Here is a 69,837-nt window from a genome sequence, read left to right on the forward strand (position 1 = left end):
AGCTCTGAAATTTATGCTGCCTTCAGAGTAGACTAAAGGGTGTTAGGTAATAAAATATCCAGTTTAGCAGCCAATCAGCAGCTAGCATTTACTGGTCACCTGTTTAAAAACAAACATGTTATTTGTTACCATGGGATACTGCACCTGGGAAACTTTGTGCCTCTTGTTACATATGGGGGTAAAGGTTCTACAGGTAATGTACTTGCTCAGGCCAAAATCTTTGGACTTCTCTAAATGTACATACAGCAAGCTTTACCTCCTCTCTATGCTTATAGTAATCAGATAAATTATAATGCTAAAATGGCCCACAGAATACTGAAAAGCTTAAAAGAATACTGTCATGGGAAAACATGCTATTTTAAAAAAGCATCAGTTTATAGAGCTTCTCCAGCAGAATCCTGCATTGAAATCTGTTTTTCAAAAACACAAACAGATTTTTTTATATTTAAATTTCAAATCTCACATGGGGCTAGCCATATTCCTTATTTCCCAGGGTTCTACAACCATGTGACTTGTGCTTTGATAAACTTCAGTCACACTTTACTGCTGTGCTGCAATTGCAGTAATATCAACCCCCTCCCTTTCCCCTAGCAGCCGATCAGCAGAATAATAGGAAGGAAGCAAGATAGCAGCTCCCAGTAGATATCAGAATAGCAGTCAATAGTAAGAAATCCAAGTCTGACTTGGGACTCCTCTAGTTATATGTGAGTAGGAGAAACAATAGGTTACCTGAAAGCAGTTCTAATATGTAGCGCTGGCTCCTTCTGAAAGCTCAGACTCAGGCAAAAGGATGAGCCCCATTTTTTTGTATCTTACTGTAACAATTGATTATTGCTTATATCATAGGGAGAGCTAAAACCGTATGGACTGTAATCAGCAAAACTATTGTCCAACAAATGATCTATATCAGTGCTGTCCAACTTCTGTTGTACCGAGGGCCGCAATTTTTCCAACCTACGTGGTGGAGGGCCGATAATGGAAGCCAGTTTTGACCACTCCCCTTTTTGAAACCACACCCACTTGAAACCACACCCATTTTATCACATGACCATACCCATATTAATGGTTGTAGTACAGCAAAAACCTGCCATACTCTGCCTGCCCCACCTTGCCTGTGTGTGCCATACTCTGCCTTCCCTACCCTGCCTGTGTGTGCCATACTCTGCCTTCCCTGCCCTGCCTGTGTGTGCCATACTCTGCCTTCCCTACCCTGCCTGTGTGCCATACTTTCACTGTGTTTGCCATTCTTGGCTGGTTTGTGCCATACTTGGCCTGTGTGTGCCATACTCTGCCTGCCCTACCCTGCCTGTGTGTGCCATACTCTGCCTTCCCTACCCTGCCTGCGTGTGCCATACTTTCACTGTGTGTGCCATTCTTGGCTGGTTTGTCATACTCTGCCTTCCCTACCCTGCCTATGTGCTTGCCCTATGATGCCTGTGTGTATGGCACACACAGGCAGCCTACAGTGACACAATGCTGGCACTGCTCCTACAGTCTGCACAATAACTATATATTAAAAAACTTTTTAATTGAAGTACCACCTTAGTATATGTTCTTTTTGTAGTGTGCAGGGATTAGTTGTGGGTTTCTACTGCTCCTGAGGTGTGAACAGGGGAACAATGGGGGTGATTACAGCCTGAGCCTGAGGTGTGAACACTGCAGGGGGTGAACAATGCAGAGATTAAAGGTGTGAACAACACAGGGGATTACATATTTAAACAATACAGCCTGAATCTGAGGTGAGAACCATGCAGGGGGGGCAGTTAATCACAGTACTGATACCATTTAAAGCTTACACAAGAGTAAGCCATCAAAGCAGCCAGACAGGTGGGGGGCCACACAGAGGGGGGTCCGCGGGCCGCCAGTTGGACAGCACTGATCTATATAATAGGATAAAATCTGCACTCCCCTATAGACAGATGGGGGACTAAAATCAGACATTTATTATGACTGAAATATTAAGTGAGCCAGCTTAAATCACAACCCACTAGATTTGTGTTGCTTTCCATAAAAATGTGTAATTTCATCTTTGCTTCACAAAATACCATGGCAACCTCTACTGCCTTATTCCACTTGACTGACTGCAGACTGATTTTTTTTTTTTCAAATTACAGTACAGTAACAAAATAGTAAGTAGTCTATGGTTAAATCAAATGTTGCAAGCATGTTAGGAGAATTGTATTATTCAAGAATATTTATTTAAAAGCATTCTTGCCACTATTCAGCAAATTGCACAGTTTTTGCATGCCTCCTTTAGTATGTTACACAGTTTTTTTTAATTATCCTCTGCAGTAGGAGTCCACATTTAGTGGAATGCAAAGAAAGATAGATCTGTTTCTTATATGTTGTTATTTAGTTCAAGGGGTTGTTCACTTTTGAGTTAACTTTTAGTATGATGTAGAGAGTAATATTCCGAGACAATTTGCAGTTGGTCTTCATTTTTTATTATTTGTAGTTTTTAATTATTTCAATAACTGTTCATCGTTCATTCTATAACATACTAAAGGTTAAATTACAGGTGAACCACCCCTTTAAGACCTACCAGTACACTTGATCAGTACTTTAGGCAGCTAAAAGTTTATTAGCTGGTTTAGTTTAAATAAATATTACTTTTTGGGTGATATCTCTAGACATGTACATCTATGACATAATTGTAGTAAAATGTGTTCTGAATTATCTATATATATATATATGAGACAGATTCCCACATTGGCTAAATAGATGTCTCTATTTGCATAGTAGCAGCTAAGTGGTTTGAACAGCATGGGGTTGCTTGATTAACATGTCAGATGATATGGAAACAGAAGGGCAATAGAGGGTGCAGTGGGGAAAGGGTGGGGGTCCTTTTGCAGAGTTTGCTGAAGCTCGCTTTTCAAAGAAAAATGAGGCTTCATTCCTTTAAGACTGAAGAAAAAGCATTTCAATCAACACATTTCAATCAAGCATAATATCATATGCAGCAATTTAGTCCTCTCATAGGGCTGTTTTGTAGAGAGCCAGCCTCTGTGCTGGCTAGCAGAGGTATTATTATTATTATTATTAACATTTATTTATAAAGGTTTTTTGAGTCACAGCCTTATATGCTGTTATATGACCTTTAGCAATGCCCCATTAGTAAAACTATATATTTTATCTCAGGATCTGTGTCCACTTTAAACCTCTATTTGCCCTAAGGAAAATATGCAACACAGTAATATAGTAAATTAGGTTGAAAAAGACACACATCTATCAATTTGTCAAACTCAAGAAACCCATCTGCAAGCTCTCCAATCTGAAGGGAAGAAAAAACCTTGACTCCAAAAGGGCAAATTAACAAGTAACTCTATAAAGAATTAACTTCAGTAACGTTGGATTTTTCTGCATTTTACAACCACTGTAGGAAGGAAACTTCACAGTTTACACTGTAAAAAATGTTTTATTATTGCAAGATTGAAACTTCTTTCTTCCAAACTGAATGGACACCCTTATGTTTACTGGAAGGACCTACTGGGCAATAAAGCATCAAAGTCCTCTTGTATATTTATACATGGTTATCATATCTCCCTTAAGTGCCTCTTCTTCAACGTAACCTGCCATTTCCTTTATCAACTTAGAAGCTCTTGTTTGGACTTTTTTTCTTTAATATCCTTTTAAAGCTGGCCATACACGTGGCGATCTGACGATGTTTCGTGCGACCATCGGTCACACGAAACATTGTCAGATCCGCCACACACAGTCAGGGCTGAAACAGCAGATAAGGAGGTAGAAACAATAGGATTTCTACCTCCTTCTGCCGATTCAGCCCTGACGGCAGATTTTGGTCAGGCGCCTTCTATGGCGCCCGATCAAAATTTTCTAACCTGGCCGATCGGCGAGTCGTCCGATATCAGCAGCTTCCTGCGATATCGGTCGACTCGCCGACATGCCATACACGCACCGAATATCGTACGAAACGAGGTTTCGTACGATAGTATCGGTGCGTGTATGGCCAGCTTAAGGCTGGAAACCAAAACTGCCCTGCATATTCTGGACAGGATCTAACCAGTGCTCCCCTCCCACTATTATGTGTCCCATTTAATATAGGAAATCCTTGCTGGCCCTTCTAACTGCTGACTGGCATTGCTTGGTAAAGCTAAGTTCATTATGCACAAGAACCCCATATGCCATCTTTTATTATTATTATTAACATTTATTTATAAAGCGCCAACATATTCCGTAGCGCTGTACAATAAGTGGGTTTCATTGGACATACAGAGTAACATATAAAGCAATCAATAACCGATACAAGGGGTGAAGAGGGCCCTGCCCAAAAGAGCTTACAATCTACAAGGAGAAAGGGTTGAGACACAAGGTGTGGGAATGGGCATGACCAGAGTTGTGAGAGGTGTGGCACAGGGTATTGCTTTTAGTAGCGCACTGAGGTTATGTTAATCTAGATTAGGGTAAGATTCTCTAAATAACTGCGTTTTTAGAGATTGGGAGAAAGTGGGAGTGAATTCCAGAGAAGGGGGGCAGCCCTTGCAAAGTCTTTAAAGGAGAAGGAAAGGCTAAGTCACTTGGGGGTGCTAAAATGTTAGGCACCCCCAAGTGACCTCGTACCCTGGGCTGGTGCCCCTGTTAGGAGAAAACAGCACCAGCACGGGGTACCTGTAGCGAGCGCTTCCTCCTTCCGGCTTCGTTTTGCTGCGACTAACACAATAGGCGCATGCGCAGTAGAGTGAAAAGCCGACTTCTCTGTTAAAGTTCGGCTTCTCACTCTACTGCGCATGCGTGTGCGATCGATACAGGAAGAAGGAAGCGCTACAGCTACCCCGGGCTGGTGCTGTTCTCTCCCAACAGGGGCACCAGCCCGGGGTAAAAGGTAGGCGATTCAAGTCACTTGGGGGTACTTTGGCACCCCCTAGTGACTTTGCCTTTCCTTCTCCTTTAACAAGAATTTGCTAAACTTAATGCCATTAAGGGTATAAGTGACATTAAACCCCAATTGTATAACCTAACATTTATTAACACTGAATCTCATTTGCCAATTATCTTCCCGGATTGCCAGTTTGTCTAGATCCCCCCTAAAAGGATGAAATTTAAAATTAACTTGGGGGTGCCAAAATGTTAGGCACCCCCAAGTGACTTTGCCTTTCCTTCTCCTTTAACAAGAATTTGCTAAACTTAATGCCATTAAGGGTATAAGTGACTTAAAACCCCAATTGTATAACCTTACATTTATTAACACTGAATCTCATTTGCCAATTATCTTCCCAGATTGCCAGTTTGTCTAGATCCCCCCTAAAAGGATGACATTTAAATGATAGATTTAATTTGCCTGGTTAGTTTTGTGTTATCATCAAATACAGATACATTGCTGAACAGAAGTGGATCCAATACAGAACATTGAAACAACCCTCTAAGAACCCCTCTCCAAGTAGAGAATGTACCATTGACAACCAACCCCCTACACTATCCTTTAACCAGTCTACATGTCATGTATGTTAGTACATGTTTGTTTAACATGTACTAACAGCATTACGATGCCAACACGTTCCTTCATTATAAAAAGTAATTGTTTGTCTAATACAGGGGTGGCCAATACGTTGATCGCAGTCCACCAGCCGATCCCCCATGGATTTCTGGTGGACCGCGATCAAGACGGGGATGTGGAAGTGCTGCGTTAATGTGTACGTATGCTGCGTCGTGTACATACGCATTCATGCCGCACTTCCGCATTCCGCGTACTTCCAGTCGACCATGACCACGAAAAGTCTGGCCAGCCCTGGTCTAACATCTGTCCTTTATTGCCAGGCTAAAATTGTGGCAACTTGTTACATGTGATCATTTGATTATATATTAGCATACTAAGTAAAGGTGGCCATACACGAGCAGATCCGCTCGCTTGGCGATGTCGCCAAGCGAGCGGATCTTCCCCCGATATCCCCACCTATGAGTGGGCGATATCGGGGAGCATTTAGGTAAAAAAAAAAAAATAATCCGATCGTTTGGCCCTTGGGCCAAACGATCGGATTATGTGGGCGGCAATGGGGCAGTCGGATCGGGGACCGCATCAACGAGCCGATGCGGTCCCCGATCCGACTGGATTTTCTAACCTGGCCGATCGAGATCTGGCCAATTTCAGGCCAGATATCGGTCGGCCAGGCCGCTCTGCTCTCCCCATACACGGGCCGATTAGCTGCCGAATCGGTCCAAGGGACCCATATCGGCAGCTATAGTCGGCCCGTGTATGGGGACCTTAAGACATAACAAAATACCTGTTAAAATGTACCACCTTTACAGACTGGAAATCTACATTTGTTTTTCGATTGGGAACAATGCAGATGCAGTACTTTCTGCAGTCTAAATAAAAAACAAAGCTTTCAGGGTCTTATCTGAAGGAGCAGAGTATGTACAAATGCTTTCATGGCAGATAAAAACGCAGGCCAATTTGTTCAATTTCCAAAAATTGATACTTCCATCTGAGTCAAGAGTGCAATTATTCTTCTACTATGGCTTTATTATAAGGAAGCTGCACCTCAAAATGTAGCAGCTGACTTTTATTTTAAGACTCTCCAAGTTGCTTCTAGATAACAATTGTGTCCATGTTCTTATTGATATAGACTGATCTTAAAAACCTGGATTTATCTATAATAAAATACATCTTTAACTGTTATTAGGTAGTCTGACCTAGATTTTATAGTTTCCTTTATCTAACAGTTTTGTGAAAATTTTATTCCCCTTCTGAAAGATATTTTATTTTGCACAAAACATTGGTTGAATTGAAAACATAATAAAAAGAAAGAAAACTCATAGTTGGAAATGAAATTGTTTTGAGAAAATTATCAATCTGTACATTTTAAATGAGCATAGTGGCTTTTGAAAGATTTGCTTGCAGCTGCTGGCTTGTACATTTTTGGCAGGATCGTGTACAAAATACTAACTTTTCCAGTAAGGGAATCCTGATTGATGCACATATCTAATAAGCACCTTTCCTGAAGGTTTCAGAGGTACAGAAATATCTAGCTTGGCCATTATAACTTTTCATCTTTCTTCCTGTCCACTTTACAGTGGTTCCTGTCCTTGAATTTTACTACTTATTCTTCTGCTAGGTCGTCTATTTCCAAGTAATTAACATTTGTCACTTGACCCTGCAAATAGCAACAATTCCCATTCCCTTTGAATGGGGGGGGGGGAAACTTTTCTAGTGTTTTGTCCCTCTCCCACAGAGAATGTTTATGTGTATGTCTGATATATTGCATGCATACCTCCCAATATTCTTAATACTGCTCACAGGTTGCCAGGACAAGACAATGGGGATTGTACTGATGAGAATGCGAATGAAATTATGTATGTCCAATTTTATTTGTGTTCAGCTTTTAGTGCTCTCACACCGGTAAAGTCCTTTTACAGATACCGATAAAGGGGAATGCACAAAAAGCCTACCGCACTGCAATGCAGTTTAAAATGATCATCTGTGTGGGTAGGTATGTAAAAGCAAAATGTACATACATGTATTTGGTTCATGTAGAAAAAGTGCAGAGAGAAAACGCAATCAGAAAGAGGTGAACTGTATAATGGTAGAAAAAAGGTTCCCATGGCAACCACAACACACATGCTGTTCAGCAAACCTCTTGGTGTGGTTCATTTTTTTTCTTTTATAGGCAGGTAAATGACCTTGGTGTAACACTTTGTCAGGGTGCACATTTCCTATCTGTACCGAAGCATTCGAAAAATGACAAATACAGGAATAACACATTTGCAGCATCTGAAACCAATCTTTGCATTGCCATATTTACCCACGGTGTTTTAAATATGAGTGGTGGAAAACTAAAACTTCAAAAACACAGTTTGTTCCAGGAGATATAGGCACACCTGTTACTGACAAACAATGCGCTCGTGCTGCAGGTGAATAAATGATTATGTTATACTAAAGCTGCATATTTATAAATTCCACAGAGCATTAAGGTCAAGTTATGAATAATGGATGTTACTACAGCACCCTGATGTCAAAGGCAGCTTGTTTGTATATCGCTGCCAAACAATAATATCCCACAAGGGACAAGACATCACCATATCACATATAACTTTTCAGCTGAGGTATTTCACCACTCCAGTGCTGGAGACCCACTCAAAGGGGTTATCTTAAGAAGGAGCTGCAGATTCGTATGTATATCTCTACAACATAGAAGTTGCATTGTTTTTCAAGATCTTCCATCAAGAGCGCCAAGGCTTTTTGGGTATTTTATATTCCATGCACCACTGCAGTGCTGTCTGCCTGCAAAGGCTTGCTTGACTTCTGTACATCTGAATATAACCAAGATTGCCACATAATCTTATATCTTTGGCATATTTATCTAACCAATTACATAAACAGTTTAAAATTCTACAGCATTGAACAGATCATTGGTTTGACAGCATTTTAAAAACTCGAATTTGAGTTATGGTTTGAAAACTTGAATGCCTGGTATTTATTAAGTGCAAAAAAATGAAAACTGGAATGTAAAAATTCGCCAGGTAGTTGTTCTAGGCAAAGTCAAACCATATTCTCAAACTCGAATTTTTCGAGTTTTTCGAACTTGTAAACTGGAAAAACTTAGGTTATTGAAGTTTTTTATTCGAGCAAATTTTCATTATTAATAAATAAGCGACAATTCGATATGTGCGGTTATTCGATTTAGAAAAGCAGAGGGAAATCAAAGATATGAGTAAAACCGTAATTTAGGAGAACAATGGTCTGTAATAAACATATAGTGCCTTATAAAGTGCAGAATAGATAGATCACATAGGATGTAGTGCAGAATATATAGAACTCATTGGAAATGGATATTTTTACTTAAAAAATGCCAAGTTAGAAAAAAACAGAAAATGCATTTTTCTGCTCTTTTATAAACATGTTGACGTGTAGATTGTAGCTGTATAGGCGGAGCTTGGTTTGTAATGCTTTTGGGTATTAACCAGACAATATTTTTACATCTCTAAAGCTTTTATTGAATATAACACTCTTGGCCTTGTTTACACCTGCAAGTGCATTCTTGGAAAAACTTGTAGCTGTTGTGTGAGTTGATTCGTCCAAAGCTATTCAGTTGTAAATAATTTAAATAAATAATATAATAAATTGCACCTGAATATTGCAATAGGTTCTAGGTTCTCTAGAGACTCTTCTTATCTCTGAGAATGCTACTCTAGGTAGCCAGCTGTCTACTGCCATGGAACTAAGCCTTCTTCTGTTGGGGTTGGGGACTGCTTGCTGATATATAATACAATAAAAATCTGAGTGTCAGTCCTTCAAGATTTTTTTCAGTTGATCTTCTCACAGTCTCTCTACTGTACATATACCTTCACACTAAAATAGACCAGCGGCTATGGAAACAGAGAATCAGGAACCAATATGGTGTAGTAAGTTCAATTCCACAAACTGACACCCAGGGGCTGATTTACTAAGACACGAATTCGAATCCGAATTGGAAAAATTCCGATTGGAAAACGAACATTTTGCGACTTTTTCGTATTTTTTGCGATTTTTTTCGGCGCCTTTACGACTTTTCGGAAATTGTCACGACTTTTTCGTTACCAATAAGATTTTCGCGAAAAAACGCTTGTTTTTCATAGCCATTACGATTCGCTCGTATCTTGTCGCGACTTTTTCGTATTGAGCGCTCGTAAGCGGCGGCCGAAACTTTCAGACTTAGCATGATTTTGGAAGCCTCCCATAGGACTCAATGGCACCCTGCAGCTCCAACCTGGCCCAAAAAAAGTCACCATACTGAAGCTTGAATGAATCCGAACGCTACGAAAAAATCGCAACATTTTGCGCAACTTTCAGAATGGCTCCGAAAAAAGCGCGACTTTTCGCGCAAGTTTTAACGCTACGAAAAAATCGGCAGATTTTGCGCAACATTCGGATGGCAACGAAAAAGTCGCGATAATTTTCCGAAAAAAATACCGATCATTACGAAAAAAACGCAATCGGACGCATTTGGCCGGTTCGTGAGTAAGTAAATGGGCCCCCCAGTGTTAGAAGGAAGAGTATTCAAGGTGTATTTCCCCTATAAATTCTTAGTGATATAAATGAACAGATATTTTTAAGTACCTGCTGTGTAAAAATAACAGTGTCCACTCCAAAAACCTCCACCATCAGAAATGCCTACTTACAGACCCATAATTGGAAATATTGTGCTTAATAATCAATTACTTGATCTCCCCTTCTTACTTAATTGCTACTTCCAATTTATCTGCAGGTTACAAAAAATTTAAAAAGAAAATTCAATATGTTTGTGAAGTTTTGTCAGCAAAATGCGTCAGGCAAAGGAAATTACACATCCGGTTGCAAGTAGATCCACAAGGGAAACAAACACCAGCAGTTTTCTTCTTTGGGACCATATTGGAACTCTGCGATTTTATCTCTTTATACATGACCAGGGCGCTGCTGCCATGGTAACTTAAAGAGCTGAAATTCTGTTTATTTTTTACCTGCACTAGCGACACTCCCCCACCCCCCTCTGACCTGAAAAAGTTAAACATGAGGGGAGTAAGGGGGCCGCATCAACTTGGCCTCCTGAGGTGGTGCTAATATGATTATCCTAAACAACTGAATGTGAGTGCAGTATAACCTTTTAACTTATATTAAATAGTATTTTACTATTGCATTTTCTTTTTTACATTTTTTTGTAACCAGCGGATATATTTCCCTGGTCGTACTCCATATCAGCACTATCTGGGATATCCCCGCCCCCATGCCCCATCAGAAGGATCCTCCCCAAAGCTTTAAAAGCCACCCCCACCCCCTCTTTGGCATCTTTTTTTCCTTCTGCTTTCCTTGCTCCATTGGAAGCAACATTTTTGCTTTTTAGCCTTGGGAAAGCATTAGGTGACCGGAAATGGCACCTAGGGACTGGGGTTTTTGGTCCATGAGATCTTTTCCCCTGCACATTACCTCATATACTGGGATCTTCGGCTCTGTTCTGCTTGATAAGGTAGGACAATGCTGTTGGTATATTTGATCCCATGTGCCTTTCTGGTTTGTCATAATGGCATCCAATGGCAGGTGCTAGTCCCCCCATCCGTATGCCCTCCCAGGCCGTGAGTGTCTGGTGGCAATGGTGTGTGGCCCGACACACTTAATATTTTTGCGGATGGGCGAGGGAGGTGGAAGTTAGCAGTCCTCAACATTTAGTTAGTGGCCTGAGTCTAGCGATCTCCATATTCCTTTTTGTTCTACTGTGTGGAGAGATTTTTTTTTTGAATGGAGCCAGAGTTCGAAGCCTACTGCCTCCCTCACAAAGTCTTTCCTAGGGTTTTGTATTAAGAGGTGTTTTTTAAAAAAAAAAAAAAAAAAGGGGCCTGACAACCCGCTGTCTTTAAACATTGGGCTGCATTATGTACTACAGATGGGTTAGTTTGCCTGCTAGTTGTTACATACCTGGATAGCTTTAGCTGAATGTAACCAGTCAAATATTATGGTTACTTGCAGACAGATTGGGTGATTCATTGAACCTTTCAGCTGCTCTGGATTGTGTTACGGTTGCTAGGGCAGAGCCATGTAGTAACCTTGGGAACTGCCTAATGAAATGCATGCCTGAGTAGCCTCAGGTGAATGTGATTATGTGCTAAGCTACACTCTACCTGAGCTTTCCAGAGATTGCAGCAGTCCTATGTTATAGCTACTTGCTGATACATGGGGTAATGCGTCAACTCCTTTCAGCTGCCCGCATTGTGTTATGGTTACTAGGGCACTGTAGTGTAGTTACTACTAAGAACTGGCTAATTAGATGCGTTCCTGGGTATCCTCAGGTGAATGTGATTACGTGATCAGCTACACTCCAGCTGAGCTTCCCAGAGAGTTGCACCAGTTCGGTGTTATGGCTACTGCTGCTACACCAGGTAATGCACAACATTTCACTTACTGTGGAAGGTGTTTATAGTAGTCAGGGCATTATAGAGTTGAAGTACCTCTGAGATCTGTATCTGCATTAGCTGGGTATAATTATGTGTATGCACATGGATCCAGTACTTTGCCATCACGATTGTAGCCAGATTGTATTGCTGAATTAGGTCTGAAGTTGTTCAGGTGCCTAGCTAGTAGTAGCCTGGCTAATTATGTTTAAAACTCTGTATAAGGGTCTGTAGTATAACCCTACTGGCTAATTGGGGTGTAACCAGAGTACCTCTGCTGAAGGTAATTATGTAATTAGCCAAAGGTGTTGTGGCTCTCATTCCAATCCTGAGTTCCCAGAGTATAGCACCATGGGCTGGGAAGGTAAGGTTCTGTATACTGATTTTGTTTGCTGGTTTCCTTTAATCAGTCCTCCTTTAGGAACCTCTTTCCAGTTTTAGATGCCTAAGGTAGGCCATAACTGTTTGCTTAGAGAGCTATAGTATTATAGAAATTGAGAGCCCTTTATTCTGATCACTTAAAGGTGTTTTGTAGCACACTGCAGAGGGCTGTAATCCTACCTTGCCAGGCCAGGCCAGGCCAGGCTTGTGTTGTTACCTGTAAACTAAAGGTGGCCATACACGGGCCGACTATAGCTGCCGATATCGGTCCCTTGGACCGATTCGGTAGCTAATCGGCCCGTGTATGGGGAGAGCAGAGCGGCCTGGCCGACCGAGATCTGGCCTGAAATTGGCCAGATCTCGATCGGCCAGGTTAGAAAATCTGGTCGGATCGGGGACCGCATCGGCTCGTTGATGCGGTCCCCGATCCGACTGCCCCATTGCCGCCCACATAATAATATTATAATTATAATATTATAAAAATAATAATAATTATTTTTTTTTTAACCTAAATGCTCCCCGATATCGCCCACCCGTAGGTGGGGATATCGAGGGAAGATCCGCTCGCTTGGCGACATCGCCAAGCGAGCGGATCTGCTCGTGTATGGCCACCTTAACACAATTATTTAATTTGTGATTAGCATTCATCTGCATATGTGTTAGAGTGTATTGCCATGTAGTTTTCATTCAGGCTATGCATGGGCACATTGCCATTAAGTGTTCTTATACTTATGCTGTATGTTTCTCTGTACAATAATCACCAGCAGATTTTTTTTTTTTTCACTTTTCTAAGATTTAGAACCCTGTATTATGCATGCTTAAACTGCAAATGTCTGGGTACCAGATAATCATTAGTTCTTCAGCAACCATTGGCTGGTACCAGTTTGGGCAGTAAGCATACCTAGAGCTTTAGCTGACTGAATGTTTTGCTGTACTGGGCAATGTGCATGTTCATGAATCTGGAGCCCAAACAGAGTGCATCTCCAGCATTTCCAAATCTGTGCTATTAGCATGCCTAAAGCTGCAGCACAATTCATAGTTCCTGTATTATGCATGCTTAAACTGCAAATGCCGGGGTACAAGGTAATATTCATTAGTTTCTGCAGCAACCAGAGTCTGGTACCAGTTTGGGCAGTAAGCATACCTAGAGCTTTAGCTGACTGAATGTTTGTTGTACTGGGCAATGTGCATGTTTATGAATCTGCAGCCCAAACAGAGTACTATCTCCAGCATTTCTTTTATCTGTGCTATTAGCATGCCTAAAGCTGCAGCACAATTCATGGTTCACTGTGTCCTATCGATAAGCCTCATAAGCTGTTGCCAGTTCAGGGTTTTGTAGGTCTTTTTTGCAGTACATCTAAGACCAGGTAGTATGTATGGGCCAAGCTGCAAGTTTCACTGGGCCCTGTGGTATGCAAGCTGAATGCATTATGGTTATAACTACAGCTGAACCAAAAGGGTTAGGCTCACATGCTGTAGTTCAACTGTGGGGCCATTGGGCCTGTAGTAATTATTGAGCCTGGCATAAACCATGATCCATAATATGCTGCCAAACAAACATTCCTCTGAGTTTGCAGTTATTCTAGAGCCCAGCAACATGTGTTCCTCTGTGCCGCAGGGAGGCATCACTTTAGTAGTATATACACTTGGTGAATGGCATCTGACTTGCGTGTTCTACAGGGTTCTCTCATGGTGTTTTTGGCTTCCATCAGATTAGTCCGGATACAGGGCATACACACTGGTTAGGTCTAGAAGCTCTAACCTTAACTCATACTTGAAAGACATTCCTTATTCCTACCCAGTTATCTACATTGGCTGGGATTATGTCTTCCTGTTCCTATGCTATATATTAGTTTAGCGGCATGGTGGCTATGATTATGCCTTCCCGTCCAGGGTATATCATATGTAGTGGCATTGCCGTTTATGTCTTCTGCTTGGCTTGCTCAGGGAACAAGGTAGTAATGAGTCATGGGTTGCCCTGCTTGTTTCATTTTATGCCAGTCATCCTCAAATGTTTACCATAAGGGGACAGCATATAGCCCAAAAATTAGGGACTGTTTTGTCATTACAGTACCTGAGATTCCTGGAATTAGGTTACCCTTGTGGAGGGTTATCATTCTAGTATGTGACCTCGGCATGAGAGCAACCTTTAAAGACTGTTATGGGATAGAGTGCTACTAGCGGTCAAGAGGTCAGCATAAGCACTCATAGGACTCATAAAGGTCTGACAGGGCTCACATGGGTTCTGCCTATAGTACTTCCTTCATGATGCATATCTTCTACCTTGTGATGTTCACGTTGCATTAGTTTCAGATACGGATGTGTATAGAGACCGGATTCTCTGCTATGGTTTAGCAGGTATTTTCCACTTGCGGTGAATTTCACAGCTGTCAAATGGTATGCCTCTAAATAGTTTTGTGAAATTCTGGGAGTTTGTTCTTAAGGTGTTTTGGGCACTGTCCACCTCTAACCAAGTGGAGATGAGATGGTCAATTTGGGGTCACACTCACTGTGTGTGTTCTCTGTGTAGGTCTGGGTCCTAGCAGGATCTTCTTTCCTTAGTATCACTGTTCATTCTTTCTCCTGGTTTGGGTTTGAGATCAGCCAATCCTATTAGAAGTCTTCAATACATTGCTAGGTTCTTTTCCTGAAGTCGTTAGCATGACAATGGATAGGCTACTATGACGTTCAGCAAAGTTATTGCAGTACCATCCAGAAGTCTGCCAGAGCCTAGTTTCCCTCCCAACTGGGTATTAGCTTGCTATGTCCCAGATAGTGCTGATATAGAGTACGACCAGGGAAAAGGGAAAATTGTATCATACTTACCGTGATTTTCCTTTCCTGGGAGTACTCCATATCAGCACTATCTGGGATATCCCCGCCCCCATGCCCCATCAGAAGGATCCTCCCCAAAGCTTTAAAAGCCACCCCCACCCCCTCTTTGGCGTCTTTGTTACGAGCTTTAAGACTACCATTGCATAAGGGATGGGAACATGCTGATATGGAGTACTCCCAGGAAAGGAAAATCACGGTAAGTATGATACAATTTTCCCTTTGGAAGTAGCAATTAAGTGTGAAGGGGAGATTGAGTGATTTATTATACACAACATTTCCTATTATGGGTCTGTAAGTAGGCATTTCTGCTAATGGGTTGAGGTTTTTAAAGTGGACTGGGTGTCAGTTTGCGAAATTGAACTTACTACACCATATTGGTTCCTGGTTTTCTGTAGTCATAGGCGCTTGTGTTTTTTAGTGTTGTGGAGACTGTTATTTCCTGGTTAGCACTAAGCAGAACCTAATCCATTCCATAACAAAAGCCAGCTACCACTGTCTAGAAAAGAGTCTCCTGGAGATTTGCCTATATTTTATTGATCGGAGCCCAGTGAGCAGCAGTAATCAGTTCCCTGAATTTTACCAGTCTATCTCTCTTGACCTGCTTAATCAAGCATACAGAAACTATCCTACCCCCAGAGACAGGGGACACTGGCATTTCTGCATGTATGTTTTCAAAGGGGGATTTTATAAAGAGAAACTGTCAATATAAATAAATGCTGACAGGATGTTAAGTAGTTGGAGAACAACATTGTTTTAGACTTTCCAGAATTATTGATGCTGTGCTTTGGAAGTGACGCCATGCCCACACAAATGCAATTAAGAAAACATGTCCCATAAATTGGACAGAATTTGCAAAAAGGGACTCTATGTAGCAGGTTCCTACTGTATTACAATGTCATTCTAGAAAAACATTTTATTGTGGGTAACAATCATGGTGACATTCATCACAATTTTCCAGTGGCACTTATGTTCATAAATGTGTTGTCAAGCTTACCTTAACTTTTAATACAATAGCTTACCTAAACAGCGAATCTGCAGCTGTTGTGGAGCCAGTACTGAATTAAGGAACAATTATACAAACTATATTGTCACCTTATACAGAGAGCAAATGTTGCATATTTTCATTTCTATGTACATTCCTTACGTGAGATCGAACACTATATAGACAGAGGCAGGGGGAGGGTGCCTCTATGGACCAAATTTATGATCTTCCTTTGACAATAGTTTAGTATGCAAGATGGAAAAGAGTTTCTTTTCTTTTTTCTTTACTGCGAAATTTTAATTTCTTAGAAGACATTTGTGGATTATATCCTGCTCTGAGGTTGATGATGGAGGAAAAAGCATGAAATTACCATTTTAAAGTTTCCTGCCACTTTTACAGCAAGGTTCTCTGATTTTAAAGAGAACAAATTTTAGTAGGCTATGCACAATGGTTACATAGTATATGTCAATTCTGGGTCCAGGTAGAGAATCAGAAACACCATCTAGAGGCACAACCAGGGACTTGCTGACACCTTTGCACCTTGCACCAGAGTGGGACAGTGCACCTGCTGCAAGTCCAACCCGAATGAGCACTTTTGCATCCCTTATCTCTCTGCTCTGTTTCCAGCACAAGCAGTTGAAAATTAACCCTAATGTCTAAGGGTGAGAGCAGACGAATCGTTAATCCGCTTCTCTCAGCCCTGCTCATTCCTGCCTGGTTGAGAGAAGCGGATCCGCTTCCATACGCCGCTCTGTTTGTGTGCATTAATAGTTATAGCAATAGCCAGAGTGAGCACACACACAGAGCAGAGCAGATCGGCGCTCGGATTGGAAAACGCAAAAGCAAACGTTTTCCAAGCGGATCTGCTTCTCTCAGCCAGGCAGAAAAGCGCAGGAACACTTCGCCCTAAGTTCTGTTTCAGGCACCCCTATGCCCTTATAAAAGCCAAGTTCTGTTCAGTGCTGATCAACTTGGCTTGATTGTAAAAAATATAAACAGCTTAAATTATACCATTAATTTTTAATATATTGGGGGAATTTACAAAAGTAATGATATTGAGACAAAATAAAAATGCAGATTTGTCACATTTCCCACCATATTAACAAACCTTTATCTCTGCTTGTGTGAATTCAGCTTTTTATACGGACATTTTAGATAATACTGATTTTTTAGTTATAATATTTTTTCTTAAAGTTTGTAGTAATGCAGAAAAAAATGTTTTAAACACATTTTATCTCCTAAAAAAAACTTCCTCCAGCTAATGATAAATGGTCTGTGCATATTAGTGTATATAGGTAACTAACTGCAGAACAAGAGCTGCAATTTCTGTACATGAAATCTCACCTTGGACATGAAGTATGTGAAAGGGGCTTATTAACTGCTGTTTTCTGCCTTTTTAATCTATATTTGTTCCAAAAGGTACAAAAATAAACAAACTGATACCTTTGTTTTATGTTGATTAGCATGTTTTGCTCCACTGTGAAATTGTATTGTATATTTCTTGCTGTATGTCCCATTTAAAGGCCAAAATGGGAGAACACAATTTTTATCACCTAAAATTTCAGTTAATTTCTCATCTCTCAATTGACGAATGCTGTGCTATTTGAGTTATATCCAGTAGGCATTGTCCTGTTAATTCAGAAGTAAAACCTCCTGGCAAATACAGTATATAGTTTTATCACCAGTGCACAGATCCCCCACACTTTTACCTGTGGCCCAAGATCCCACTTTTGCTTCCTGCTTGCTGATCACCAAGATGGATGTTGGGAACAAAAGTGACAAAGCTAGAGGTGGTGGCTCACACTGCTGAGCAGCGCTGTAGTTTTGAATATGCTATGATGGCAGTTAGGTAAGGGGCTGTGTACTGGTACTAAAACTAAATATTTGCCAGGGTGTCTTTACTTCCCCTTACAATAAAGATACATACAACATATTCAACCAAATTGCTGATATTTATTATGCAACAACTAGCAACATACTGCAAATGTGAGGTAAAAATATGCGTTTTTATGTTGTCAAAATGCTAATTTTATATAGGACATAAAATGAACTTTTTTTTCATACACATTGCTATGCAAGGGTTAGACAGAAAATGTGCTTGTACTCTTCCCAAAGGCTGCTAATCCACATGAATAATAAGCTAATAAGCCCCCTATACTGCCTCTGAAAATGAGATGAATGCAGACTGAAGGAAGCAATGCAGAGCTGAGGGCAGGGGGAAGATATACACTAAGCTTTACTCCATTTTAAAAATGTTGGGAAAAAATGTCATTTTTTTTATCTCTGTTTTTGTCATTTTAACAACATATTCACAAAAGTTTCTTTCTTTAGGTGTATTTCTGTTTATAAATACTTAGAATGTATGTACACTCTTTTTTGTATTTACAGATCACTTTTAGTACCACTTTTACTTTAAAAAATTCCATCTCCACTTTTGCAAATTCCTCCCATTTTGTCAAATGTTAAAACGTCTGTTACGCACTCTAGTCATATCTAAAACTTTATTTACAGCTAAAAGGCTGTTTTTTCATATTAACTGTACAACAAGTAGTTTTATGTTATATAATTGTTTTTAAGCAATTCAAGGGAACCCGGGTGCTACTGCTCCAGGCGCAATAGGCGCAACTGCAGTCAATTTGGAACACAAGGCAAGAAGGGCTGAGTGGCACCTAGTAACTATATGGAAGTGCGAAAAGCACATTTTAATACAAATATGTTTAATGAAAGCGGTTTTATTCAAAGCTAATTGTGGGGAAATTGCAGGGTGCAACTGAACTCGTGAGCCCTGTAGTGTGACTTTGTTTTTTCTGCAATAGATATTCCTGAAAGACTAGGCAGAAAATCAGCTGGAGTGAGATTTTGGGTGAATATTTATTTGCTGTCCTATACAATTCCTGAATTACAGAAGTAAGAGATACTGTAAGCAAGACTAGTATTAACCCCAGAATTTTTAAATAAATTCTACAGTTGTAAAGGTTTCTGTCTGTCTGTCTGCCTATTTTGTATATATATATATATATATATAAGAGTTATAGTCATGAATGCTAAATCTTTACATCTAGCATTCTGCAGTATACACTGTACCTAATTAAATGAAAAAATTGGAGATTTGGATTTTTTTTTATTTCTTAATACGTATTCTCTTAAACCATTGCTTTAGCCAACAAAAACTAATTCTACATTTTACTAGCTTTATAACAACTTATGTACAGCAGCTACTTTGTACTTTGCTTTTGTATAATTAACTGGGATGTTTACCTCTTACATGTTCCAAAAGAAGATTTAAGAGCATGAGATAAACAACTGTTGAGCACTATGTAGAACATGTATTTCTGTAAGCACGGTATGTTTTCTACTTGACTCAATTACATAAATGCACTTACTCTTGAGGACACTGGGCAATTTTATACTAATGGCTGTATTATCTGATGGTAACAAATCCCACAATGCTGGCAGTAAAATTGCAACAGGCCTTAGAGATTTAAAAAGCTTAAATGTTGGTCTATTCCCTCACAGGGCCGAATCTAGTTTACTTCACTTCCCAAGTTGTATAATAACCTAAAGTGATCCAGTAATATTACCCACCTACAGTGTACCACCGTTTGTTATTTTCATCCAGTTAATGGTGGTTAAATGCAGCATATTTTCGTTTCCTGTGCAGCCACGCTTCACCTTTACTAAATGGATAAGCTGTTCTTGTGCAGGGCATTGACATTTGGCTCATAATTATATCTTCTGCATAATAGCCAGAGAGTATACGGGAGTGAAATTCTGCCATCTACTGACACACATGGAAAGAACATATGTGTATAAATGTTTAATTTTAGTGAGAGCTTTGTTTGATTTAAAGCATTGGTCTGTGTTACTAAAAGTAAAAATGATTGCTTATGCCCATATATTTGTTTTTTGCTTAACAAAAACAAAATGTAAAAGGGTTCAAGAAAAGACAAATAAAGATTTGAAAGAAATAAAACATCTGCTACAAGTGGCGGTTCATATAAATGATAGAAGGCGTGTGGGACAGAGGACATTTCTTTGCTGGCTGAAAGAGATTTCATGTGCTGCAAGCTTCAAATTGGATTTTTTTTATTATTAGCTTTTTATTTATATAGGGCCAACATATTCTACAGTGCTTTACAGAAATGATACATTGTTCACATCAGTACCTGTGCTGCTGAAGCATCTGTAAGGTCCCTATCACATTCACACACACTATAGTCATTTTTTTATCAGAGCCAATTAACCTGCCTGTATGTTTTCTGGAGAGTTTGAGTAAACAAGAGTACACAGAAGAAACCCACAGAAGCATGGAAACAACTTTGCCCTGGCTGAAACATAGGACCCCAGCCCAATGCCACCACGGTATTGTGAAACCCATTTAAGTAGCATTTTATGTTATAGGTGCATCTGGATAACGAAATACATTGTGCTTGAATTGTTTGACTAATGGGTAATTGACAGCTCTGTACTAACAACTATACTAAGGTCTACAAACACCTACTATGTAGTTCTCATCAAAAAGGCCTTGTGTTAGCATATAAACAAAAAAAAATTGCATACAAGCTGTGGTCCCCTGGAAGGGCACAAAATGTATCACACATTTTGCATAGCAAAAAAAACACATAATTCAGTATTTGCTCAGATTACACACACAATTGAGATACATCTTAAATGCAAACAATAACATTTCAAACTCTTCAACTATTTCAAGGGAATCCTGCCATATATATATATTTTAAAATATATTTTATTTATTTTCAAAATATGTTTTAAAGAATCAGAGGCAGTAGGGCCTAATATGTAGAAAGGTCATATTCATTAATGCCCCCCAACCGGTGATGGCAGCAAAGCAAAGAAAAGGAAACTGGAATTGCTGATTTTCTTTGCCTGGGTTTGCAAATAAAGAATTTAACACGTGACTGCCAAACCATAGACATTGCTATATGTCCATTGCATCCCAAAGGTTCCTTAATTATAGTAGCTATATTTCTTCTGAAATAAAGAGAAATTGTTATAAAATATATTATGCTTTATATGTAGTAATATGAAGTGTTACTTCAGGAGACAGCTTCTGTCAATGTTCTAAAAAAATGACATTTGTGTATGTTACTTTGTTTGGAAGAAATTGTTTTGGATTTTTTGATGCCTGCACTGGAAAATGATACTGATGTCTGCACGTGTTGTTATGGGAAATCATAGCATACATTTTAATGACTGTGTTGTAAAGGTCAGCAGTGTTTGTGGGAGTTGTTTTTCCACTACGATTACAGAAAAAAGTACAAAAATGTAGCAGTGTGTATAACCAAGAGTTCCAGAATTATAGACAGGTGATTTTGTATTCGTCTTAAAAATATGACATGGCAGTATCATTCAAAAATGTAATGCATAATAATCATATTTTATTTTAGCATCCTTGTTTCAAGATTTATTTAACTTGGCTTGAGACAGTCCTGCAACTGGCAAAGGACAACAAGATTAAGGAGAGTATAGGGGGTATATATTTATGTATATGAAACCAAACAAAGCACTATTATAAATTATACAATAATATAGGTTGGTTATACCCTCACAAAGAACAAATAAGATATTACATTAGGTGTGTAGTTTTAAATTGGCAACTGAGATTGAACCCCAAAACTAGTTAGATTGCCACCTTTTCTGAGTATATAAATATGATGGCTGAAGATTAATTGTCATCAAGCATCATATTTATTGGCCAGGCAGGTAAAATAATGGCAAGGTGGCAATCCTATTGACTACCAAATAATGTAACAATTAGTAAAAATGTCATGTCAAAAAATCTTTTTTTTTTTTAAAAAATTCTGATTTATTCCATTGTAAATAATCTGCGCTACTTTAATATCTATACATGCCCTAGTTATTACTGTGATATGTTATGAGATATGTTTCTGATACTACAAAGAAATATGCAGCAAATGCAGTAGGCTTGAAGCTGTAAGCAGATGAATGCCAGGGAGCAGATGGTGAAGTAGGTGTGTTTCCATCTGCTCTCTTTGACATTCAGTCGCAGTGCATTCAGCCACAATACAAGAAATGAATGAGCACACACACAAGTCACAATGAATAGACAGACAAATTATACTGAGCACTGATTGGTCTAGGGTCACACAGATGCTTCAGAAAGACTCCTGCTTTTGCTTTTTTTGCCTCATTTAGGATCGATGTAGATATCATTTAAATAATGGATTGCACTTGACTGAGTCTTTTTTCAACCCCAATTACGACCTATGTTAGAGATTTGAATATTTCAAAATCTAAAGTTCCTTTTAGAAAACAATATTATGTTTAAACCAGTAGCTAATTTTTGTACATGTATGTAAAACATTTACATCATCAGATAGAAATGTTAATATATGACATAAGAGGTAATGTATCATTCATAGGGCAGGATGAAAAGTGCAATAATACAGGTGCAGTGGTTGCACCCTGACTGTGGTTAATCGCTGCCAGACGGAGATCCTCACACTCTGGAGAGGAAGGCAAACACCTGCACTTTCTGCATAAATACAGTACTGCCTGCATTCAGCCACATTGATTGTCTTCTGCCCTCCCACCCCATGCCATTCAGACCATATTTTGCCTACATAAAAAGATTTTAAGTTTCCTCCGGAGTGGGGTTCACAGATCCTTTTGTGTAACTATTCTATCATATATCTGTATGAAGAATATCTTCCTTTCAAGGCTTGCTAGACTTGGCTTAGTATGTTTTTTTGGGAAACCTGGACAATATGTCCCATAACACTCAAAATGCACTCTTATTCTTATTAAACTCTTATAGTTTTCAGTTAATATATAAAGCCCATGGAAGCTATTTCCCAAAGAAACCATATTTCTTATAAACCACACAGTAGCACCGAGCATTGCTTCCAGTAGGTGAAAGCTCAGACAAGCAGACGACCAAATAGATTGAAGAGAAGGAGCAGCCTTTTCTGTCTTATAAACAAAACACTTAATTTAATGGGTTGTCTTGAAATATTCACACATTGTAAAAATCTGTATGAAGGAAAATAAACTGATGCTGGAAAGATTATTTTCCTTCACCATTTCTCCATCTAAAATGCAACATACTCATAACAGAAACTTGTTTTTAGATATTTGTGATCTCATTTATATAAACATAAAAAATGAGAATAAATGCCCTAGACTAGAGCATTTTTATTGCAATGGTTTTTAGAAAAGTAAAAAAAAAATGAGCAATACTAATTACAATACTATTGTTATGTTCTCACTGTAGAGAATGTCTGTCTGTCTGTAGATCCTCTCCTACAATTGCAATCATAATAAAAAAAAGTCCATTCTATTGGAGTAGAACAAACCAACTACAATTTAAGGATGGAGAGTGCACCAGTTGGCAACAACCGCTGAGTAAGCTCATGCTGTGATTTCCACCAATTGTAACATTTGAGGGCCCATCTGCAACCACCCTAAAGTAGAAAGAAAAATAAAAGGGTATTTCTCTGTGTAATAACATTCCTAAATATATATATATATATATATATATATATATTTTTTTTTTTTTTTTTTTATTACATTTATTTATTAAGCATCAACATATTCTGCTATGCTCTAAATATAGGTACATTAAAATAATATATACATAATTAAATTTTTTTCTATCTATCCTGATGCAATGGACCTGCACTCCAGCTCACGTTAATTATATTGTATCCAACGTTTCGGACCTTATTGAAAAAAATCCAACTTTTAAATACCAACTGGGTTCTTTTTCCAAGGATAGTCTTTTACTGTCCTCAATAAAGAGCATAGTTGGTGTTTGACTTTTTTTGTGACTTTTTTAACTAAATTAATTGTAATATTAAGAAAACTGTGGAAGGTGTTTGAACCATTGTTAAAAATATATTGGATGCTACCATTCCGCAAAAGCAAGTCACAGACTTTAAAAAAAAGTGGATTTACAAAAATCTTTTTATATTTTTTCCAGCTTTATTATATTCAGTTAACCGAAAAACTACCACTGTACTTGAAGTGTTTGAATCCTTTTTTATGGCTATATGTTCATTTAATCCCCTCCTTTGAATTTGTTATTTAAATAATAAAAATATGTATATAATACTCTAAATTATGCCTAGTAATGTAATCAGTAATACATAGTATTTAGTGATACTACCTGTGCCATATGACAACTTGAAATAATAATATAACGACTACATTATACCTACTAGTGGTGCTAGTTTCCATTGGACAACAGTGAATTTCAAACTTCAAAAGGGGGTGGGCTTGCTAGAGAGCAAGTAGGGTTTTGGGAGTATTACAGATGCCTTTGTGTAATTGTAATTGGTCAAATAAAAAGTCAAATGTTGTTTTCAATATTAAGATATAAGAAGCCACATTAGGGTCTCCATGATCTGATAACCCTTTACTTTACAGTAGGGCACATTATTTTTTATGATACATAAGTTACAATAAAGAATGTGACACATGACATCACTAATGACGCTTTTGACCTGATTCACATTTTCTTCTACTGGGCACATAGAGAAACTTTACCTTATTCCAAGATCAGTTTTTTCCACACATATAATAGTTTGTGACTCACAGAATGTATATATATACGTATATATATATATATATATATATATATATATATGTTTAAACTATTTTTATTAGGTTCAAAATAAAATAGGAACTTTACATTATATTAAACAACATGACAGTTATAAATTAATCATGAATTGCATTACTAACATAGTGGTGAATTTATACTAGTTTGCAAAGCTTAAGGGCAGATTTATCAAAATGTGAGATTAGAGGTCACCACAGACAATTAACCCAGTACGTTTCTAAAAAATCCCATAGGAATTGTTTTAAAAAAATGTAGTTTGCAATAAAATAGTGCATTTATGTGTATACCGTACCATTTGAAAAGTCCCACGCAGCAGTCCACTACCTCTGTTGAGTTGACTGGTGAACTTGTGTTGAGAAGTGAACTTTCCAACAGTTCTCTGCATGTGAATTGTTCGACTGGTTGGGTTAATAACCCTGAAAAATATGTGATTAAAAAGAAAACTATTGTTTAGGGTATACTATACATTTCAATAATGTACAATATGGGTGCACCCATTAAAAGCCCTTAAAGTGATACTGACATGAAAAATTACTTTCTAAAATATGAATCTGCATAAAAAGTTACCTGAGGGTCATGTTGACTATTCTTTGCTGATAGTGCTGCTTTTGTAAGTAATTGTTACTGGAAGTTCCTAAACCCGACTGTTTTGCCAACCTGACTGTCCTTTCTCAACCTGTCAGTTATAGCTTCCAATGCTAATGGACTACTGCTGCACAAATATGGCAGCCCCCTCATAGAGGAACATGGGGGATCAGAAAGGTAATGTAAAAGCATTGAGCAAATTCTTTTATGGCAAAATTATAAATAGCATGCAAAGACATTGTTATGATGTAAAAAGGTTTCATATCTGGTGTCAGTATATTTAAGATGCAGGGCCAACTAGCAGCCAAATGTGACTATACTACTCTGAAGGCCACGGGACTGCAGCAGCTGCAAGTATGCTGCCAAAGAACAGTGCATTGCAGATTTGGTTATTTGTGCCACTTTTTTTGCACTTTACCTTAGTTTGTTTATGAGATGTGACAAGTTAGTTTAGAAGTAGAAAGTTACAATGTAAACTATTCCTTCAATAAATGTTTATTTGTGCATATAATATTGTACAGTAAAAATAGCTATTTATATTTAAAAAAAGACAAATACAAAAGCAAACTTATATGAATTAAAATACCTGCAATGCAAGCCGTCATAAAGCAAGCAACTGTGCCAGCGATCATAGCCCTAATGGCACCACTTGCTATGTCACCTTTCCTGCTGGGAGCCATTGAGCCTGAGTAAATGAAAAGAGAAAATAATACATATGTGCAGTTATCTTTGAAGACATGATATGTAAACAACTCTGCATTTACACTAAAGGAATCCAGATTAAATAAATAATGTGATTATATCATTTACACAAGTTAAATTATAGCCAGGATAAAATAATTTCGAGCCAGCAGCCAGAAGTGGGTGGAGGCAATTCTCGCAAGTGTCATGCAGCAGTTTATTACTATTATGCCTCAAGGTCTGCTAAGCTATGTTGGGATTTATAGTCCACCAACTGTTATACATGTTGCACTTTTTTGTTTCGCTTAAAAGAAGTAAGAAGAGAGCATTAAAACTGATTAATGCTGACTGCTGATTGGTTGCTATCAGTCACTGCAATAAGACAAATTGCTCAGTGCTAGTAAACTGTGTTTTGTTGTTACATTTAGCTGGAAGGTTATTTCTGCTACAGAGAAACACAGGCCATTAACAAAATAATTGATATAATTGGTAAAATTATAACTGACATTGTGATAGCTATATTTATACAGCAAAGGAAAACTTCTGAACCACTATTAAAGGAACAGTAACACCAAAAAATGAAAGTGTTCTAAAGTAATTGAAATAAAATGTACTGTTGCCCTGCACTGGTAAAACTGGGGTGTTTGCTTCAGGAACACTACTATAGTTTATATAAATAAGCTGCTGTGTAGCCATGGGGGCAGCCATTCAAGCTGGAAAAAAGGAGAAAAGGCACAGGTTACATAGCAGATAACAGATAAGACACCATTGTATTCTACAGGGTTTATCTGTTAGCTGCTATATAACCTGTGCCTTTTCTTCTTTTGAATGGCTGCCCCCATGGCTACACACCAGGGTTTATATAAACTCTAGTAATGTTTCTGAAGCAAACACGCAACTTTTCCCAGTGCAGGGCAGCAGTACATTATATTTTAATTTCTTTAAAATATATAAATTTTTTGGTGTTACTGTTCCTAAAGTAGACTGCACTTCTTTATAGCAGCTTTCACTCTTATATGTAAATGAAAATGTGCAAATAAGGATCCATGTGCACAATATGGTGGTAGATTAGGGACATGCTTTAGAGGATATTAGAATTTTAACTGTTTAAATTTAGTATTATTAATGCAAAATAATAACATATAAAAATAAAGCATGCACTGATCATACTTAGGCCACCAATAGTAATTCCCAAGGAGCCAAAGTTTGCGAATCCACATAAGGCATATGTTGCGATTGTTTCAGACCGAATCTATTAAAATATATAAACCAAAAATATCTTATTTTTGTACAAACAAATAGATAAATCAAAGGCCATCTAAAAAGGTATTTTTGCCTTCAGCTAAACAATTCTTGGATCATCCTTATTCATTATAAAAGTACAGTCTACAAATGAACTAAAACTGTGAAATAAAATATTATAAAAATTAAAATGTTTGAAAATCTACAAACTTGAATGCATCAAATTCACATTACATTCATCATTTTCAATTTGTCTAAAACTCAAAAAAATGTACTGTAAAAACTGGAATTGAACTAAAAAACCTTTCTCTAGGATAACTCCCCTTGACTTTTACATGAACTTGCAAGCGTTTAGATGGCAACATTTTGCATTTGTGTATTTTTGCGCTTAATAAATATCAAAACTTCAAGTTTGGAAAGCCTTAATTTGAATTCATGAGTTTTAGCCCCCAAAAAAATAAAATTGTGGCAAAAACCTGAATTCAAATGTTGATAAATGAGCCCATTAGAGGCTAACTTTTAGCCTCAACTACATGAATCCCTTATAATTTTGCCTTTCTGAAATTAAAAGAGTTTTAACAGATTTTCCGGTCATAACATTTTTTGTGAAGGTGATTCACATGTTCCACAGCCAAAGGACTATACGGTCAACTGATGATGCCAGTGCTGCATATTTATTAAATGATTCACTCTAAGGTTTAGGTTTCGAAGGTGTTATGGATATACTTGGATTCTGGCTTAACAATGCAAGTCTGTGTTGTGATACTCACTGACATATATTGCTTTATTCCTTCGATATACATAGGTCCGCTTTCCTTTCGTTTATTAATCAATCCAGCAAGGTATTCATAAGCAACAAACTCATTGAAAAATGTCTTGTATCCAATAAGTTTTCCAACTATGAAACTGTCTTCCCAGTCCACACCCATCATGAAAGAAAATGGCATGAAGACATAGGAACATATTACCTGTGCAATTAATGAACCAGGTTAATGAAACATGAAATCTTAATACATCCTGATGATAAACAATCAGCTATGTTATGTAGAAGCAGGCAGTTGTAGCACCATTGTGGGTGGAGATAAAAGTAACAAATAACATCTCCAATAAAAATTTTTGAGAAGCATAGAGTAGCACTGTTCTGATTTTCAAGGCTAGTACAGGTATCAGACCCCTTATCCGGAAACCCATTATCCAGAAAGTTCCAAATTATGGAAAGGCCATCTCCCATAGACTCCATTTTAATCAAATAATTCACATTTTTAAAAATGATTTCCTTTTTCTCTGTAATAATAAAACAGTACTTTGTACTTGATCCCAACTAAGATATAATTAACCCTTATTGGAGCCAAAACAATCCTATTGGGTTTAATTACTGTTTAAATAATTTCATTAGCAGACTTAAGGTAGGAGATTTGAATTACAGAAAGATCCCATTATCCGGAAAACATCAGGTCCCGAGCATTCTGGATAAAGGGTCCCATACCTGCAGTAAGAATTAAAATGACACTTATGTTATAGCCCTATAGAAAAATATTAATTCATTGTATATAGTTTAGTATTTTGCTTACCCTCCATCTGCATACTATCCATATACAGTAAATGAATATTTCTAGTTTGCAAAAATGATCTAGTACACATACCTCAAAGCTCAGCTGTGGGTAGTCAAACATATTGCCCAACCATGAAAGAGCTGCATTGAAGAAAGCCAGTAGCGACAGAAACGCCATCAAGTTCACCGCAATGTTGGCTACCAAAGGAATCGAAGCAGAGGCACCTTGACTTGCAGCTTCTAATATATTTCTAGCTTCCCTGCATAAGAAAACAGTACAGTCTGGGAAATCAAAATGAAGTTCAGAACACACTAATATTACACAAACACAATTCTTTCTTGTAAAGAAAGTCACAAGCCTCATAATTAACATAAGCCCATTTCTTTTGATTTCAGAGATGAGACAACAACAGCCTGGTTGCAAGAAGCTAATTGCTGTGATGAATATACATTTTATAAAGAGAATAAAAGCACCATTTCTATTTACATTTTAGACTACTCTTTAAAGAGACACAATTGGCATAATAAAAATTCCAATCATATTCATGGAACAACCATAACTATAGATTTCATGTACTTCCTTTAGTTTTTTTTACTCCTTTTGTCCTTTAGTTTATTTAATGTATATAAAGGTATTATAGGCTATATCCTATTTACATAGCCCCTACCCCTATTGAACTTACAAACTAATGTCCCTATTACATACATGCTATGGTCAGTTTTATCAGTAGCCTATTATCCTACCTGTCTGTTTTTGGATAGTGAAAGTAAACTGAAGTACCCAGAGAAAATCCTCACATGGAGACAACATACAAACTCCTTGAAAAGTGCCCTTTTTGGAATTGAACCTAGGACCCCAGCACTGCAAGGCAACAATTCTAATGACAGTATTTTCATGTTTAGCTGGTATTACACTGAAAATATTAAATATTAATGGGGTTGTCATGATTTTTATGGTGTACTTTTTATTTCTGAATTGCACTGTTTACATAGCAAATAATTCACTCTACCATTTACAATTTTATTTATTTTTTTAGCTGTAATGTTGGTCTGTAGGCCACAATCTCAGTATGAGCTTTCAGAAGGAGCCAGCGCTACACATTAGAACTGCTTTCAGGTAACCTATTGTTTCTCCTACTCCATTTAACTGGAGATGTCATGAGCCAGACTTGGATTGTTTACTATTGAGTGCTATTCTGATATTTACCACTTTTAGCAATACAAGTGTTTGGTAGCTGCTATCTTGCTACTTTCCCATTTGTCTGCTGATTAGCTGCAGGGTAGGAAAGGGAGGGGGTGATATCACTTCAACTTGCATTGCAAGTCTAAAGGTCCCCCATACACGGTAAGATCCGATCGCTTGGCGAGATCGCCAAGCGAGCGGATCTTCCCCCGATATCCCCACCTGCGGGTGGGCGATATTGGGGAGCTTGAAGTTAAAAAAAAAAATAATCCGATCGTTTGGCCCTGGGGCCAAATGATCGGATTACGTAGGCGGCAATAGGGCAGTCGGTTCGGGGACCGCATCAACGAGCCGATGCGGTCCCCGATCCGACTGGATTTTCTAACCTGGCCGACAAAACATGTTTTCCCATGACAGTATTTCTTTAACTTATGCAAAACACATTTCACTTACCCTTTTTCTAGTTTCATCCCATGTTTCATGTTGACCTTTATAGGTTCTGTTTCTGGCCAAAAAAGCTTGGATACAGCCAGTGCAGCTGGGGCAGACATCACAGAAGCAGTTAGTAAATGTGAAGAAGAAACCTGTAAAAATATATATATATTATTTACATATAAAATATTATAATATATAAAATAGTGACGCAACTACATAAAATGTATCAAGAAGTATCAGTAACAAACACAAATGGACAAATGAATAACTGAAAATAACAATGCAGTTTAAGATGCTTTACCCATACCCAACCCTAAACCTGCCTTCTCATAATGACCCTGTGTAGGGTGTACTGGAACTAGAAGAATCCACATGGAAATGTGAGACTGCAGACTAGAATTTAAAGCTTTATTGTTAGCTGTTCTCTCCACATGCTGTGCTCCTCCCCTTCACTTCCCCTTCCTATGCTGCTAATGCATATTAAAATAAATGTTTAACATTCTCGCAGGAATGGATGAAACAACATTACACCTTCATTCCCAAATTTGATCAACTGAAAAGAACCATCAAAGTTTTAAACTCTGAAGTCTAAACTCTGATATATACCTAATGTTTTGTTCACTTACCCCAAATGAGATATAGGCACCTAATACACTTCCTGCAATTGTAGCAAAGCCTGCCGTCATAATCGCATGGATTTCAGACCTTGTTAGAAGTTCTAAATATGGTCTGATCAAAAGGGGAGATTCTGTCTAAAAGAAAAATAAAGAGACTTTATTTCATATTAACATTTAAATTTAGTTTTAAAGGAGAAGGAAAGGCAAAAACTAAGTAAACTAAGTAAGCTTTATCAGAAAAGTCTAATCAAATACAACCATAAGCACTTACAGTAATGCTGCACTGAGTCATCTATCAAATGAAACACATTATTTCTTGTCTCCTTTTTTGTAAACATGTTCTTCGGTATCAGACTTCCTCTCTCGGAAAAATCAATTTATTACAGGGGCCAGAGTCTGCGCAGCTCTCTCCCTTCTCCTGCTCTCCCCTCTCATAAGAATTCATAAAACTCACTCCCCCCCTTAGGAATGCGTAATTTGAGCTACCACGGCTAGAGCTGCAAGCAGGAAGCTATGAAGACCAAGCTAAAATGGCAGCTGCAATCTTAAACAAATAGTGAAAGATTCTAGGGCTCTTTACTCAGGTATGGTAAAGCTTTCTGCAGAATAAATATAGCATTCTAGGTGGCACTAATGTGGCAAATCTATTGGCAGTAAAATGCCAAAATGCCTTTCCATTAAAGGTCTACAATGCTTTTTTCACTATCAATTAAAATATTAAGAAATTAAAGCATCCTTCCATAGCCTTCTTGTTAGTCTCGCCATACACTGGCCGATATAAGATGATTAGGTAGCTAATTGGCCTATGTATGTCTGATGGCCTGTCCTCCAGTTAGGCAGAAAGTGGTTGTAGAAGAAAGAAGAAGTGGAAAAAAATTATCCTGAGGACCTTGGCTATTCATTTGAGATGGGTCAAAAAACAAGATTTCATATAATATCCTAAGCTTCAACAAAACCTTAATACAAATATAGACTTTTATTCATACCTGACCAACAAATATGTTTCCAGCTGCAACAAGTGACTCTGTTGGAGATGTTCCCATTGTTTTCTGCATAAACCATCCAACCTTTGAGAAAACAAGAGCCACATTAACTCATTTCCTCCTCAAGTTGTCATAATTCTGTCAGTATCTTTCCAACATATACTTCCCCTACAGCCACATAATTTTATACATTGTGTATCAACTATCCCCATTGTATAAATTGCAAGCCTGTGGCCAGGGCCCTCATTAACTAATGTATCAGTTTGTTTGTAAATGATGTACCCTAATGTACAGCACTGCAGAAAATGTTGGCACTTTAAAACTAAATGTAATAATAATATTAATAACATTAACATTATTTTAAGAACATTATAATCATTTAACAGACTGATATAATCTGACTCAGAGTGGTCTAAAATTTGTTGATGGATCAGAAGACAGCTTCTGTTACCAAAATTCATACAAAAACGTTCTTTGGCATCTATCTATCTATTTATCTAACGGCTACAAGTTGTTTTATATATGCCCACAGGAAGCAACATATTCTGTGTCCATTAGGTTGAAAACCTTATAGCAACAAAAAAAATTAGAGTTATGCCATTTCCTTCTGTGGAAGAAGTTAATACACCTTTGGCTTTAATATCTGCTATTGCCTCCTCTGGCAGAAACAACCTCAAGTAGCTGATAATCATAACTATCAATGATTTCCTGCCCAATTTTTTTTTCAGCTGTTTGAGGATTGAAGGGTTTCCTTCATGCGCAGCCCATTTCACTTCCCCACTAAGCATCTCGACGGGATTCAGAACTGGATTTTGACTTGGTTGTCCCAGTATCTTCCATTGCTTGTTGAATTTACTGGGAAGTGTAAGGTCATGTTGCAAGGTCCACATTCGGTTGTGTTTCAGACACCCATATTGGAGCACACGCATGGACATAATGTGCTAGTGTACTAGTTTTCTCATTATGCACATATGTATGATTATCAGTCAATGCTCCCACTTATTCTACATTAGGATACCTGTCTTATTTAAACGGCACTGCAGGCTGATAAAGATGTGGGCAGCATAGCCATTGTGAGAGGGGTTCCCTTCACAAAATACTATTTTTTCCCCAACAATATCTGTATGCTAGATGCCCCCTCACAGTATTATTATATAATAATATGTATAATAATATTATATAAACAAAAATGGAACGTGCAATTAATAAATACCTACCTTTTTTATGAGCCATTGCATGAAGCCCATGTAATAAAGCATGGACATAATTGTGCTGAAGAAGATGACAATTGGTAGAACCTAGATAATGAAAAAAAAAGTATAATTTCTACAGACTTTATTCATATTATAAGAGGGAAAAAGATTCCATTGACCTCACTCTTATTAAATTAGCTTCACTGGGGCTTATTTATATTCACTTGGCAAATTTGCAGTTGGGAGATATCCATGGCAACCATCTATGCATGCTTTAATTGTTCTACCTGCAGATGGCTGAATAAAGCTCATCACTGATTGCTATGGGTTACTGCCCAGCTGCAAATTTGCCCAGTGATGATAAATGAGCCCCACTGTCTCTACTGATATCATATTTTTCTATAACTGGAAAAAATTCATGCAAATCAGCACTACTTGCTCTTAACTAGACCCCAGATAGGCCTAACACAGATTTAATGCATGTTTAGGTTTATTCTTATTATAACAAAATGTGCTTCATTTTTTCATGTGGATATTTATTTCTCTTGGACGTACCTGGGCCAGTTTTCCCTATATTTGGAGTATAATATATATATATATATATATATATATATATATATATATATATATATATTGTAAACTAGCGGGATCCAGGACAGACACTTTCTTGGCTTTAAGGCAGTTTATTTACACAGGGGGGCCCATTTCAGCATACAAAACAAATCATAAAAAGAAATCCTGCCCTCTGGGTGCTACCTTCACACATTAGATTAGTTCCCTCACTAACCTGGGTCCCTTGTGGACTACCAGTAAGAAAACATAAATGTTGGGGTCACCCCTGTACTCACAACACTGGGGGGAATTAGCTCAGCCTCCTGGCTTTTCTTTCAGCTCCTTAGATCCTCAGTCTCTTGGCAGCTTTCTTAAGTCTGGGCTCCCTCTGCTTCTGGCAGTGGCAAGAAGCTCCCCCAGCCCCTCTGGGAGTCCTAACACAGAGAGGTATCCTTCCTGCTCTGTGCCCTGCTCTGAGAGACTGTCTCACACCTGTCTATACAATTATATACCTTTCCACAGGACAGCCTTCCTGTGGAAAGTAAGCTCGAATAGGTGAGCTGGACTACAGAACCCTATAGCTTTCAGGGCCAGACAGCACAACCTTTTAAACAGAGCAAACCTTCTCTGTTTATCAACCCCTCCCCTAAAGGTTACATCTCCCACTATGGAGAACTTGAAGGGAAAGCTCACCTTTTCTCTCATTTGTTGGGCCATTCTACCACAATATATACAGATGATTGAAAGAGATGTGCTGGACAAGATTATTGTTAGTTAAAAGTGGTACACAGTTACAGTAGCTTACATCTCCCACTATGGAGAACTTGAAGGGAAAGCTCACCTTTTCTCTCATTTGTTGGGCCATTCTACCACAATATATACAGATGATTGAAAGAGATGTGCTGGACAAGATTATTGTTAGTTAAATGTGGTACACAGTTACAGTAGCTCCAGAGAAAATGTGTGATGCTGCAGCATGTAAGGCTGTGGTCTTTTGGCCAGCTTAGGAAAAGCCAGGTAAATGGGTCCCCGGAGTGAATGGAGGAGAGTAGGTGGGCTATCCATTGTGTACTACATTTAGGGGCACATTTACTAATCCACGAACGTTCGAAAAGCGTCCGAATGCGTTTTTTTCGTAATGATCGTTATATTGCGATTTTTTCGTAAATTGACGCGACTTTTTCGTAGCCATTACGACTTGCTCGTAAATTGTCGCAACTTTTTCGTAGCCATTACGACTTGCTCGTAAATTTTTTGCGACTTTTTCGTAGCCGTCGCACCGAGTACGAAAGTTTCGGATTCATTCAAGCTTCAGTATCGTGACTTTCCTTGGGCCAGGTTGGAGCTGCAGAGTGCCATTGAGTCCTATGGGAGACTTTCCTTGGGCCAGGTTGGAGCTGCAGAGTGCCATTGAGCCCTATGGGAGGCTTTCCTTGGGCCAGGTTGGAGCTGCAGAGTGCCATTGAGCCCTATGGGAGACTTTCCTTGGGCCAGGTTGGAGCTGCAGAGTGCCATTGAGCCCTATGGGAGACTTTCCTTGGGCCAGGTTGGAGCTGCAGAGTGCCATTGAGCCCTATGGGAGACTTTCCTTGGGCCGGGTTGGAGCTGCAGAGTGCCATTGAGCCCTATGGGAGACTTTCCTTGGGCCAGGTTGGAGCTGCAGAGTGCCATTGAGCCCTATGGGAGACTTTCCTTGGGCCGGGTTGGAGCTGCAGAGTGCCATTGAGCCCTATGGGAGGCTTTCCTTGGGCCGGGTTGGAGCTGCAGAGTGCCATTGAGCCCTATGGGAGACTTTCCTTGGGCCGGGTTGGAGCTGCAGAGTGCCATTGAGTCCTATGGGAGGCTTCAAAAATCATGCAAAGTCGCAAAGGTTTGCCCGCCATTTATGAGCGCTCAATACGACAATTTTCGAGCAAGTCGTAATGGCTACGAAAAAGTTGCGAAATGTTCGTTTCCAATCCGATTTTCTCCCATTCGGGATTCGGATTCGTGGATTAGTAAATCAGCCCCTTAGTGTTTGCAGCTGCCCAGCTATAGGTAGCTGTTCTTAAAAGGATTCTATCAAGGAATGCCCAAACCAGTACCTGAGGACTACAACATGGCAATCCAGCAAAGCCCATTCTAGACTGTATAAAATAGTCTATAGGAGAATCGCACCCCCACCAGACAAGCATTACAGACTGAAATAAAATGCTGTACACTGCTGAATGAAGCCATGTCACAGTATTAGAGCCCAGCTTGGAAAGCAATAAGCAATTAGTATCACTTTAAAATGATACGGTATTAAGTCACTTATTAAAAAACAGGTCCTTAATATTAGGAATGAATATCTGCAGAACGATATACTTACCTTAAAGGCAAAGAAATGATCAAGATATTTTTCACCGAATACGAACATTGCACCAGTATTTGAATATTCCAGAAATGTCTGAAAAATAACAGAAATATATATTTTTATCTAACATTTTTCATTCATTTGAAAATACCCCCTCATTTTCTATATATATATCTCATCCTCTATATATATATTCAAGGTTCTTTATAGGCAATGGACACTTGAGCAGAGGGGATATACAGTTTATCAGCCATTTCAGATGTAACAGTTCACTTTCCTTATTGGATCCATTAAGGATTCATTCTATTCAATCTTTTACCTTAATGTTTACTTTTATTATGTTATTGATTGTTGATAATGAATTGATTATCCTGTATGCTATGTTAACATTAAAATGTCCTTATTGCTCCCGTCCTGCAATCGTTAAACCATGAATCATATTTTCACCACTTCTGGCAAAGAATTGAGGTTCTCAATTTCAAAATGTTCCAAGGAAGCTATCTAGCCACGTAGGCAATCAGCAATACGTACTGTATTGTGTCACCATGTACACAGATTAACTAAACAAGGAACCTGTCAGTATAGGTTCCACCTCTATCATTTTAGTTAGTTATTGGGGTAAAAACTACACAACCAGGTTGCTTGTTTCAGGTTTAGAAAACAATATGTATCTGCCTTCTAACTGTTTATAGGAAATACCACATGTGAAAGGGACCACTTTTTGCCTTTTTAATAGGGGAAGCCCTTGATTTGGGACAGATGGGAGCATTTATTGCAGGGATGTACATCTTCAGATGATCATTTTTCCTTTATGCTTTCTTGCACAATAATGACATTTTTACAAATGTAGGGTTTTAATTACTGTGAATGCTGCATGTGTGACCACCCATAAGACACAGCCATATTGCTTGTGTTAACACATAGAATAGATCAAGGAGCCAATTTCAGCACTTAAGGGTTAAAATTAAAGTACTGGACACTGCTGAAGGTCAGGTATAAAATTGTTATTTGGGTTTTTTTTTATTTCTATATAATGTGTACCGTGTGGATATGAGATTTTCTTTTATTAGTTATCTACACAATACCTTACCTGTACTTGTATACCAAGCCAATCAAAGGCATCAAATCCTGGCTTTGTTCTTAAAATTAGAAGTCCCAAAAGAAACTGCAGGCCAATACCCCAAAATACTTGCCTCCAACGAACCTAGGGCAAAAATGTATTTCAATTTATATTTTTGAAAAATTCTGTATAGATTTTAAACAGCACCAAAATATATATTTTTTTATATATTTACAAGGATACACAAAACATATGTAGGATTTCTTAATAGCTATTTTGTAGATTTCCAGACATTACAATTACATATTCCATTTTTGTGTTAGTAAATGAACTTCATTATTTATGTTGCTTGATAAATGGGTCTACAATACACAAAATATAATTGCATGAAATTGTTTTCATTATTTGAACTAAACTCACTAACTAAACAAAATGTAAATATTTACCATTTGTATATGTGTTAATTTAGCAAACTATGCTTTATATCTTCTTTTGTTTTATCTGTGCACATTGGCCAAAAATATTAAGATGTAGTTTGTTGATCTTTTTTATGGTCAATAATAATGTGAGTAATCCTGAAGAAACATTGTACCTTGGTAGGATGCTTTGAAAAGATGAACATTAAGAGCACATACATCACAAGTCCACCAAATGATATCAGTTGATTGGCTCCCATTTTTGCTGTATCAAAAATTAGCCAGCATATAACACCAGCTACAAGGCTTATCCAAATCACCCTATGGATAAAAAAGACATTTAGACAGTAACTGAAGACTCCACATAAACAATTAGCCATTCAAGGACTCCACATTCCAGTCAAATTGTTTTCCTTAATCAATAATCATTCGTGGTCCTTTGAAGACAACCCTTTTCATACCATTGTTATGAATCACATCATGGTTATGAACGGTGTATCACAGTACATAGTCCATGCAGGACTTTAAGTTATATTGAACCACATTCACTGAGAATTTTTAGATAATACTATTTTACTATATTTATTGTACTATATCTATATTTCCCAAAATACTGACAAACTTTATGGTAGGACCTGCAGTCGCCATCTTCCAGCATCTTCCCAGGAATCCTCAGTACCAGGTCAGACTAAATATACAGATTCAATCTTTTCCAAAAATTATAAAAGTAAACAATTAACAAATTGGCAGTGACCCCAGTGACTTTTCCTTGCTATGTCCTTTAATGTCCTCTCATGGACATTATGTCCATGTCTATACATTATTTTAAAAATTTACATTGATTCTAGAAATTAAGGGGCAGTTTTATTAAACTGTGTACTTAATACTTCAGCCATGTTCTATTCATTTCTATGGGATTTTTAGAAGTGTATTTATCAGTGGGTGAAAGTTACAACTCACCATTTCATAAATATGCTTCTAAAAATCCCATAGGAATGAATGGAATGTGGGTGAGGTTTTAGGTATTAAGCTCCAAACGCACATTTTGATAAATCTTTGTGTATTTTTTGCCGAACTTACCATTTCATCCAAAACCAGTGTTTCTTTGTAAAGGTTCCAATGGGGGAGAACAATTTAACAATCTTGCCTTCATATCTGTCCATAAATAAATCCCAGAATACAAAGAAAATGCCCAGTAATGTCAATACAAACAACGCCAGAGCCCTTCTGAAGTTCAAAACACAGGCTGCGATCACCATTGCTAGGAAACCTGTTGGAAACACAATGGGAACAGAAACAAGCAATAATTGTGTTCTTCCATCTATATACAGTATATCTTCCATCTATATAGCAAACATGTTTAAAGGATAAAGGTATCCTGTATTGTTATGTTTAGTTTCTTCATAACTGCATGGAGCTGGCCAATATTAAAACATTCCTGGCAAAAGCACCTTTTAAAATTGTTTAAGTCTTCCCAATATTTGATCACTCAGATCCCCCAAATATCCACTAGTATGAAACATTGATGACTATAGATTGAATTGGAATGAAACACTCCATAATAATCAGTGAGGAAAACATATGATGGGTTATAAACCAACATTGCTCTGGAGGGACCTTGCGCAAATAGCAGCCCCTACCCAGCCCTGCTTCCACACACCTTCTTGCATACTCCTGCACCTTGTCCTCTTGTAGGTAAGAGAGCGGCTGGGGAGGAGGAATTTTTAACAGAGGAAGCCAACCCTGCAACATGGGCCCCCCTGTGCTGTCGTAAGTTAATAATATTTTTAAGGTTCTTAATGAAATTTCAATGATAAGCCCTAAATATAATGATGTTATGCAAGTTTCAGTATGTATACAGTATCTGTTATTACCCGTTTCATAATATTCTAGGTATAAGAACAGGTTTGTGAAATCCATGATCAACAAAATGTAATTTGGATCTTTTTCAGTGGAGTAGTAATAAATGACTAAAATTCATTCTGTGCTGTGAAACTTTTCAGAAAGCACAGAGTATGTTTGAACTTTCTTACATAGTTTATTCTTACATAGATTATTCGCCTCTTTCATCTGCATATTACTTTCATTTCCCTTGAATTAAACTGAACAAAGAATAAAAAAAATAGGTATATATTGTATAAAGGTTTTTGCATATTTAGGCAATATTTGGGTTAATACAAGTTAAAATACTTTTTGTCACTAGGGGGAGCATTGAGATTTGATATATACAAATTATACATTTTTTTTAACTGATAAATGTAAAACTACAGGGTTTATTCAATGTTCTGTTTATATTTTCATGTGATTGTTAAGTGTGTCCTGCTTTGTTTTTGTGACTGATCCTGTGATTGGTGGATTATTATCTATGTCAAACACTTTGTTATAGATATCCCTGCATCTCAGTGCTGGGCAAAACCAGCAAGGTACCCTAAGCAACCCGACCCCCCTCTGTGAGGGAACAAGGGCCTGGACTAGGGGTAGGAAAAAGAGGTATGTGCCCCCCCATTGTTGCACCCTTGGCACATGGCTCAGCGGCCATAGTTCCGGCCCTGCTGCCCTTATTTCCTTTATACACTCATATATGTAATATATTTTTTAGGCATGAAAGGCTGAGAATTTTTGAAATGCTTCCTGCTTTTATTTCACTAGTGATTATAGCTGTTGCATTTGCCAAGGTTCTGTGGCATGAACATCTGGGCCCTTCATATATGGTGGGTGTTTACCTCTTTGAGATTCTGGTATATTTTAATGTAATTTCTTCTAAAAGCCTTAAACATACTTCCTGTTTAGATTTCGAGAGTCCCCAAGGAGCATGCCATTTTAGGTGGGACAGGCATTCTTAAGAAGCTATATTTCATTTTAAAATGTATGTTTTGGATTAGTAGTTCCAAGTAAAACATAGACTGTAACATGGCCCTTAGGCAAATGCCCCATTGAGAGATTTGTTGCCAGCAATAAATCTCTGCTAACACGTGTGACAAATCTCTCCAAAATGCCTTTCCACTGGCGCTTAATTTTCCAAAGTCGCGGAAAGTTGCCTGCAGAAGGAAACCTTGCTCTCCTTTACTTCAGGCATATGCCTTTCCACCGGCAATTCACTTTGTTGCCGTGGAAAGGCATTTCGGAAGGACTAGTCGCCTATGGCTGCAATGATTTATTGCGGGCGACTAATCTCTCTGTGGGGCAGTAGCTTAAAAGTCATTGTTTATGAAAATAGGCCCTTAAGGTGCATGCCCGTTTGTTCAGACAGCATGGTAAAAATTAGCTGAATTGTCTGACCAAATCTGGGTATCTATAAACACTTAAGGTGGCCATACACCATAAGATTCACTCGTTTGGCGTGGTTGCAGAAATTTCTCCCAATCTGCCCAAATAAGGTAGGCAATATTGGGCTAATTCCATTGTTTAGTTCTAGGGCCAAATGATCGAGTTACAACAACAGGAATAAGAGCCATCAGAATGAGGACTGCATTAATGAGCCAATGCTGTCACTGATCAGATGCAAAAATCAAGCTGGGCATTTTTCTGACTTTCAGCACATCAGATGGCCCCATACACAGATAACCTGCCAAATCTGTCCGAAGGACCCAAATCGTTAACTTAAATCGACCCGTCAATGGCCATTTTCTCTCCTTCCCATCTGGAAGAGTAAGAGCCCTGCCTCTTTTAGGACATTTGTCTGGGGCATTGCTAAATGACCCCCATAAGAACTAAAAAACATCACAATTAAGATCCTAATTTCCATCAATTTTCCTGGATCAAAGTACCTTTAGGTTAGTTATTCACTAAACATTGACCTGTGTAATCAGTGATTTTCTTCTCTGGAATGTGAAAACAATCAAGCAAACACAAGCTGCAACTTCTCCCCAACTAAGGTAACGATCCAATTGAAAACACTGTCTTGCAGTTTTTATTAAAACCTGAAAGTAACATTTTTGTATGAACTACAATGATTATAGTGCATTTTCTTCATATCTTTGTGTAGACTGTGCCAGTATTTAATCTTAAAATAATTAGATAAGGGTTGACAAATTATCCCATTAATTTGAAAGAAAATTAGTCATGTAAGGGAATATATTTCATTTGGCCGTATATTAGAAGAATATGCACTTATCTGTTATTTATATACAGTAGTGCCGACACATTTATACAGAGCAATACATAGATTATATATTATTTACAACAGTCTCTAATCTTTAATCTTTAATAAATGATTGCAAGCTGGGAGGATAAAAAAATATAAGGGCATAGACAATACTGAGAATTGTCTCCTCTAAAATACCCATAGAGTCAATTATTAGTATTGTCTATTTTGTCTCCTATGATTAAGGACTGGTAAAGTCTGAAACATGTCAGGCAATGGTCCTTTTGATGTTCATAAAATTTTTTTTTTTTAACTTGGCTGGGATAAAAGTGAAGTTTTATAAATTTGGATGTGCAGCCCACAATATTATATTGCATGGTGTTTTTGAGAGCTAACTGACTTGTGACACTTGAATGACAGGGAATGACCCAGGTGCTGGACAAATGAACATGACATATTTTTGCTCACAGATAATACAATTTTGTTGAATTTGTTCAGTATGCAGGGTTGTAACTCAGTTCAGTATATGGCTAATTCTTTTGTAAGGGATTCAATATTCATGGTAATCCAATGCTCATGACATTGATTCACTATCCACTATCCTTTTTCACTAAAGGTGGCCATACACGAGGCGATTTCGCTCGTTGTGCGATGAACGATTATATCGACAAACGATCGTATGGCGATCGAGTTCCCATACGATATGCCATCCACGGGCAACGATAATTCGGGAAAGATTTCGTCGCATCATTATCGTAAAATACGTACGATCGTACATCTACGTACGATCGAATGTCTTTGACTTCCGCTGCTGGCAATTGTGACATGCGCAGAGAACAATCGTTGAAAGACAAATGTCTGACACTCACACCAACTGGCAGATTTTATCGTTAAACGACCAAAATTTTTAAACCTGGCCGATCGATTTTGGGGACGATAATGTCGGCTCGTTTAGTGGGCCGACGATCGTTCGTACACCACCAACTATACGATAACTTAACGATTCCATCGGATCGTTCGGGAATCGGTCATTTGTAAGTAAAAAATCGGTCCGTGTATGGCCACCTTAATGCACCTTGATTTCATGCATAAATATTTAGTTTAAAGAAAAGGTTGTCCTTACCAGCCAGCAAAATGCCATAGATTATATGCTTGATTAATCTTCTGTGTTTCTGACAGAAAGAGCACACATTATCATATTTCCTTTCGATCCAGCTGTGTGAAAACATAAATAAAAGGACATTATGTAGGGTTATTAACATTGATAAGCCCTGTTTTTAAATCAAATAATTGTACTTTTACAGGAGTACTATACAGGAATTGTATCACATTTGTTAACACAGCAGATTATATATAATCTCCAGCATTTATAAAATAAAACTTAAATGTTGCAATTGCATTACATAGATAAACTATGACTGTCTACCTAATTGACGCATACTGATGCATGAATAGAAATGGCTTTGGGTCCTGTTGGAAAACTTTTTTTTTTTTAAAAAAAGGTGCTTCCAGGGCTTACTGGGGGTTTACATTGTTGAAGTAGTATTGAACTTCCTTCCTTTCTTATAACAATTCTGTTGTTGGCTGCATGGCCCCATCCTCTCTAACTGGTGTGTTGGCAGGCATTTACTCTAGTGTCAGCTAGCACTTTAGCAGGCTTGGAGCCAACATTGTTTGGCTGATGGCCTCTGCTATGGCCAGTGGCTTGTGTGGTCGTTAGCTTTGGCCTGAATTGTGCACATTGTTTTTGGTTATGCCACCACTTACTAGCAATGTAGCTGGCTTGTAGACCAGTGTTTTGCAGGTGCAGTAACTGGTTTGTACTTCAGTGGTTAGCATGTGTGGAAGTTGACATGTGTGTCAGGGTTTGTGTAATGTGACTGATGGCTTTTGTGCCAAGGGGTGGCATTCATGGTAGCTGGTTTATGTGCTATTGCTGCTTTTTACTATGGTAGTTTCCATGCACTGCAGCTCGCTTGGATATTAGTGACTGTAGGCATGGCAGCTGTCTTGTCCATATATGTTAAAATGAGCAGAAACTGGATTGTATGCCAGTGGTTTGTATGCATGGTAACTGACTTGTGTGCTGGCACATGTATGATAGCTGGTTGGCACCAGTGGTTGCAGGCTGGTTAGGTGACTCAGCATCAGCATTTTGTGCGCACAGTTTCTGATTTTGGCACCAGGAATATGTTGGTTTGGTAGCTTTTTGACACTACAACTGTGCGTTTTATCAGAACTTAGTTTGGTGAATCTTCTGCTGATCTTTGGTTGAGGTTGACAGCTGTCAACACTGGTGAGCTGCTGCCATTGAGCTGGGGGGATAGATGCTAATGCATGCCATTTCTAGAGCCACAGGCTAGAGTTGAGGCTTTGGTATATAGCTCCCAGCACATATGGTAAATGGATCCAAGCTGTTGCCAGCTTCGGGTGTGGATTACCTTGTCTGCTGGTGGTTTCTAGGGTAGTTTCACTAGTGATCTGCCTAGTGCCACCCTTCAGGTTGTGGCCACTAGTGAGCATCTTTGTCTTGACAGTTTGCTTGTTTTTCGCAGAGGATCCTCTCCAGCTGAGGTTTTATGTCTTGGCAGCCATATTGCGGAAGTCTTTTTTTTTGTATGCTTTCATCTCTTATTTTATCTTGTGTACTGTATTATTCCCAAACCTTTTGTTTATGGGGCATGGCTTGTTAGAGCTTATCTGTACTGATATATTGTAAATGCCATGTTTTCTAATCCTTACATATCAGCACAGAGTTTCCCATCCCAAGTTATTACTATTATTGGTTACTGTGTATAACAGTGCTGAGGAGGATGTCAGGTGGTCTATATTATGATTCATTTTGATTGATTATGTTATAGGTCATATATATATATATATATGTGACATATATATATACAGATATATACAGTGGTGTGAAAAACTATTTGCCCCCTTCCTGATTTCTTATTCTTTTGCATGTTTGTCACACAAAATGTTTCTGATCATCAAACACATTTAACTATTAGTCAAAGATAACACAAGTAAACACAAAATGCAGTTTTTAAATGAGGGTTTTTATTATTTAGGGAGAAAAAAAATCCAAACCTACATGGCCCTGTGTGAAAAAGTAATTGCCCCCTGAACCTAATAACTGGTTGGGCCACCCTTAGCAGCAATAACTGCAATCAAGCGTTTGCGATAACTTGCAACGAGTCTTTTACAGCGCTCTGGAGGAATTTTGGCCCACTCATCTTTGCAGAATTGTTGTAATTCAGCTTTATTTGAGGGTTTTCTAGCATGAACCGCCTTTTTAAGGTCATGCCACAACATCTCAATAGGATTCAGGTCAGGACTTTGACTAGGCCACTCCAAAGTCTTCATTTTGTTTTTCTTCAGCCATTCAGAGGTGGATTTGCTGGTGTGTTTTGGGTCATTGTCCTGCTGCAGCACCCAAGATCGCTTCAGCTTGAGTTGACGAACAGATGGCCGGACATTCTCCTTCAGGATTTTTTGGTAGACAGTAGAATTCATGGTTCCATCTATCACAGCAAGCCTTCCAGGTCCTGAAGCAGCAAAACAACCCCAGACCATCACACTACCGCCACCATATTTTACTGTTGGTATGATGTTCTTTTTCTGAAATGCTGTGTTACTTTTACGCCAGATGTAACGGGACACGCACCTTCCAAAAAGTTCAACTTTTGTCTCATCGGTCCACAAGGTATTTTCTCAAAAGTCTTGGCAATCATTGAGATGTTTTTTAGCAAAATTGAGACGAGCCATAATGTTCTTTTTGCTTAAAAGTGGTTTGCACCTTGGAAATCTGCCATGCAGGCCGTTTTTGCCCAGTCTCTTTCTTAATTGTTGTAATTCAGCTTTATTTGAGGGTTTTCTAGCATGAACCGCCTTTTTAAGGTCATGCCACAACATCTCAATAGGATTCAGGTCAGGACTTTGACTAGGCCACTCCAAAGTCTTCATTTTGTTTTTCTTCAGCCATTCAGAGGTGGATTTGCTGGTGTGTTTTGGGCCGTTTTTGCCCAGTCTCTTTCTTATGGTGGAGTTGTGAACACTGACCTTAATTGAGGCAAGTGAGGCCTGCAGTTCTTTAGATGTTGTCCTGGGGTCTTTTGTGGCCTCTCGGATGACTTGTCTCTTCGCTCTTGGGGTAATTTTGGTTGGCCGGCCACTCCTGGGAAGGTTCACCACTGTTCCATGTTTTTGCCATTTGTGGATAATGGCTCTCACTGTGGTTCGCTGGAGTCCCAAAGCTTTAGAAATGGCTTTATAACCTTTACCAGACTGATAGATCTCAATTACTTTTGTTCTCATTTGTTCCTGAATTTCTTTGGATCTTGGCATGATGTCTAGCTTTTGAGGTGCTTTTGGTCTACTTCTCTGTGTCAGGTAGCTCCTATTTAAGTGATTTCTTGATTGAAACAGGTGTGGCAGTAATCAGGCCTGGGGGTGACTACAGAAATTGATATTGAAATTGAAAATTGAAATAGATAAACCACAGTTAAGTTATTTTTTAACAAGGGGGGCAATCACTTTTTCACACAGGGCCATGTAGATTTGGAGTTTTTTTTCTCCCTTAATAACGTAAACCTTCATTTAAAAACTGCATTTTGTGTTCAATTATGTTATCTTTGACTAATAGTTAACGGTTTTTGATGATCAGAAACATTTTGTGTGACAAACATGCAAAAGAATAAGAAATCAGGAAGGGGGCAAATAGTTTTTCACACCACTGTATATAGGAAACTACCCTAGAAACTACCCTTATATTTGGGAATTATTGCAAAAAATAAAGCTGTGGCTTGCAAAAGGGGGCTTTACTGCATTGTTTGCTTACTTTTAATTGATCTGAAATTCTGTACCTTTTCTTTTCCAGATTTTCTTCATCAGAGCTCCATTTAGAAAGGTTATTTTCATATATATCAAGCTGTAAAAGTGATTACAGAAGTTAAACAAAATGATATATAATGATTATTTTAATAAAATCAGCATTTGTTATATGCACAAGATATTCTTATCTTCATACTTCATACTGTTCATAGTTTTGTACCTATGAAGGGGAGCAGGGCAGAAGCCTTCTAAAGTAATATAAACATATCAGCACCCCATTACATACATGCTGCTGTTGTTATGGTTGGCTATGGAATTATGGAGGTTGCATTGCTAATTTTTCTCTCAAAACTCTTATTTTTTTTACCCTGTTTGAAGTAAATTTGTCAAGGACTATGGCTCTTTAATTATATAGTACTTATACTTGAATTAGCCTTGAAGGGCTTCACAACATGAAACAATGCAATTTTATTGTACCTGATGAATAACAACGACATCTTCCTTTTTAGGACTTCCATTACTTAGGACCTTACTGTTAGCAAATTCATTATGAGCTGGTTCATCATTCTGTATAAAAAGAAAAATATATTTTACAGTAAGTTTTGCAAATTCTTTTTTTTTCCTAAATCAGCACTGGAAACATATTACAGACTTTCTAATTCTTCAATTTGAAAAGCCATTCTGAGAACAGAGAATTATGCTCCTGCCCTTGTTTTCTTTTCATTGTGAACTCTTATCAGCCCTGCTCTATAGCATAATGGTAAGTGCCCCAGACGTAAGTGCCACAATTTATTCACTTGCATTTAGGACATAGCTGCGCTATCCTTCTGCAGAATGCATAGGTAGGCAGTAAGGGAATGGCTTATTTGCACCCTGCTCCCACCAGTGCTCCCTAACTTGCATGTCCTAATAATTTTCAAGTTAATCAGCAGAATAGGGGAGGACTCGGTGCCTCCCCAAACCTGCCCCTCTTGAGTACAGTGCTGCCAAATGAAGATGGAGGTATTTTACCTTGTGTCACATTTCATTAATGAGCACTTTATAAATAATCTCTTATAAATGTTAAACCTGAAATTAAGATTTTGCAAGTCTTTTTTAGGGGCTGATACTGGAATAAATAAGGCGAGGAGGAAGGGGTCATGACTCTAGGTACCAGCATGGTTCACAGAAGCAGAGCTGCTTAACAGGGGTTGCAAAAAGAACAAGTAATATACAAGGTTTCTAAGTTCCCCTTAAAAGAGAAGGCCTTTCCTTATTAAATAAGGCTTTGAATTAGTGCCCAGTAGACAGAGTGGACTTATTTAAACTGTAAGTGGATGTATATGCTTTATTATGCAGGTTAAAGAAGAAGGAAAGGTAAAAACTAAGTAAGCTTTATCAGAAAGGTCTATTTAAATACAGCCATAAGCACTCACAGAAACGCTGCACTGAGATACAGGATTTCTTGTCTTGTTTGTTTTCCTCTGCCAGAGACACACAGCTCTCTACTCTCTTCCCTCTCCTGCTCCCCCCTCCCTCAAGAATACTAAAAACTCACTCCCCCCTTAGGAATGTATGATCTGAGCCAATCAGCAGGAAGCTTCCTCATAGTCTTATAAACTGCACATGTACTCTGGTCTTTGTCTTGGTGCAGGAGCTTGGCATTATGGGAACTTTCTGATCATCTGAACGGGAGAAATATGGGGAGACTTAAGGGCACTATTGAGACAACTGAAGGTATGCCTGCAGCTTGAGATTAACTCTTTATTAGCCTTTCCTTCTCCTTTAAGACCTAAAGCTTATTTTGCAGCTTGTTGATACACAGCAGGTGGATGCTGAGATATTTTACACTGGGACATTTGGTCTTCACAGCCCTGATGTGTTTGTACCCCCTACTTCATGCTCGGCTATGGAGACATATATTAAACAAGTTAGTCTGAAGTTCACATCCAACATAACTCATGATGAACATAAGCTTCAGTAAGGTTAAAGAAAGATCTAACATCATAATCAAACCAAGGGTGGGACAGTCACGGTTTTAGATATTGTGTACTATAAATGAGGAAATTAATGGATGAAAATGTTTATTTAAAACAAAATAATAAACAGGTATCCTATTCAGGAAGAGTATTTCTTCCTTTCTATTCCAGATGAATGATGATGGGGGAGTGGGTTAAATGACGAGACCCAGATAGGCTTTTTTAACAACCTGTTAGGGATTATTTTATGCTGCAATTGTTTTTGATTTAAGGACTAATTTTACCTGCAGTTTGGTTTACTCACAATCGGGTCAAGTGTGGCCAAAGCCAATGATAACTCCCTTTTGCTTTGGCTTGAGATGGAATTTATTTGTCATCTGGAATCTTCACCAACCAGTGTGTGGCATGGTGGAGGTTCACTGATGCCATATTGGCCCTTTCTCATGTTAAAATAAAACCTAGACTTGCTTGTTTGTTGTCATAGACTTGGTTGTTTATTTTGTTTATGTCCTTCTTTACTATGCTGTTACCTAGACCAGGTCACTTATCAATAAGTGAGTCATTACTGAGGACAATGGTTCTTAATGTTATTAATTTTTAATGTTTACTGAAACCATGATTCAAGTATGATTGATTATGCTTAAAGGACACTTAAAGGTGGCCATACACGGGCCGATTATAGCTACCGATATCTGTCCCTTAGACCGATTCGGCATCTAATCGGCCCGTGTAGGGGCACTAACTATGGGCCTGCCCAACAGATATCTGGCCTGAAGTTGGCCAGATGTCGATCGGGCAGGTTAAAAAAATTTTGTCGAATCGGGGGCCGCATCGGCTTGTTGATGAGGTCCTCGATCTGACTTCTCCTATACCCGTCGTTCTAATTCAATCGACCAAATTAGCCTGGATTCGCCCGATATCCCCCACCCATAGGTGGGGGATATCGGAGAAGATCTACTCGCTTGCCGGCATCGCGTCCACCTTAAAGCCTACATTTGTCTACAATGTATATCGGTTGGGCACGTCTCCCCCACCCAAATGGCATTATTTGTACTGCATATATCCCCTCCACTTGCCAGCACCATCACATTTTCCTAAAGCAAAAAGTAGCTTTCACCCGGTGGCCATTTTTCCTCTGATACATAATCAAATACATTTAAATCTGCAAACAGCATACACACACACAGACCCTTATTCAGCATACATTTCATCAAGAATACAGGCTCACACAGGCAGAACAGTCTTTGATAAAAGTTCTGCTTTGTTTAAACTGAGCTCAGGAGAGGAGGTTAGGAGAACAAAAATTGAAGCAGACAGCTAGAGCTGAGTTTTTATGGGAACCAGCAATGCCATCTCTTCATTGGCTGCTAGACCGGAGGGTGTGTTTAGTAATCTGAGCTTAGAACAACTGAGCATGCCCACAAGCCAACAGTCAAAGCAAATTCCTGAGGGAGGGGGCTGAGTGGGTTACAGGAGGAGAAGGAAATCTAAGTGATTAAAGAGATTTGGCAGCCTTACTATTAACCTCTGGACAACCAGAGTGGCAGGTATTGAAAGATTTCAAAGAGGCTGTTCACTGATTAAATATTTGTATGTGGGGTTTACATGTCCTTTAATAGCCCAAAGTTTATATTTTATAATAACACCTGTATTTTCAAATGAGATTTCCTTTTATGTATTTTTGCATATCATTTAATTTAAAAACTTAGAAATGTTGCTTTCCAGTTTGCTTAAATACATTCCACCAAAACAGTTAACTCATTTGCTTTATACTAAAACTGTTTGAGATATAATATGTTCTGATGCACATATTGTTTTTGTTTTATACAATGTGAATTTCAAAACAGTTATGGGCTCTCTTTTATGTTTGCATGGAGGAATTTATTTCCTGGTAATCATGTAACTGTTTCTATAATTTGTCTGGTTATACAGCAACAATTCACTTTTTGGCAGGAATCCTAGATGTTCTCTGGATCAGAACAGGTGTCCCATAGAACATTTAGATACCCTTTATCTAAATGGCTAGTTACCAGTGGCTAGTTACTATTAGCAACAGTGTTGATTGGAATACCTCTGGCTGATATAACAATTAGGCCAGGGGCACATAGAGCAGATTGTCCACTTGTGCTCCTTTCTCTAACTCCATAGACAGGCACGGCATCAGCCTGTGTGGAGATATACTAAGCGGATATTCAAAAGCGGAAAAGCAGAAAGTCAAAAGGGGTGTGTAAATAAATGTGAACATCACATTATTATACTGAGTGTAAGGCAGCTTCATATTAAACCCAGAGAGGGAGGCATACAATTCAAATCTATATACAATAACTGCATTTACACAGGGGTTTTTCTGACTACAGTATTCATTTTCCCCTCCTGCACAAAAACCTTTACATATTGTCATTTATATAAAACCATAAGCATTGTGCGCTCCACATCACACTATCTGTGTATAAATCTGCTTTTCTAGAGATCTAGTTGCTGGGTAAACAGGAAAAGCATTGGCACTGAATGAACAACCTTTGTTTTAGGCTTTATTTATCTTTGTGTTGCTGGCTTAGAACAAAATGGCACAGTCACGCCTGTATTAACCTTGCTAAAAAGTACTTGTAGGTTTATGAAATACTACAAATCTTTGGCTTAAAAATATACCCAATTTCTATCATTTATATTCGTGTTTGCAAATGACTATCTTCCTTATCTGCCTGATTAGGTAACAGAGAATGCTGGGAGCTGTTGTTTGCAGTTAAATCACTGATGTTGTATAAAGCATTCCGTTGTTGCTGTTATATCTTTCCCCAATAACTATGTCACACAGCTCTTGTAAAACTTCATGTACTCTGCAGATATACTGTATAATGTCAAGAGTCCTACCTGAAAGGCAACATTGCTGAATCCATCATTTCCTCTTTGATTGTTCTCATTTAACTCCATGTCACAAGATAGATCTTTAGCATGAGTTTAATGTTCAAACAGTACGAGTGTTCGCTTGCATAGACTACAGAGGTTTACCTGTCTGTCACCACTCCCAGCCTAGATTTTGTTTCCTCGCTCCACCCATTAAGCAACAAAGTTTCACTGCTCATTCCTATAACGATTGCTAAATAAATTAGTCTTGCCTTTACATATAAAGATGGTCAAGGAAATGGTGAAACTGATTGTTTTTTTCCTTCGGAGGTGATGTTTTGCATTGCTTAACAATGTGTTTGCATTACTAATGTTATAGTCATTTATTGTGCAAACAGTTTATTAACCTATGTGTACTTTGGGATGCTCAGCCAAACACTGTAAAGTGGCAAATTTTGCTCTTTTTTATTTCCTCAAGTAATGTAACGTATAACAAAAAGAAAGACAGGGCAAGATATAACATATCAAGCTTACTCAGGCTGGCCAGTGGCATTGTATAAGACTTGGAATAAATAAAAACTAAACTGAGTTTTTAATCTATTGATTAATAATACTAGAAAAATGAGATTTTGTTTATAGGCGTGATTTTATTCACAAAATTATGCTGGCAACATGACAAGCTTCCTGCAATTAAATTTTCTATTTCTGTATCTCATAGGGAGTTAGTTAACTAAAAAGTGTGAGTTAGCCTTGGGCAGATCCAGCTTACAAGCAGGTAATCAGCAGTTCAACAACGGCAAAAAATGCAAAGAATACAGTATGTCAAGTACATACATGGCTGTCTGCAGCACCAATGTACCTAACCCTATGCAATTGTCTATATCTACTTTCTTGATGTGTCATATGGTAGGTATCATATCCAAACTTACCTGGAAGGTATGGTTTGCCATGTTCTCTTTTTCTGGCTTTCTGGTTGTCCATAATTGAAAAAACACAGTAGGGGAATGTCATAACAGGAACATTAGCTCCATGGCTAGATGCAACTATTGATGGATCAGCAATAACATTTACTTATATGTTGAATATTGTACAACTGATGCAAAGACGCCACCTTGTATATGGTCAGCAGCAAGTATTATTTCTGCCCCCCCCCACCTATTGTATGAATGATAAGGGAAGTATCAAAAAACAATTCATTTGTCATAACTGACCTTCACCCTGCCTGAAAAGAACTTCTTTGATAGATGGTTTCCTGACCTCTGTCCAAATATTATGCCCCCCCCCCAAACCATATGTTTCTTTTAACTTTTCATGCCAATAGAGTTGTAAATTTAAAGAAAAGTATTTGTTATAAAAGCCTTAATTGGGTTGGGTCCTCTGTATTTGTCTACTTATTTGCTCCTTCAACTCCTGCACAGGAGCCCATTTTCTCAAGAAAAAAAATTACAGCATCAGCTGGTTTATGGCTTAGGAAAAGTACAACTTAAAGATATATAAATATAACACATTTTCAACCTGAGTTCATTGAATAAAGGCTTGTGTACAAAGGAGGTAAAAAAAAGCTTGTGTACAACGGCAATCTTAGGATGCTCCTAGTTTCTAGAACTACTGTTCTTAGCCATTTCCACTCCAACCTAGCAGGCACGGGCATGATGGGTGCAGTAATTCTTCAGTAATTCTTTAGCAGCTGGAATGCCAATGCTTTTGTTGTTGTTTCCTTTCCGCATTGTTTTATTCAGGCTGTTTGAGTTTGAAACAGTACACAAAGTCCTTGAATACAGTACCCTGCACACAGAATGTGCTTAAGTTAAAAGAAAAACATTATTAGCAGCTTTTAATGTCCTTTTATAAAAAAGACCACATCTTGTGCAAAGCTTTAAAGCAAAAGCAAGCAACTGTTCCCAGCCCGATTATGCATGACTGTGCATTGTAGTAGTTAAGGTGTTAAGTACACTACACTTGAGAGTTCAATTACTGCTTGCCACTTACAGTGTGTGTGATCTTGAGAAAATCCCATTCTTTCCCTATTTTACAGCTTGCCCAATTTGCCAATAGCTTCAAATAGATAATAATTACACAATTGCTGCTTTTTTCACATTTTTTCCTGCTTTACTAAACTGCAGTGATGAGGATCAGAAGGGAACTATCTACACAACTCAGTTTCCTGGAAAATGCTGTATAGAACTGCTATTTTATTTAATAGTATAATATGTATAATTCAGTGTCATTGCCTGTACATACTGCTAGCCTTTACAGCAATACCTTAGTAGTGGTCTTCACAGAAAATAACAATAACATAGCAAGTATTTAGAAAACAAAAACATATATACAGTATGTGCACAGTATCTATACACACACTTATGTACAATGTAAATAAAATATATATAACATACAAGCAGTGTCGAAGTGGGATGTCTAGGCCCACCAGGGCTGCCAATTTGAGGACCCGTCTCCCAAGCCACGGAGGCCCCCACGCTGGTGTGAATTCCTCCATTTCCAATGTGAACCTCAGAGCCACACCATTTACTTCCTCTTGCTTGCTGGTACTTGCATGTGTCCACCAAGATCAAATCTTGCCAGAGGGTAATCGGCGGGTCTGGGGTCCAACAGGTTTTCTCCCAGCACAGTATACAAGAACCATGGAAAGGTGCAAAATATATCCTTTTAAATTGTGCTTAGCAATTTCACTTCTGGCAATTTCACTTCTGCTTATCCATAAAGTTGCAGTCAGTACATTAACTTTTGCAGTGAGATTAGTAGCTGCAAGAAGTTGGCATTTTTTAATTGGATTACAGCAGTCATTCTTTGGAAACCCAAGATTACAATATCAGTGCATTAAATTATAATAATTTGTGCAAACTACCCAAGAGGTAAAAAGTAAATTCTTGGCTGAGAACATGCATTTAATCTGTTAGCCTTTATGCTGTGGTCAACACCACTGTGTGACCAATGTGTATTCTGTAATCCCACCTTTTCTTCTGAAAGGCTTAACACTCCCTCCTTTGTTTTTAAAAAAGAAAATATTTAAAGAAAGAAATTACTGAATGCCAAGGGAAACAAATCTTATTTATACAAAACAGTAAGGGAAATAGCTTAGATAGTGCCTTGTCTCTGTGTTTTTCTCAGAGTGCTTCCCGTTATAGTCACACTTAATTCTTATATCACCTTTTAGCATATTATACACTGAACCATTTTTAGCAACTTTTCATTTGGCCCTTGTTTTTTAATATTCATTGTTTTTTATTAATTGTTTGCCATTCTGTTCTGCTTTTTCTAATTTCCAGCTTAAACTGATATTTCATTGTCAGGGGAACTGACCCTGTTAACCAAAAATCTGATCTGTATGTCTACTTGCTGTATCACAGAATGGTGCTCACTGCTCATCACTGAGCCTTGTGCTGCAGCACTTCTGCCTGCTTCTGTCATAGGTTCCCACTGTACTACAATATAAAAATAGATCAGCACCTATGGCAAAAACTGAGAAATCAGGAACTCGTATAGTATTTTCAATAATCCAAATCAACACCCAGGTTTATATGAAATATTAAATTAGAATTAATCTGCAAAAATAGCATATATGCTCAGACATTCCTTAGATGCATGCTGTAGTAAAAATCCTTATGTATAATATGAAACATCCACCAGTCAGCAGAAATGCCTACTTACAAACCAGTGGTTAAAATATTGCCTGTAGTATTCAATCAAAAAGGTCCCTCTGCTATCTGTGCATCCTCAGACTTCAGTGAAAGCTATGCAAAGAAATTCCAATAGTATAATACTGTTCAATATGTATACAAAAAAAACTTAAAACATAATGCACTCACATTCAGTTCCTTGGGGTTTATGACATATATATATAAAAAAGTTTGCAGGGTTACTGTTCCAACAGAGGGTCCTACTGGTGTGTGCATTCCCCCCGTGGCTCTCCTTGCGACTGGATGTGACATCACCCCCGCCTGACGCGTTTCGCTGTACAAATCAGCTTCCTCACTGTACTGTTTGTGCTTGTTGTACTTATATCGTAGTACCAGGTACAGGATGCTTGGTGCTGTACTAGAAGTTTGTATTTTTGTGCTATTATGGGGCATGCAGATAAATGTCCATGTCCCACCAGGCCTTACTGGATTGTTTTAACTTTTTGAATCTGGAACTGGATGCAAAGATTCATGGTGTATGCATATTGCAGTACTTTAATAATCCCTTTATATTTAATGGCTTGATTGTGCTGTTGGGAATATGCCTTTCTTTACGTGGATACACTTGTTGGAGTTAATTCTTAATGTGAAATGATTATTCGACTATAAAATGCACATTTATGAGTGGATATGACTTTGCTTTGCTTTTGTTTTCCAAGGGGAAGTAGATTTTGAGATTATATTAAAAATACTCTTGCTAAATGGATACCTGCAGCCATGATATTTAACAGACAGCTGTATAAAAGCCTTGTGCTCAAGGAAAGCATGCCATTGTCTGGCTTGCAGTGTCTGCAGCAAAAAAAAGCTATATACCTGTATGCTAAAATTGTCTAGACAGCCAATATATAGTATTTTTTAGTACAAATATGTGAATATAGTTCGTGGGCAGTGGTCAGAAAATAAAATGCCGAAGAATTAATATCTGCACAGCACTGATTGCTAACATGTTACTTATATGAAATGCCTAAAACACAAATGGATAACTGATGCAAAGGGACAGTATGTGTCCACTTTCTTAGGCCAGCCTGCACATAACCCATAGGGTGAGGAGGTTTTAATAAAATGAACATAGATGTTTACTCGACTTGATTCAATTTGGCATTTATGCAAAAAAATTGGAGAGGAAAAAAAGCAGCCCCAAATATTGGATTACATAAACCATACAAAAGTTATAACATAAAAACATGGTTACTGAGGTTTAATCCATCTGCTTCAGTCCTTCACCAACATTCATTTTTATTTATTTTAATTAATAGTTTCTGGGTCAACACACCAGGGATAGCATTCAGTAACTTAGCTGCTAAATGATCATTAAATGACCTTTGTCATGAGCATACAGATTGTTTTACATGTATATTGAACCCTTACATCAATATAAAATATTTTAATTGTATGTATAGGGCTCATTTACTACATCTAGGCACATAAATGAAAAATGGGAAAAGGGATTGCATCATTTAAAACACTTTACACAACAATTATGCCTCTGTCTACTCATCTGTATTAACTCCATGTAAATGTATCTGTATTAACTCCATGTATGAGGTGCACATTCAAGGTATAAAGTAGTCCTTTGCCCTGCCCTAACACCTGCCTTGACCAGATGGCAAGTATAGGCTTAACCTTGTGTTTCTGAAATTGTCACAAATAAATCATATGCAATTGCATGTTCATGTTTGCCACCTCCTCCCTCAATCATCAGAGAGCTATTTACTAACAGGTAAAAATCTGGTGTCTGGCTCTCTCTCTGGGAAGAGAGAGATGGGTCTGATCCAATAAGGTGCCACAGAAGTTGCGAAAATCTGCCCCAAAGATTATAAGCGCTACAGGACAGGGACCTCCTACGTAGTCTGTCTCTTGGCACATGGCACTTAAGAGTAAACCAGTAACGGCTGCCTTCTAAGGGCTTTGGCCACGGGGAGATTAGTCGCCCGCAACAAAACTCCCTTGTAGCAGGCGACTAATCTCTCGGAAATTCCATCCCACCAGCGAGAACGTAAATCGCCGGTGGGATAGCATACACGGCGGGAAATCGCAGTGCTGCATATGCCATCCCACAGCCAATTTACATTCTCGCCGTGTGCCAGAGCCCTAATGGGTCCATTGGGAGAGGGGACTCAAGGGACATGGGTGGGGGTTGGGTAGGAGACCCTGTGTGCCAGGCCCCTCCAAAGATTTCTCTGTGGGGGGACTAGTTACACCACTGTATTGTACCCTTGGTTCAATTTATACATGAACAATTTTGAATAAATATGTATCCACTAAAATATACGTTGAGAGGAAAGCACTAAATAAATATATTCTCAAAGTCAGCATTAACATGATAATGGTAAGGTTGATCACCATATTATTTCTCTCAGAACACAACAAAATCATACACTGTCACTGGATAGCTAACTATACACGGAAGTAAATAGTTTAGTATGTTTTACTAGTTAAACAACTATTAGAAGAACTATGTCAAATATTAATGAAAATGTATGACTAGGATACGTGTTTCAAAACACCGGTTACACCCCCTACATCCCATCTAGTACAGTGTAAACTTTATTGGTTTATATGTTGGCGATTTAAACAAAGTATTTACAATTTCTCTTTCATTGTTGGTTCAGCCAACAACATATTTATAAAAATAATTATCTCGTGTTTTTCTGGTGTCGCTTTTATTACTATTTTACACTGTTTATCTTCCCATTGTTCTACTGATAGGCTACTGGGGGTGGGAGGGAAAGAAGGGGGTTCATATCACTCCAACTTGCAGCGCAGCAGTAAAGAGAGACTGAAGTTTATCAAAGCATAAGTCACATGGCTGAGGGCACCTGGGAAATTAGACCCATGTCAGATCTGAAAAGTACATTTTCTTTTGAAAAATGGATTTCAATGCAGGATTCTGCTGGAGGAGCTATATTAACTGATGCATTTTTTAAAACATGTTTTCCTTTGGCAGAATCCCTTTAAAGGAGAAGGAAAGGCAAAGTCACTTGGGGGTGCCAAGGAGGAATCGCTCCGCTACAGCTACCCCGGGCTGGTGCAGTTTTCTCCTAACAGGGGCACCAGCCCGGGGTACAAGGTAGGCGATTAAAGTCACTTGGGAGTGCCTAACATTTTGGCACCCCCAAGTGACTTTGCCTTTCCTTCTCCTTTAAGATTCACAAACCTGATACCTATAGTGTCAAAGTTTAAGCATAAATAATAAACTGTGCAAGTGCAGCAAACCTTATCAATCTGTTCTTCCACTGTTATCAAGTAATTGCTGAGTGGTTGCTATTTTTTTATTGCAATAATGCATCATTGCACCTCTATCCTTGGGAAAGAACATAATGCTACCAACATTACTAATTCTGTGAAGACAAACTATAGCTAGACTTCTGTGGCATGAGCAGAAACTGTTGACTCTAATGTATCTGTCATCTATCTGTCTATTTCTATTACACATTAGTTTTGATATTTGATATATCAAATATATATCAAGTATATAAGTATATATAATACTACCGTTCCCAGAATTTCTCTGCTATGTGATAGGGTGCAATTTCCTGTGTGTACTGTAAGTGATTGCTTATTGGATCTGTTTTTTACCTGAGTATAGTTTCTGTTACTGTTTGAAGATTGTGAAATGCTCCAGAGTCCAATGGCATTACCCATTGCAACACTCCAGTAGATGCTAAGGGGCATATTTATTATGCTGTGCAAAAAAGGGCGAGAAAATTCGCCACACATCAGGCTTCGCCGTGTAAAAACGGCGTAAAAGCAGCGTAAAACCGCTGTAATTTTTTTACGCATTTTTTCTTCCTCCGGAACTCCGGAAAATAATGGCGTTATATCTGGCGTAATATTTGGGGGCTGATTTACTAATCCACGAATCCGAATCCCGAATGGGAAAAAATCGGATTGGAAACGAACATTTTGCGACTTTTTCGTATTTTTTGCGATTTTTTCGTGACCGTCGCGATTTTTCATAGCCATTACAAATTTCGTGAATTGTGGCGACTTTTTCATAGCCAATACGACTTTCGCAAAATGTTGCAACTTTTTTGTATTGGGCTCGAAAAATTTGCGACAGTTCGCAAAATACCGATCATTACGAAAAAAACGCATTTGGACGCTTTTTGGACGTTCGTGGATTAGTAAATGTGCCCCTTGGTGTTCAGACGGCGATCTTTTACATTTATTTTACTCAGCTTTTTACTCCGTTTTTTCGGCGAATTAGTTTTACACAGCATAATAAATACTCCCCCTAAGTGTATATGTTAATGGTATGTTGGTTATAGCTTTGTTGTAACGCTAGCATAGCTTCTAAAGACAGTCCAGAACTCCCCAAATGAGGAAATATTCCTCTGTGTTTGTATACTTTTCACTAAAAATGTGTCCAAATACAGTTGGCAATATAGTATACCTTGAAAACATGCAAAGGTCAAAAAAACTGTGATGGAGTTGAATCTCTCAGAAAAATGTACTGACAGTGCAAAACAATATTATACTCACTGGATCACTGGATAGCTAAGTAAGCCCAGAAAAAATAATTGGCTTAGCATGTTTTAAAATTTAAACAAGTATTAGAAGAACCATGTAAAATATTAATGACAGTGTATTACTAGTGTCTTTTTAAAACACTTGTTTGATTGCTTGCTATGTATTATTAGTGACAAGCAAATTTTTTCAGCAGGCATGGATTTGTAGCGAAATTCTGCAGTTCGGCATTGGCAAATTTTTGTCGAAACAGGCACAGTAAAAAATTGGTGCACGTGTCAAAAAATGTTGCGCCGCTACAAAAAATTTCCGCGTGTAAAAAAGTCACGCCCATGACGAAAAATGTTGCATGCGTTCAAGTTTCACAAATTCTTCAGTTTCGCAAATTTTTCAGAAGTGTCTCACATTTTTTGGCGAAACAAAACGTGACAGATTTACTCACTAATTAAAAAAAAATTTGTGAAACATTTTTGACGCATGAGTTCTTTGTTGTGCATCCTATCATGCCTATTTTGGCACAACCGCAGCCAATTTGACGCAACTGCAGCTTTTTTGGCACGCAACAAATATTTTCAACTGGTAGTAATGCACTACCAATATAGGGAAAAATGGTCCTGGTGCGTATATATACATATATATATATATATGTATACATTAGCCATAACACAATTATTACTTGAACAGTTGAATATTGTATGCCACAATCATGTTATATCTGTGGGCCTATGTTCAATCACTGTTAAACCCCTTGGGTAGTCATCTAATCCTGTAGTATTGCCACCGGTGGTTAGCAGAGTATCAGCTCACTGAATCAGAACCTATAGAGAAATTTTAAATAAACGGCACAACATACAATAATAGTACCGACAACAGAAAAGCTAACACAGCTCTCAAATGACAAACAGCTACAGATTGTAAACATTTTAAAGCAGATAAAATAATCATCACTCATGTGGCTGGGGCCACAACAAAGGTATGGGTTCCCTTGAAAGGATAAAGCACCTGCCTAAAAATATATATAATCGTTTGCCAAGAGTTTGCCAAAAGTCGTGGTTGTGTCAAAATAGGCACAGGCACTGAAAAATGGGCATGGTCGCGTAAAAAAATGTGTGCAACAAAAAAAAGACCCTGGTGACAAAAAAAACCACAGGTGACAAAAAAGTTGCGCGACAAATGGTTTTGTGGATTTTTCACCTCTACGCGAATTTTCCTGCAGTTTCACAAATTTTTCTACCTAGCGAAACGGGACAGATTCTCCCATCACTATTTGCCAGCCAACAGAACACATATACAGTATACTTAAAGTGCAGGCTATATCTTAATATAATTGAATAATGTACAGGTATGGAACCTGTTATTCAGAATGTTTGGGACCTGGGGTTTTCCAGATAAGGGATCTTTCTGTAATTTGGATCTCCATAACTTAAGTCTGTTAAAAATCATTTAGGCTTGTTTTACCTCCAATAAGGATTAATTATATCTTAGTTGGGATCAAGTACAAGGTACTGTTTTATTAATACAGAGAAAAAGAAAATCATTTTTAAAAATTGGAATTATTTGCTTATAATGGAGTCTATGAGAGGTGGCCTTTCTTTAACTTTCTGGATAACAGGTTTCTGGATAAGGGATCCCATACCTGTACAACATACAGTAGAATCTCCACATTAAAATGTCAGAATTCACTACAAGTTACTGTTTAAAAAATACAAAGGGGCTTGTTGAAAAGGGGGTGGGTTGGTGCAAGTTCTGAAGTAATAATGATTGCAAAAATGCATACCTGGCAGAAGCTACCCTTTGTGAAGTGCTATTTGTGTCATTGTTGGCACATTCAACAGTGCCTAGGAATGCAATTAAACCCTGTGCTAATATCTGCTGTGAGCACAAGTACAGTACTTAGGTTGTGCCTTCTACTTGTGCCTAATAAATGACTGAGTAAGGTGTATGCATGTGGGGTCGCCTGGGCCATATTTATGCACAACTGATTGGGCATAACTTACAATGGAAACTGGGAAGAAGAGGCAAAATGCTGTTTCCACTACTCATACTTACTCAACGTATTGTTTTAATCATGGTTTTGTTATTTCTTAAGCTAAATAGGGCTTAGAATCTACCTTACTAAGCCCTATTTACTGAACTCATGTTAAACAAGGGGGTATACTGCCCCTTTACATCTACTCCTTTGGGTTTTATGCTTTCCATCTGTTGAATAACCATCTTTGGAAACTTGATCAAAAAACATTTTCAGTATACTACGAATACTTTATTATTCATTTTTGTCATTTTCTTTCATTATTTAGTCACATTTTGCTTTTTAGCATCTTTGTTATATGAATCACTGCACTTTGGAAGAATGCACAGACATTATACACCATCTTCTTGGAATAAGTGAGCTAAATTGCTAATAGTCCTCTCATGTGTACAACTGAGCTGCACCTTATAAGTGACACTGATCCCTATTTCCTGTGGTTTGTAGTTATCACAAATCATAGCTACTATGCTGCTGTAATAAATCTGCCAAGTCAGGTTAAGATACTATCTTTGCCTATGCAGCAACAAATATTAGACCTGTGGTACCTAAATAGTTCATACTGGAGATTAAAACGTTGTGACGAAGAATGTGCATCCCCTGTAGCCCACATTCCTAAAATGTACCCTTGTCTGACCCACTCATATATTAACTGAACAAATGGGCTTACACATTTGAAAGGTTTTTCTTAATAATTATTTTCTACTTAGCTGTCCCTAAAGATTAACTAATATTTTAAGATGATACCAAATGAAAAAAAAGTTTGCTGCCCATTACTTTTTACATTGAAACTTGTACCTATACATTCATATTCAGAGAACCACTCAGACCGTCCCTTATGCTTATATCTCCAAAGGACAGCAATGAGTTCAAATAAAATGCCTTTATTAAAGCACGTAGCCATAAAAGTAATTTTTCAAGGGTCCACGGGCTTTTTATCAAACTTGAAAGTATTGCTGTAGTGCATCAGTAAAGGTGGCGTAAGACCTATTCTTAGCAAGTATTCACTTGGTCTTCATATAGTTTTTGAATTATTTGCCTTCCTCTTCTGACACTTTCTACCTTTCAAATGGGGGTCACTGACCCCGGCAGCCAAAAATCTATTGCTCTGTGAGGCTACAGCTTTAGGGGATGATTTATCAATGTTCACATTGACAACAACAAGAGATCCTCTGCACTCAACCATTATTAGGCATTAAGACATTCTGTGCATTAAGCCACCAAGAAATGCCCTCCCCTTTAAGCAAAACTGGGATGTCTTAATGTTGTATATATATATTAATAATGGGTGAGTACAGAGGACTTCTTGTTGTTGTCTGTATGTATTTTGTGGTCACAACCTCTTTGCACCCTTGCCTAATGGTTTAAAATTTAGTGGGTTTTTTTTTGCTCAATGTTCAAATTTAAATTTTTGTCACCAGCTTTCCCACTGGCAGTAAAGTAAACTGCGGGTTGGAAAGCTTACACGTCATATTATTTTCCAAAGTTGCTTGAAGTTTCCTCACATGGGGGTGCCTTGTATTTCTTAAAAATAGACTATGGTAGATGGCCTTCACATAATTTAAAGTTTATAGATACTGGTTTTCCAAATTTAGAGTTTTAGGAAACACTTATTGGTAATGCTTAATCATTAATTTCCTGCTCCAAGAAAAAAACTTTAGAATTGGATCTGTTCTATGAGAATATTTATTTGCTTATTCACTTGCCTGTTAGATTATTCTGGTTACCTGGCAAATAAACAATGATTTGTGAATAGAATCGTATCTAATGTTATGTTTGCTGAAGAAAAATATTTGCAGTTAAAACGGTTTTACTAGCTGCCAAAGTTTGCAACACGCATTCATTCATTTCAATTCACTTCTCTTGCCCCCAATATTACAATGATTTCTTCTCCAGTTGAAGATATTGTTGCTGGGATGCTGACGCTCACAGTTTGACTGGTCAAACAATCAGCATCTGTTTTTTGAGCCTAGGCGGCAAGTAGTGACATCCACACAAACAGTGCTATACTAGCTGCAAAGACAACTGCATAATCCCCCTAGAAAAATACTGTGGGCTTGTCCCCCTGTCCTTCTTACTTAAGTGATATGTGGCATTTTTTTTATAGAAATATAGAGAGCCAAATGGGAAGCTGGATATGATTTTGGTGGTTTTCATAAACAGGAGACCAAAAGTGATCAGTAAATTAGTAAATACGTTTTACATTTTTATAAGTTCTCATAGACAACAGGAACAGTGTTGGGAGTTGGAATGTGTGTGCGAGTAATGAGAGTAAGCAATGTTTTCTGACTAAATAAACGTACAAAACCTACGCTAGCATACTTAAAAGGGTAATAAAATATTTGTTTCTGTCAATATCACTTTAAATGAGTAGGTTAAAAAAATATCAAGTTATAATTAGACAATTATAACATGAAAAATATTTCCCCCCATCGCAGATGCAGAAAAACAGAGCCTGCACTCCAAAAGGGCAAAACAGTAGTATTGTGCAGATCAGCCCCCCAGCACTGGGAGATCCCTCCTATGTTGGGGCACATGCATGCACTGACTGATCTTATATCACATGATCACTCATTAACTATTGTTTCCCGCATCCGGAGTGTGGGCTCTGTAAAGGTGGGCATATACGTTAATGGAAAACTATACCCTCAGAATGAATACTTAACCAACAGATAGTTTATATTATGTTAAGTGACCTATTAAAGAATCTCGCCAAACTGGAATATATATATCAGTAAATATTGCCCTTTTTACATCCTTTCCTTTGAACCACCATTTGGTGATGGGCTGTGTGCTCCCTCAGAGATCACCTGACCGGAAATAATGCAGCTCTAAAGCTGGCTATACACACACCGATAATATCGTACGAAACCTCGTTTCGTACTATATTCGATGCGTGTATGGCAAGTCGGCGAGTTGACCAATAACGCAGGAGGCTGCTGATATCGGTCGACTCGCCGATCGGGCGGGTTAAAAGATAGAAGGCGCCTGAGCAAAATCTGCCTTCAGGGCTGAATCGGCAGAAGGATGTAGAAATCCTATTGTTTCTACCTCCATATCTGCTGTTTCAGCCCTGAACGTTAGTGGCGGATTGAACGATCCGTGTGCGATTCTGGATCTTTCGTGCGACCATCGGTAGCACGAAAGATCGTTCAAGGCCTCCTTAACTGTAACAGGAAGAAGTGCAGGAGTAAAAGGCAGAACTCTCTCCATTAATTGGCTGATGTGGCCTAACATGTATGTGTGCCTTGGCTTGTTTGTGTGCACTGTGAATCCTATGATCCCAGGACGTGGCCCTTAATTCTTAAAATGGCAATTTTCTATTTAGTAATACCCAATAGCACATACTAAAAAAAAAGTATATTTTTCTGAAAATGGTTTATTTAGATTAAGCAGGGTTTTACATATGAGCTTGTTTATGCAATATATTTTTATAGAGACCTACATTGTTTGGGGATATAGATTTTTCTCTCCCTAATGGCCAATGTCAGTGTGATCCGACAAACCCGTCAAATTATTGTAAGGTTAGTGGGCACTGAATGATCGCATATGTAGCGATTTTTCATCTGATATCAGTCAGAAAATCGATCGGACGGTTTGAAAATTTTCATTAGCAATGAAATTGGTCCTTTTGTTTGCAGGGCCAAGCAGGTAGTTTTCCTAGATTTAACTAGGCGATATTGCTTTAAAAGGTAGTTTTTTTTGATGTACAAATTGTTCTTTTAAATCATTCAAATCATTAAATCATTTCAGGATAAGCTTGGTCCTACGATAAGTAAAAGATCTTTTAAAAATCTTAATGTGTATGGTCAGCTTTAGCTCACAACTGAGGTGGGGGAAAACATTCTTCATGCAAAAGATGCCCTTTTACTGCCAGAGTCCCACATGGCGGATCCGCACTCATCTGCAGCTGTGTAGCTGAACTGACAGGCACAGTGTAAGTGCAGCTAGATGGAGTGGAGATCGCCCTGAAAAATGTGAAAGCAGCTATTTTCAGGACGATCTCCATTTTGTATATAGCTGCGCTAAGGATGATGCTGTGTCTGTCAGTGCAGCTACACGGAGCAGCGGATGAGTGGATCTACTTTTCTCAGTCTGCGTAGGAAACGCAGACTGAAAAAAGTGGATGATCTGGCATGTGTGACTTTGGCCTTAATGTAACAACTAATGACCTTAGATATCACTGCTTTCAAGATCCTAGATTAAAGAGATGCCCAGATGACAATGGCTGCATTATATCTATTTTGTCAACATTAGATGCATCACAGAGCAATATCATACCTTTAACCCTCAGCAACATAATGGTTTTTAAGGACACCACACTATATTTAACAGTGTTAAAATAGAGCATTTATAATGCAGATATTAAAAAGTTTTTATGCCAAGGGACATAATGGAATATTTACTTAGCTAGCTTGTAGTTTGAAAATAAATTTAACCTGTTAAATGAGACATAGACACTTCTAAATTGTTGATCCCTTGGGATTTTATGTTTATAATTACTATTATTATTATTGGTTTAGACTATTTATGTTTAGTTTTATGGCAATGGAATACCAGATAATTTGATTGTTTCTTTACCGGCAATACAGCAAGAATAATGGATATAGCTCTGGGCAAATACCAAACAATGGATATAGCTCTGGACAAATACCAAACATTATAGTTTGTGGGGTTGTGGTAGTAAGACATACTGACTGTATGTTAGCTCCTGGTTTAGTTCCCACTAGAAAAGGGGAGAAAGGAACCCATTTATTGAAATTGTGTATCTCTAGAATAAAGATAGTGGCAATGCTTAAGGTACCCAATGGTGATACAGAACTTAAGTGTCCCTAGAGAAATTTGGTCCTGTACTGAGTATTCTTCATACAGGGTAGTGACATAAATATTAATAGTCTGGCAGCAAAGTTGGTTGGTGGTACAAAGACTTTCCTGCTTATGTGCCAACCAGGAAGGGGGCAGGTGGAGGCCGAGTGCCTAGGGCAGTGTTGGATATAAATCCAGCCCTGTATATGAGAAATGTGAAAAGCACAGAGAGGAAAAAAAGGAGACATTCAGGAGATACAAGTGAAGTTTGATGTTTAGTAAAAGTATTTAGTTGGTTTTCATTTGTTTACAGGGAGCCATGAGAAACATTAACAGGGGAGAACCAGGTTGTCTTTTAGATAAGAGCAGGAAGATTCCAGCAGCAGAATTTTAGATTGACAGAAAAGTGAAAGGTGGAAGACCGTATAGCCAGTTAGTAGTTGGTTACTGCAGGCTGGGTGGGATAAGGTAAGGTCATGTGGTTTGAAATAAAAATGGATAGATTTTGGTGATATTACAAAGGAAAAAGTGCAGTGCTATTAATAGCATTACAAAAAGAATGGGAGGATAGAAAGATTATCCCCAGGCAGGATGATTACCCCCAAGCAGGGTGCTTATTAATATATATATATATATATATATATATATATATATATATATATATATATATATATATATATATACACTGTATATTAATAAGCACGCTGCTTGGGGGTAATCATCCTGCCTGGGGATAATCTTTCTATCCTCCCATTCTTTTTGTAATGCTATTAATAGCACTCTAAACGCTGGAAACTTTGGGGCCCATGAACAACAGTTTACCTCTCCAGATGTGCTTGCTATAAAACTTTAAATGTGACTGTCACTTGTAATGTTGTAATCTGACTAAAAGTGATACAATACTGCCGTTTGTGCTGGCCAACAATTTCACAATGGCTTAGCGTAATACTTGCTTCCTGCATTCGCTGACTCTTTACTGAATTATTACTGAATGCTTAGCAACCTGCTTGGAGGCCAAGGATCTTACTTCCAGATTCTAAGTACTGAACAGGCAACTTGAAATGGTTGTGGCTGGAGGGGAACTCGGTTGTCTCTCTCACAGAATTTATACTCATTGGCAGATGCACTCAGGTGCATTATTATTATTAAATGGGTGTATATATTGAACATGCAAGATTACATACAAAAATAACCAATACTCACTTTCTCCTCAGAGCAAGGCCTTGTGACTGATGCATCAAAATGGGATGCAATTTCATTACATTTTGTTCACTTTGACGCTAATTGGGTGCAAGATATGTTTGGCATTTTTAAAGTGGGAGGTGGATCACTTCTGGAGCATGCTTTCAGAACTGTGTTTGAATCTGATTCACTGAATGCAAGACTGGTACACCTATAGTACACTCTTATTATGCATTTTCTCTCTATCTGTCTGATGGGTAAGGGGAGAGAAGGGGCATGCCCATGTGCCTCCTCCTGCCTACCCCACTTATATACAGTGCTGCCTAATGTAGGCAACACTCTGGGGCAGATTTATCAACCAGTTCGAATCCCGAATGGGAAAAATTTGGATTGGATACAAAAACTTCTGAAGATCGCAACTATCACAAAAATGCTTATGAAAAAATCGTATTAGTCACGATAATATCGTATTGGCGATCCGAAAGTCACAAAATTTTCGTACGGAACAATTGTAAACAGCCGGAAAAGCTTTCGTGCAATTTTACGAAAAAGGCCCACAAGCGTAGAAAAAGTTGCCGAAAATACGCTCGGAGCGTTCGTGCATTTGTAAATCTGCCTCTCTGTGTAAGAAACTAGCCTCAGATATCTGCACACATTTTTTGCACTTTTTTCATAGTCCTGCTAATTACAATCCATTCCTATGTGACTATGTACTTTTTAAGTAAGAAATCAATCACAAGTTATTGTTACAGCAGCAGGAAGGTAAAAAGTATAAGTATAAAATAAGTGGATTCAGTGCAGTAGACTAAAGGTGGCCATACACGCACTGATAATATCGTACAAAACCTCATTTCGTACGATATTCGGTGCGTGTATGGTATGTCGGCGAGTCGACCGATATCGCAGGAAGCTGCTGATATCGGCCGACTCGCCGATCGGACCAGTTTGAAAATTTTGATCGGGCGCCTGACCAAAATCTTCCTTCAGCGCTGAATCGGCAGAAGGAGGTAGAAATCCTATTCTTTCTACCTCCTTACCTGGCGATTCAGCCCTGAATGGTGTGTGGCGGATCTGACGATGTTTTGTGCAACCGATGGTCGCACGAAACATCGTCAGATCGCCACGTGTATGGCCAGCTTTAGAGCTGCTGGGATGTCTGGCATAATGTGTCAGTGAAGCAATGTGTAATGAATATTTGACATTTAGAGGGGTGGTTAAAAGTTTACTTTTAGTATGTTATATAATGCCCTATTCCTCAAAAACAACTACTGACCTATGATGAAAAAATGTAGCTTGGCTTTAATAAAGATGTTTTGAAGGAATCATCGCTCATACATGTCATGAAAATACCCAATACCCAACATGAAAATAACATAGCAAAACACTTTTTGGTTAATTGCCCAGTAAGTTTCCTCTAGAATATCTCCGTGCTTAAGCTGGCTTTGTAAAAAAAAGAAACATATTGTGAATAGAAAAGGGACCAAACTTTCTATATGCCAAATAAAAGCAACCAAAAAAGTCATGTTGAAACAAAGCAAAACTGGGTGTGTTGTGGAGGGAGTGGAACTTGATAAACTAGTCATGTGAAGAGCTGTTAATGACAATTAGTCAGATAATGTATATGAGTATTGTACGTGCATTTATTTTATTTTAATAAGTAGTTGCTTGAGTTGACAAACATATATATATCTTACTGCAGCATACTGAGTGGGGGGGGGGGGGGCGACTCATGGCTGTTTTTTCTGCAGGAAAATTTCTGGGGGAACCAAAAACCAAAACAATAACAATAAAAATGACACCAGTGTTATATTGTTTTGCCGCTCTAAGTCTGTATATGATAACTAGGTGTTATGGTATGCCCGATCTGAGAGAGGATTTATAGGATATTAAATAATTACTCTGCAAAGCCCAGCTACCTGGTTTCTACCTGGTTTTCAAAATGTCCCAGGATGCTTGTTTATTTTAGTGTATTAGCCCTTATGAACTTGTACTTACAGATATGGAAAAAAGTAGCTTTTGACAGAAATCAGCAACATTGAATACAAATGATAATAAAGATAAATGGAAAGTCTACAAGGTTTTGTATGAATATTAATTAAATGCACTGGCTCAAGTTGTGCATTAACTTTTGAAACACTACTATATTTGATATACACAAGGGCAGACATTTAAGTTGAAACTGGGCTTTAGGACTTATGTCTACCCAAAATATGAAAGATATTCTTCTAGAATATATAGTCATTCAATGCCATTCATTGCTTTCTACAGGACTAAAGGGTGCAAACCTCATACAGTACCAGGAATTAGTGTGTTTATTTTTTACTCTGGTTCTCACTGCTCATGGGCAAACGTCTCAGTGCAATGGGAAAGGGTGTGCCAGGGTGTGCCACGTGTCTAAATAAAGTGTGCTCCATCAGTAAGTAGTTAAGTGAAAACCCAACTATGTGCTGCC

General features: G+C 38.2%; 1 protein-coding gene across 2 annotated transcripts; it reads right to left on the minus strand.

The window, feature by feature from the left end:
• Positions 1-23,004: 23,004 nt before the first annotated feature.
• Positions 23,005-51,378, minus strand: slc28a3 (solute carrier family 28 (concentrative nucleoside transporter), member 3). 2 transcript variants are annotated; one of them, XM_002934977.5, is made up of 18 exons: positions 51,234-51,378; positions 46,882-46,971; positions 46,437-46,501; positions 42,698-42,789; positions 38,571-38,760; positions 37,667-37,811; positions 37,105-37,218; positions 36,030-36,107; positions 33,152-33,232; positions 31,938-32,018; positions 30,961-31,086; positions 30,353-30,483; positions 28,808-28,976; positions 27,935-28,132; positions 27,093-27,174; positions 25,828-25,926; positions 24,949-25,072; positions 23,005-23,496 (listed from the first exon to the last, which is right to left on the minus strand). In XM_002934977.5, exons 1-18 carry the CDS (start codon positions 51,291-51,293, stop codon positions 23,370-23,372), a joined length of 2,052 nt encoding a protein of 683 aa, XP_002935023.2. In that variant the 5' UTR covers positions 51,294-51,378; the 3' UTR covers positions 23,005-23,369. The 2 variants fall into 2 exon arrangements, with proteins under 2 accessions (XP_002935023.2, XP_031746796.1); XM_031890936.1 differs by lacking the exon at positions 51,234-51,378 and having other exon boundaries at positions 46,412-46,501.
• Between the last annotated feature and the right edge of the window lie 18,459 nt (positions 51,379-69,837).

The sequence above is a fragment of the Xenopus tropicalis genome, chromosome 1 (assembly GCF_000004195.4).
Source record: "Xenopus tropicalis strain Nigerian chromosome 1, UCB_Xtro_10.0, whole genome shotgun sequence".
Classification (NCBI taxonomy): domain Eukaryota; kingdom Metazoa; phylum Chordata; class Amphibia; order Anura; family Pipidae; genus Xenopus; species Xenopus tropicalis.

What these genes read in the sequence shown, in the direction of transcription:
- slc28a3 (XM_002934977.5), bottom strand. Translation starts at nt 51,293, where the DNA reads ATGGAGTTAAATGAGAACAATCAAAGAGGAAATGATGGATTCAGCAAT. An exon ending in GAAAATCTGGAAAAGAAAAG is followed by an intron (nt 42,790 to 46,436) that starts GTACAGAATTTC and finishes GTTTTCACACAG; the next exon opens with CTGGATCGAAAGGAAATATG. An exon ending in GTGCCTATATCTCATTTGGG is followed by an intron (nt 30,484 to 30,960) that starts GTAAGTGAACAA and finishes ATATTTTTACAG; the next exon opens with GTTTCTTCTTCACATTTACT.